The following is a 71,193-nucleotide window of genomic DNA, read 5'->3' as shown; positions in this document are numbered from 1 at the left end:
GAGTTCTCTCCGGCCTGGATCCCATAGCCTCGCTGCTCTTGGCCACCTGCTGGGAGGTTACAACTGCGGGATTCCTCACCTTTTTTCTTCTATGGGCCCTCTGTTTTGAGACTCCTCCTGCCTGCCTCACTCCCAGCCCCTTGGTGATGTGTGTCCTCTGGTTTGAGGCCACGTATGCTGGGTCCCTCGCCTTTCGATGATGTGGCCCCACTGATGTGAGGACACTCCTGCCTGGTTCCTATCCCCTTGATGATGTGGGCCCTCTGGTGAGAGTCTGATCCTGGCTGGGTTCCTCACCCTTCTGTGAGGGGGGCCCTCTGCTGTGAGGTCACTCCTGCCTGGCTGGCACACCCCACCTGGGCAACATCGGCCCTCTTGTGGCAGTTGGAGCCTGCTGGGAACCTCCCCTCGGTGATGGGGGCCCTCTTGCCTCAGGCCCTAACTGCTGGGCACCCACATTTTCTGATACGTGCTAAGTGGTGCGAGGACACTCTTGCGAGGTTCCCATCCCCATGGGCATGTGGGCCTTCTCTTCTAAGGTCCCAACACCTGTGTTGTTCACCGTTTCATGATGTTGGCTCTCTGGTGTTAGTTCACCCAGGCCTAGATCCCATAGACTCTGTGCTCTGAGCGGCCTGCTGGGAGGTTCCTACTGCTGGATTCCTTACCTCTTTTATTCTTTGGGTCCTGTGTTTTCATGCTCCTACTTCCTGACTCACTTCCAGCCCATTTGTGATGTAGGTCCTCTGGTTTAAAGCCACATGTACCGGTTTCCTCACCTTTATTGATGTGGCCCCACTGGTGTGAGGACACTCCTGCCTGGTTCCCATCCCCTTGGTGATGGGGGCCCTCTGGTGAGAGTCTGATCCTGTCTGGATTCCTCACACTTCTGGGAGGTGGGCCCTCTGCTGTGAGGTCACTCCTGCCTGGCTGGCACACGTCACCTTGGCGATGTGGGCCCTCAGTTGGGAGTTGGTGCCTGCTGGGAGTCTCCTCCCCTCGGTAATGAGGGCCCTCTGGCGTCAGGCCCTAACTCATGGGCTCCCAAAATTTTCTGATGTGCGCCCTGTCGTGCGAGTACACTCCAGCCAGGGTCCCATCCCCATGGGGATGTGGGCTTTCTGCTCTGAGGTCCCAAAGCCTGGGGTGCTCACAGTGTCAGAATGTGGGCCCTCTGCTGTGAGTTCACTCCGGCATGGATCCCATAGCCTCGGTGCTCTGGGCCACCTGCTTGGAGCTTCCAGCTGCGGGGTTCCTCACCTTTTTTATTCTATGGGCGCTCTGTTGTGAGTTTCCTCCTGCATGCCTCACTCCCAGCCCTTTCGTGGTGTGTGTCCCCTTGTTTGAGGCCACATGTGCTGTGTTCCTCACCTTTCGCTGATGTGGCCCCACTGGTGTGAGGACACTCCTGCCTGGTTTCCATCCCATTGGTGATGTGGGCGCTCTGGTTAGAGTCTGATCCTGTTTGGGCTCCTCACACTTCTGTGAGGTGGGCCCTCTGCTGTGAGGTAACTCCTGCCTGGCTTGCTCCCATTGCCTTGGTGACGTCGGCCCTCTGGTGGCATTTGGAGCCTGCTGGTAGCCTCCTCTCCTCAGTGATGAGGGCCCTCTGGCGTCAGGCCATAACTGCTGGGTTCCCACATTTTCTGATACGTGCTAAGTTGTGCGAGGACACTCCTGCGAGGTTCCCATCCCCATGGGGATGTGGGCCTTCTGCTCTGAGGTCCCACTGGCTGGGTTGCTCACAGTTTCATGATGTGGGCCCTCTGCTGTGAGTTCACTGTGGCCTGGATCCCATAGACTCCATGCTCTGGACCACCTGCTGGGAGGTCCAAACTGCTGGATTCCTCACATTTTTTATTCTGTGGGCCCTGTGTTGTTAGGCTACTCCTGCCTGCCTCACTCGGAGCACCTTGGAAATGTGGGTCCTCTGGTTTAGGCCACATGTGCTGGGTTCCTCACCTTTCTATAATGTGGCCACACTGGTGTGAGGACACTCCTGCCTTGTTCCGATCCCCTTGGTGATGTGGGCCCTCTGGTGAGAGTCTTATCCTGGCTGGGTTCCTCACCCTTCTGTGAGGTAGGCCCTCTGCTGTGAGGTCAATCCTGCCTGGCTGGCACACGTCAACTTGGCGACGTGGGCCCTCAGTTGGGAGTTGGTGCCTGCTGGGAGTCTCCTCCCCTCGGTAATGAGGGCCCTCTGGCGTCAGACCCTAACTCCTGGGCTCCCAAAATTTTCTGATGTGCGCCCTGTGGTGCGAGTACACTCCTGCCAGGATCCCAACCCCATGGGAATGTGGGTCTTCTGCTCTGAGGTCCCAATGGTACGTTCCTCAGTTTCATGATGAGGGCCCTCTGGTGTGAGTTCACTCCGGCATGGACCCCATAGCCTCGCTGCTCCTGGCCTCCTGCGGGGAGGTTCCAACTGTGGGATTCCTCACCTTTTTCCTTCTATGGGCCCTCTGTTTTGAGACTCCTCCTGCCTGCCTCACTCCCAGCCCCTTGGTGATGTGTGTCCTCTGGTTTGAGGCCACGTGTGCTGGGTCCCTCACCTTTCGATGATGTGGCCCCACTGGTGTGAGGACACTCCTGCCTGGTTCCTATCCCCTTGGTGATGTGGGCCCTCTGGTGAGAGTCTGATCCTGGCTGGGTTCCTCCCACTTCTGTGAGGTGGGCCCTCTGCTGTGAGGTCACTCCTGCCTGGCTGGCACACCCCGCCTTGGCAATGTCGGCCCTCTTGTGGCAGTTGGAGCCTGCTCGGAGCCTCCTCCCCTCGGTGATGACGGCCCTCTGGCGTCAGGCCCTAACTGCTGGGTACCCACATTTTCTGATACGTGCTAAGTGGTGCGAGGACACTCGTGCCATGTTCCCAACCCCATGGGGATGTGGGCCTTCTGCTCTGAGGTCCCAACGGCTGGGTTGCTCACAGTTTCATGATGTGGGCCCTCGGCTGTGAGTTCACTGCGGCCTGGATGACATAGACTCGGTGCTCTTGGCCGCCTGCTGGGAGGTTCCCACTGCACGATTCCTCAGCTTTTTTATTCTATTGGTCCTGTGTTGTGAGTCTACTCCTGCCTGCCTCACTCCGAGCCCCTTGGAGATCTGGATCCTCTGGTTTAGGTCACATGTGCTGGGTTCCTCACCTTTCTATGATGTGGCCACCCTGGTGTGAAGACAGTCCTGCCTGGTTCTGATGCCCTTGGTGATGTGGGCCCTCTGGTGAGAGTCTTACCCTGGCTGGGTTCCTCACCATTCTGTGAGGTAGGCCCTCAGCTGTGAGGTCACTCCTGCCTGGCTGTTGCACGTCACCTTGGCGACATGGGCCCTCAGTTGGGAGTTGGTGCCTGCTTGGGGTCTCCTCCCCTTGGTAATGAGGGCCCTCTGGCGTCAGGCCCTAACTTCTGGGCTCCCAAAATTCTCTGATGTGCGCCCTGTGGTGCGAGTACACTTCTGCCAGGGCCCCAACCACATGGGAATGTGGGCCTTCTGCTCTAAGGTCCCAACGGCTGGGTTGCTCACAGTTTCATGATGAGGCCCCTCTGTTTTGAGTTCAGTCAGGCCTGGATCCCATAGCCTCGCTGCTCCTGGCCACCTGCTGGGAGGTTCCAACTGCGGGATTCCTCACCTTTTTTACGCTATGGGCCCTCTGTTTGGAGGCTCCTCCTGCCTGCCTCACTCCCATCCCCTTGGTGATGTGTGTCCTGTAGTTTGAGGCCATGTGTGCTGGGTCCGTCACATTTCGGTGATGTGGCCACACTGGTGTGAGGACACTCCTGCCTGGTTTCCATTCCCTTGGTGATGTGGGCCCTCCGGTGAGAGTCTGATCCTCTTTGGGTTCCTCACACTTTTGTGTGATTGGCCCTCTGCTCTGAGGTCACTCCTGCCTGGCTGGCACACCCCGCATTGGCGACGTCGGCCTTCTGGTAGCAGTTGGAGCTTGCTGGGAGCCTCCTCTCCTCAGTGATGAGGGCCCTCTGGCGTCCGGCCCTAACTGCTGGGCTCCCCACCTTTTCTGATGTGTGCCCACTGGTGCGATGACACTCCTGCTTGGTTCCCTTCCCCATGGGGATGTGGGCCTTGTGCTCTGAGGTTACAACGGCTGGGTTGCTTACAGTATCACGATGAGAGCCCTCTGTTGTGAGTTCATCACTGCCTGGATCCCATAGCCTCGGTGCTCTGGGCCGCCTGCTGGGATGTTCCAACTGCTGGATTCCTCACCTTTTTTATACAATGGGCCATGTGTTTTGAGGTTAATCCTGCCTGCCTCGCTCCGAGACCCATGGTGATGTGGGTCCTCTGGTTTGAGGCCACATGTGCTGGGTACCTCAACTTTCGATGATGTGGCCCCACGGGTGTGAGGACACTCCTGCCTGGTTCCCAGCCCCTTGCTTATGTGGGCACTCTGGTGAGAGTCTGATCCTGACTGGGTTCCTTACCCTTCTGTGAGGTGGGCCCTCTGATGTGAGGTCACTCCTGCCTGGATGTCTCATGTCGCCTTGGTGACGTAGGCCCTCTGTTGGCCACTGAAGCATGCTGGGAGCCTCCTACCCTCTTTAATAAGGGCCCTGGAAGAAACGCATATGCCCTTTTTGACCAAGTGCATCATTGTCGAGGTTCTGCCTCTTCTCCTATACTTTCAGAGGACTTCCCGTCTACCTCCTGAAATCGTATTCCTGGAATTCTGCCCCGCGTTCAAGTCCTCTTTGCAGCCTTACTTCAATATATTTTTGGACGATAGCTGTCATTTATAACTCTGCAGGTTTGTGAATTACAGTGCCCCTGAGCTCCTTTCTTCAACTCGCTTTCTTGTGAGCTGGCCGCAAAACCGCAGGATTGCTTCAGGCCCTAATCTGGTTCCGGCACGGCATGCTGAGCCTTTGGCTAATTCCTCTTCCTGGTGGGAAATGAGCGTTAAATTTGTTCGTGCAGACACCTACAGCTAATCTCTCATTGGTTCTCCCTATTCCTGTTCATCTTGCGCAGAAATTCCAAACTGTGCCAAACAGGAGGTTAAAGGCACTGACTCTCCAAGTGGGCAGAGTGTTAGTAAAGCATCTGGAATGGTAAAACCGAGTAGGAGGGGACGAAAACTGAGATGCATTTAAAAAGGTTTCCCGGTCACACGGTGGACCATATTCTGGGTTTCCCATGCGTGTTTTACCTGAAGGAAGAATCCCTTCAACCTGGAGAGTTGGGACCCATGGAATGGGTACCATGCAGTATGACTTCAAAGGGTTGCCTTTGCTCACCGAACGTCACCAATGTTATCAGCCCGAAGTGTCCAGCCTTATGTCTCACTCAGCTCGGGGTGTAGATGTGGTAATTCCAGGTTGCATCACAAGCCCTGAGTGAATTATTTAAGAATTGCTCTCTATTTCACTGTCATTGTGTTTTGTTTTCAAAATTTATTTTGATAATGGGATTTATCGGATTTTCGCTGCTGCGTTTAGGCCGCTGTACACACGCTTGATTTCCTTATGGAGACATATAAATCCATGGGCTTTAAGATTCTTACTTGTCAGGTATGTTCCCAGGCGTTGAATATGGGGTGTTGAGTACATTTCATTGAGCAAGGAGTAGGTCTTGTCTATTATATATTTGGCTTATGGAACGGTATCGGTGCTAATTTCAATCTCTGGTTTTATGCAGCACCCCAACTCACCTTTCCCCATTAGCAAGCATAATTTGGTTTTCTAAATTTGAGACCCTGTTCTGTTTTGTAATTCAGTTCATGTGTAGCCAAGTTTACATTCCGCGTATTAGTGATATCTTATGATGTTTCTTTTTCTGTGTGACTTATTTCTCGTAGAATCATCGTTCCTGAATCCACTCATTATGCCGCTACGGACCTGATGACGTAGATTTCATTGCTGAGTGATATTCCATTGTACGTGCGTACCACAACTTCTTTATCCATTTTTTGCTTTCTCAGATAGTTAACTTATACCGTAGACAATGTTCTTGTAAACAGAGCCATCCCAAACTTTGGGGTGGCTGTGTGTTTTTGATTTTAATTTCCCTAAGCTATAGGACCATAAGTGGAAGTGACATAGGCTGTGTTGCTTTGTTTCCTACGTGTTTCAGGAAACACCATACACTTCTCCAGAGTGGCTGTTGGCAATTTCCATCCCGCCCATCAGCATAACAAGGCTCCCTGTTCTCCATGACCTGTCCTGCCTTTCTGGATTTTACACTTTGTTCAGATGGCCCTTTTGACCGGTGGGCAGTGAGACTTCATTGTAGTGCAGATTTCCTTTACACGCTTGCTTGGTGGCCAAAAAGGGCGTATGCGTTTTTTCCTGAATATATTCAGGAAAAAACGCATACGCGCTTTTTGGCCAAGTGCATCATTGTCAACATTCTGCCTATTTTCCTATGCTTTAAGTGCAATTCCTGTCTACCCCCTGAAATCGTTTTCCTGAAATTCTGCCCCGCTTTCAAGTCCTCTTCGAAGACTTACTTCAATACATTTTTGGATGATAGCTGTCATTCATAACTCTGCAGGTTTGTGAATTTCAGTGGCCCTGAGCTCCTTTCTTCAACTCACTTTCTTGTGAGCTGGCTGCAAAACCGCAGGATTGCTTAGGGCGCTAATCTGTTTCTGGCAGGGCACGCTGAGCCTTTGGTTAATTCCTCTTCCTGGTGGGAAATGAGCGTTCCATTTGCCCGTGTAGGCACCTACAGCTAGTCTCTCATTGGTTCTCCCTATTACTGTACATCTTGCGCAGAAATTGCAAACTGTGCCCAACAGGAGGTTAATGGCACTGACTCTCCAAGTGGGGAGAGTGTTAGTAAAGCGTCTGGAATGATGAACCCGAGTACCAGGGGACGAAAACTGAGATGCATTTGAAAACGTTTTCCGGTCACACAGTGCACAGTACTGTGGGTTTCCCATGCATGTTTTAGCTGAAGGAAGAATCCCTTAAACCTGGAGAGTTGGGACCCATGTAATGGGTACCATGCAGTATGACTTCAAAGGGTCTGCGTTTGCTCAACGAACCTCACCAATGCTCTCAGCCCGAAGTGTCCAGCCTTATGTCTCACCCAGCTCTGGATGTAGATGTGGTAAATCCAGGTTGCATCACATGCCCTGAATGAATTATTTAAGAATTGCTCTCTATTTCACTGTCATTGTGTTTTGTTTTTGTAATTCATTTTGATAATGGGATTTATTGGATTTTCTCTGCTGCGTTCATGCAGCTGTACACACGCTTGATTGTCTTAAGGAGACATATAAATCCATGGGTTTGAAGATTCTTACTAGTCAGGTGTATTCCTAGGCGTTGAATATGAGGTGTTTAGTCCATTTCGTTGAGCAAGGGGTAGGTCTTGACTATTACATATTTGGCTTATGGAAAGGTATCTGTGCTAATTTCTATCCCTGCTTTTATGCAGCACCCCAACACACTTTTCCCCTTAAGCATGCATAAGTTGGTTTTCTAAATTTGAGACCCTGTTCTGTTTTGTAATTCAGTTCATGTGTAGCCAAGTTTACATTCCGTGTATTAGTGATAACTTATGATGTTTCATTTTCTGTGTGACTTATTTCACTTAGAATCATCGTACCTGAATCCACTCATTATGCCGCGACGGGCCTGATGAAATAGATTTCATTGGTGAGTGATATTCCTTTGTAAGTACGTACCACACTTCTTTATCCATTTTTCGCTTTCTGGGATATTTAACTTGTTCCGTAGACGAGGTTCTTGTAAACAGAGCCGTCCGACACTTTGGGGTGGCTGTCTGTGTTTGATTTTAATTTCCGTGATCTATAAGACCATAAGTGGAAGTGCCATAGTCTCCGTTGCTTTGTTTCTTAGGTGTTTCAGGAAACACCATACACTTCTCCAGAGTGGCTGTTGGCATTTACATCCCGCCCATCAGCAATACAAGGCTCCCTGTTCTCCATGGCCTGTCCTGTGTTTCTGGTTTTTACACTTTTTTCAGATGGCCCTTTTGACGAATGGGAAATGAGACTTCATTGTAGTGCGGATTTCCATTTCTCGAGTGCTTGGTTGGCCAAAAAGGGCATATGTGTTTTTTCCTGAATATATTCAGGAAAAAATGTTTACGCACTTTTGTCCAAGTGCATCACTGTCAAAGATCTGCCGCTTTTCACATGCTTTAAATGCAATTCCAATCTACCTCCTGAAATATGATTCCTGCAATTCTGCCTCGTTTTCAAGTCCTCTTTGCAGACTTACTTCCATATATTTTTGCCAATAGCTGTCATTTATAACTCTGCAGGTTTGTGAATTACAGTGCCCGTGATTTCCTTTCTTAACTCGTTTCCTTGAAAACTGGCCACAGAACCGCAGGTTTGCTTCAGGCCGTAATCAGGGTCCGGCACGGCACTCTGAGACTTTGGTTCATTCCACTTCCTGGTGGGAAATTAGAGTTAAATGTGCCCCTCCAGACACCTGCCTCACTCCTAGCCCCTTGGTGATGTGTGTCCTCTGGTTTGAGGCCACATGTGCTGGGTTCCTCACCTTTGGCTGATGTGGCCCCACTGGTGTGAGGACACTCCTGGCTGGTTCCCATCCCCTTGGTGATGTGGGCCCTCCGGTGAGAGTCTGATCCTGGTTGGGTTCCTCACACTTCTGTGAGGTGGGCCCTCTTCTCTGAGGTCACTCCTGCCTGGCTGGCACACCCCGCCTTGGCGACGTCGGCCCTCTGGTGGGATTTGGTGCCTGCTGGGTGTCTCCTCCCCTCGGTAATGAGGGCCCTCTGGCGTCAGGCCCTAACTCCTGGGCTCCCAATATTTTCTGATATGCGCCCTGTGGTTCGAGTACACTCCTGCCAGGTTCCCAACCCCATGGGAATGTGGGCCTTCTGCTCTGAGGTCCCAACCGTGGGTTACTCAGTTTCATGATGAGGGCCCTCTGCTGCGAGTTCTCTCCGGCCTGGATCCCATAGCCTCGCTGCTCTTGGCCACCTGCTGGGAGGTTACAACTGCGGGATTCCTCACCTTTTTTCTTCTATGGGCCCTCTGTTTTGAGACTCCTCCTGCCTGCCTCACTCCCAGCCCCTTGGTGATGTGTGTCCTCTGGTTTGAGGCCACGTATGCTGGGTCCCTCGCCTTTCGATGATGTGGCCCCACTGATGTGAGGACACTCCTGCCTGGTTCCTATCCCCTTGATGATGTGGGCCCTCTGGTGAGAGTCTGATCCTGGCTGGGTTCCTCACCCTTCTGTGAGGGGGGCCCTCTGCTGTGAGGTCACTCCTGCCTGGCTGGCACACCCCACCTGGGCAACATCGGCCCTCTTGTGGCAGTTGGAGCCTGCTGGGAACCTCCCCTCGGTGATGGGGGCCCTCTTGCCTCAGGCCCTAACTGCTGGGCACCCACATTTTCTGATACGTGCTAAGTGGTGCGAGGACACTCTTGCGAGGTTCCCATCCCCATGGGCATGTGGGCCTTCTCTTCTAAGGTCCCAACACCTGTGTTGTTCACCGTTTCATGATGTTGGCTCTCTGGTGTTAGTTCACCCAGGCCTAGATCCCATAGACTCTGTGCTCTGAGCGGCCTGCTGGGAGGTTCCTACTGCTGGATTCCTTACCTCTTTTATTCTTTGGGTCCTGTGTTTTCATGCTCCTACTTCCTGACTCACTTCCAGCCCATTTGTGATGTAGGTCCTCTGGTTTAAAGCCACATGTACCGGTTTCCTCACCTTTATTGATGTGGCCCCACTGGTGTGAGGACACTCCTGCCTGGTTCCCATCCCCTTGGTGATGGGGGCCCTCTGGTGAGAGTCTGATCCTGTCTGGATTCCTCACACTTCTGGGAGGTGGGCCCTCTGCTGTGAGGTCACTCCTGCCTGGCTGGCACACGTCACCTTGGCGATGTGGGCCCTCAGTTGGGAGTTGGTGCCTGCTGGGAGTCTCCTCCCCTCGGTAATGAGGGCCCTCTGGCGTCAGGCCCTAACTCATGGGCTCCCAAAATTTTCTGATGTGCGCCCTGTCGTGCGAGTACACTCCAGCCAGGGTCCCATCCCCATGGGGATGTGGGCTTTCTGCTCTGAGGTCCCAAAGCCTGGGGTGCTCACAGTGTCAGAATGTGGGCCCTCTGCTGTGAGTTCACTCCGGCATGGATCCCATAGCCTCGGTGCTCTGGGCCACCTGCTTGGAGCTTCCAGCTGCGGGGTTCCTCACCTTTTTTATTCTATGGGCGCTCTGTTGTGAGTTTCCTCCTGCATGCCTCACTCCCAGCCCTTTCGTGGTGTGTGTCCCCTTGTTTGAGGCCACATGTGCTGTGTTCCTCACCTTTCGCTGATGTGGCCCCACTGGTGTGAGGACACTCCTGCCTGGTTTCCATCCCATTGGTGATGTGGGCGCTCTGGTTAGAGTCTGATCCTGTTTGGGCTCCTCACACTTCTGTGAGGTGGGCCCTCTGCTGTGAGGTAACTCCTGCCTGGCTTGCTCCCATTGCCTTGGTGACGTCGGCCCTCTGGTGGCATTTGGAGCCTGCTGGTAGCCTCCTCTCCTCAGTGATGAGGGCCCTCTGGCGTCAGGCCATAACTGCTGGGTTCCCACATTTTCTGATACGTGCTAAGTTGTGCGAGGACACTCCTGCGAGGTTCCCATCCCCATGGGGATGTGGGCCTTCTGCTCTGAGGTCCCACTGGCTGGGTTGCTCACAGTTTCATGATGTGGGCCCTCTGCTGTGAGTTCACTGTGGCCTGGATCCCATAGACTCCATGCTCTGGACCACCTGCTGGGAGGTCCAAACTGCTGGATTCCTCACATTTTTTATTCTGTGGGCCCTGTGTTGTTAGGCTACTCCTGCCTGCCTCACTCGGAGCACCTTGGAAATGTGGGTCCTCTGGTTTAGGCCACATGTGCTGGGTTCCTCACCTTTCTATAATGTGGCCACACTGGTGTGAGGACACTCCTGCCTTGTTCCGATCCCCTTGGTGATGTGGGCCCTCTGGTGAGAGTCTTATCCTGGCTGGGTTCCTCACCCTTCTGTGAGGTAGGCCCTCTGCTGTGAGGTCAATCCTGCCTGGCTGGCACACGTCAACTTGGCGACGTGGGCCCTCAGTTGGGAGTTGGTGCCTGCTGGGAGTCTCCTCCCCTCGGTAATGAGGGCCCTCTGGCGTCAGACCCTAACTCCTGGGCTCCCAAAATTTTCTGATGTGCGCCCTGTGGTGCGAGTACACTCCTGCCAGGATCCCAACCCCATGGGAATGTGGGTCTTCTGCTCTGAGGTCCCAATGGTACGTTCCTCAGTTTCATGATGAGGGCCCTCTGGTGTGAGTTCACTCCGGCATGGACCCCATAGCCTCGCTGCTCCTGGCCTCCTGCGGGGAGGTTCCAACTGTGGGATTCCTCACCTTTTTCCTTCTATGGGCCCTCTGTTTTGAGACTCCTCCTGCCTGCCTCACTCCCAGCCCCTTGGTGATGTGTGTCCTCTGGTTTGAGGCCACGTGTGCTGGGTCCCTCACCTTTCGATGATGTGGCCCCACTGGTGTGAGGACACTCCTGCCTGGTTCCTATCCCCTTGGTGATGTGGGCCCTCTGGTGAGAGTCTGATCCTGGCTGGGTTCCTCCCACTTCTGTGAGGTGGGCCCTCTGCTGTGAGGTCACTCCTGCCTGGCTGGCACACCCCGCCTTGGCAATGTCGGCCCTCTTGTGGCAGTTGGAGCCTGCTCGGAGCCTCCTCCCCTCGGTGATGACGGCCCTCTGGCGTCAGGCCCTAACTGCTGGGTACCCACATTTTCTGATACGTGCTAAGTGGTGCGAGGACACTCGTGCCATGTTCCCAACCCCATGGGGATGTGGGCCTTCTGCTCTGAGGTCCCAACGGCTGGGTTGCTCACAGTTTCATGATGTGGGCCCTCGGCTGTGAGTTCACTGCGGCCTGGATGACATAGACTCGGTGCTCTTGGCCGCCTGCTGGGAGGTTCCCACTGCACGATTCCTCAGCTTTTTTATTCTATTGGTCCTGTGTTGTGAGTCTACTCCTGCCTGCCTCACTCCGAGCCCCTTGGAGATCTGGATCCTCTGGTTTAGGTCACATGTGCTGGGTTCCTCACCTTTCTATGATGTGGCCACCCTGGTGTGAAGACAGTCCTGCCTGGTTCTGATGCCCTTGGTGATGTGGGCCCTCTGGTGAGAGTCTTACCCTGGCTGGGTTCCTCACCATTCTGTGAGGTAGGCCCTCAGCTGTGAGGTCACTCCTGCCTGGCTGTTGCACGTCACCTTGGCGACATGGGCCCTCAGTTGGGAGTTGGTGCCTGCTTGGGGTCTCCTCCCCTTGGTAATGAGGGCCCTCTGGCGTCAGGCCCTAACTTCTGGGCTCCCAAAATTCTCTGATGTGCGCCCTGTGGTGCGAGTACACTTCTGCCAGGGCCCCAACCACATGGGAATGTGGGCCTTCTGCTCTAAGGTCCCAACGGCTGGGTTGCTCACAGTTTCATGATGAGGCCCCTCTGTTTTGAGTTCAGTCAGGCCTGGATCCCATAGCCTCGCTGCTCCTGGCCACCTGCTGGGAGGTTCCAACTGCGGGATTCCTCACCTTTTTTACGCTATGGGCCCTCTGTTTGGAGGCTCCTCCTGCCTGCCTCACTCCCATCCCCTTGGTGATGTGTGTCCTGTAGTTTGAGGCCATGTGTGCTGGGTCCGTCACATTTCGGTGATGTGGCCACACTGGTGTGAGGACACTCCTGCCTGGTTTCCATTCCCTTGGTGATGTGGGCCCTCCGGTGAGAGTCTGATCCTCTTTGGGTTCCTCACACTTTTGTGTGATTGGCCCTCTGCTCTGAGGTCACTCCTGCCTGGCTGGCACACCCCGCATTGGCGACGTCGGCCTTCTGGTAGCAGTTGGAGCTTGCTGGGAGCCTCCTCTCCTCAGTGATGAGGGCCCTCTGGCGTCCGGCCCTAACTGCTGGGCTCCCCACCTTTTCTGATGTGTGCCCACTGGTGCGATGACACTCCTGCTTGGTTCCCTTCCCCATGGGGATGTGGGCCTTGTGCTCTGAGGTTACAACGGCTGGGTTGCTTACAGTATCACGATGAGAGCCCTCTGTTGTGAGTTCATCACTGCCTGGATCCCATAGCCTCGGTGCTCTGGGCCGCCTGCTGGGATGTTCCAACTGCTGGATTCCTCACCTTTTTTATACAATGGGCCATGTGTTTTGAGGTTAATCCTGCCTGCCTCGCTCCGAGACCCATGGTGATGTGGGTCCTCTGGTTTGAGGCCACATGTGCTGGGTACCTCAACTTTCGATGATGTGGCCCCACGGGTGTGAGGACACTCCTGCCTGGTTCCCAGCCCCTTGCTTATGTGGGCACTCTGGTGAGAGTCTGATCCTGACTGGGTTCCTTACCCTTCTGTGAGGTGGGCCCTCTGATGTGAGGTCACTCCTGCCTGGATGTCTCATGTCGCCTTGGTGACGTAGGCCCTCTGTTGGCCACTGAAGCATGCTGGGAGCCTCCTACCCTCTTTAATAAGGGCCCTGGAAGAAACGCATATGCCCTTTTTGACCAAGTGCATCATTGTCGAGGTTCTGCCTCTTCTCCTATACTTTCAGAGGACTTCCCGTCTACCTCCTGAAATCGTATTCCTGGAATTCTGCCCCGCGTTCAAGTCCTCTTTGCAGCCTTACTTCAATATATTTTTGGACGATAGCTGTCATTTATAACTCTGCCGGTTTGTGAATTACAGTGCCCCTGAGCTCCTTTCTTCAACTCGCTTTCTTGTGAGCTGGCCGCAAAACCGCAGGATTGCTTCAGGCCCTAATCTGGTTCCGGCACGGCATGCTGAGCCTTTGGCTAATTCCTCTTCCTGGTGGGAAATGAGCGTTAAATTTGTTCGTGCAGACACCTACAGCTAATCTCTCATTGGTTCTCCCTATTCCTGTTCATCTTGCGCAGAAATTCCAAACTGTGCCAAACAGGAGGTTAAAGGCACTGACTCTCCAAGTGGGCAGAGTGTTAGTAAAGCATCTGGAATGGTAAAACCGAGTAGGAGGGGACGAAAACTGAGATGCATTTAAAAAGGTTTCCCGGTCACACGGTGGACCATATTCTGGGTTTCCCATGCGTGTTTTACCTGAAGGAAGAATCCCTTCAACCTGGAGAGTTGGGACCCATGGAATGGGTACCATGCAGTATGACTTCAAAGGGTTGCCTTTGCTCACCGAACGTCACCAATGTTATCAGCCCGAAGTGTCCAGCCTTATGTCTCACTCAGCTCGGGGTGTAGATGTGGTAATTCCAGGTTGCATCACAAGCCCTGAGTGAATTATTTAAGAATTGCTCTCTATTTCACTGTCATTGTGTTTTGTTTTCAAAATTTATTTTGATAATGGGATTTATCGGATTTTCGCTGCTGCGTTTAGGCCGCTGTACACACGCTTGATTTCCTTATGGAGACATATAAATCCATGGGTTTTAAGATTCTTACTTGTCAGGTATGTTCCCAGGCGTTGAATATGGGGTGTTGAGTACATTTCATTGAGCAAGGAGTAGGTCTTATCTATTATATATTTGGCTTATGGAACGGTATCGGTGCTAATTTCAATCTCTGGTTTTATGCAGCACCCCAACTCACCTTTCCCCATTAGCAAGCATAATTTGGTTTTCTAAATTTGAGACCCTGTTCTGTTTTGTAATTCAGTTCATGTGTAGCCAAGTTTACATTCCGTGTATTAGTGATATCTTATGATGTTTCTTTTTCTGTGTGACTTATTTCTCGTAGAATCATCGTTCCTGAATCCACTCATTATGCCGCTACGGACCTGATGACGTAGATTTCATTGCTGAGTGATATTCCATTGTACGTGCGTACCACAACTTCTTTATCCATTTTTTGCTTTCTCAGATAGTTAACTTATACCGTAGACAATGTTCTTGTAAACAGAGCCATCCCAAACTTTGGGGTGGCTGTGTGTTTTTGATTTTAATTTCCCTAAGCTATAGGACCATAAGTGGAAGTGCCATAGGCTGTGTTGCTTTGTTTCCTACGTGTTTCAGGAAACACCATACACTTCTCCAGAGTGGCTGTTGGCAATTTACATCCCGCCCATCAGCATAACAAGGCTCCCTGTTCTCCATGACCTGTCCTGCCTTTCTGGATTTTACACTTTGTTCAGATGGCCCTTTTGACCGGTGGGCAGTGAGACTTCATTGTAGTGCAGATTTCCTTTACACGCTTGCTTGGTGGCCAAAAAGGGCGTATGCGTTTTTTCCTGAATATATTCAGGAAAAAACGCATACGCGCTTTTTGGCCAAGTGCATCATTGTCAACATTCTGCCTCTTTTCCTATGCTTTAAGTGCAATTCCTGTCTACCCCCTGAAATCGTTTTCCTGAAATTCTGCCCCGCTTTCAAGTCCTCTTCGAAGACTTACTTCAATACATTTTTGGATGATAGCTGTCATTCATAACTCTGCAGGTTTGTGAATTTCAGTGGCCCTGAGCTCCTTTCTTCAACTCACTTTCTTGTGAGCTGGCTGCAAAACCGCAGGATTGCTTAGGGCGCTAATCTGTTTCTGGCAGGGCACGCTGAGCCTTTGGTTAATTCCTCTTCCTGGTGGGAAATGAGCGTTCCATTTGCCCGTGTAGGCACCTACAGCTAGTCTCTCATTGGTTCTCCCTATTACTGTACATCTTGCGCAGAAATTGCAAACTGTGCCCAACAGGAGGTTAATGGCACTGACTCTCCAAGTGGGGAGAGTGTTAGTAAAGCGTCTGGAATGATGAACCCGAGTACCAGGGGACGAAAACTGAGATGCATTTGAAAACGTTTTCCGGTCACACAGTGCACAGTACTGTGGGTTTCCCATGCATGTTTTAGCTGAAGGAAGAATCCCTTAAACCTGGAGAGTTGGGACCCATGTAATGGGTACCATGCAGTATGACTTCAAAGGGTCTGCGTTTGCTCAACGAACCTCACCAATGCTATCCGCCCGAAGTGTCCAGCCTTATGTCTCACCCAGCTCTGGATGTAGATGTGGTAAATCCAGGTTGCATCACATGCCCTGAATGAATTATTTAAGAATTGCTCTCTATTTCACTGTCATTGTGTTTTGTTTTTGTAATTCATTTTGATAATGGGATTTATTGGATTTTCTCTGCTGCGTTCATGCAGCTGTACACACGCTTGATTGTCTTAAGGAGACATATAAATCCATGGGTTTGAAGATTCTTACTAGTCAGGTGTATTCCTAGGCGTTGAATATGAGGTGTTTAGTCCATTTCGTTGAGCAAGGGGTAGGTCTTGACTATTACATATTTGGCTTATGGAAAGGTATCTGTGCTAATTTCTATCCCTGCTTTTATGCAGCACCCCAACACACTTTTCCCCTTAAGCATGCATAAGTTGGTTTTCTAAATTTGAGACCCTGTTCTGTTTTGTAATTCAGTTCATGTGTAGCCAAGTTTACATTCCGTGTATTAGTGATAACTTATGATGTTTCATTTTCTGTGTGACTTATTTCACTTAGAATCATCGTACCTGAATCCACTCATTATGCCGCGACGGGCCTGATGAAATAGATTTCATTGGTGAGTGATATTCCTTTGTAAGTACGTACCACACTTCTTTATCCATTTTTCGCTTTCTGGGATATTTAACTTGTTCCGTAGACGAGGTTCTTGTAAACAGAGCCGTCCGACACTTTGGGGTGGCTGTCTGTGTTTGATTTTAATTTCCGTGATCTATAAGACCATAAGTGGAAGTGCCATAGTCTCCGTTGCTTTGTTTCTTAGGTGTTTCAGGAAACACCATACACTTCTCCAGAGTGGCTGTTGGCATTTACATCCCGCCCATCAGCAATACAAGGCTCCCTGTTCTCCATGGCCTGTCCTGTGTTTCTGGTTTTTACACTTTTTTCAGATGGCCCTTTTGACGAATGGGAAATGAGACTTCATTGTAGTGCGGATTTCCATTTCTCGAGTGCTTGGTTGGCCAAAAAGGGCATATGTGTTTTTTCCTGAATATATTCAGGAAAAAATGTTTACGCACTTTTGTCCAAGTGCATCACTGTCAAAGATCTGCCGCTTTTCACATGCTTTAAATGCAATTCCAATCTACCTCCTGAAATATGATTCCTGCAATTCTGCCTCGTTTTCAAGTCCTCTTTGCAGACTTACTTCCATATATTTTTGCCAATAGCTGTCATTTATAACTCTGCAGGTTTGTGAATTACAGTGCCCGTGATTTCCTTTCTTAACTCGTTTCCTTGAAAACTGGCCACAGAACCGCAGGTTTGCTTCAGGCCGTAATCAGGGTCCGGCACGGCACTCTGAGACTTTGGTTCATTCCACTTCCTGGTGGGAAATTAGAGTTAAATGTGCCCCTCCAGACACCTGCCTCACTCCTAGCCCCTTGGTGATGTGTGTCCTCTGGTTTGAGGCCACATGTGCTGGGTTCCTCACCTTTGGCTGATGTGGCCCCACTGGTGTGAGGACACTCCTGCCTGGTTCCCATCCCCTTGGTGATGTGGGCCCTCCGGTGAGAGTCTGATCCTGGTTGGGTTCCTCACACTTCTGTGAGGTGGGCCCTCTTCTCTGAGGTCACTCCTGCCTGGCTGGCACGCCCCGCCTTGGCGACGTCGGCCCTCTGGTGGGATTTGGTGCCTGCTGGGTGTCTCCTCCCCTCGGTAATGAGGGCCCTCTGGCGTCAGGCCCTAACTCCTGGGCTCCCAATATTTTCTGATATGCGCCCTGTGGTTCGAGTACACTCCTGCCAGGTTCCCAACCCCATGGGAATGTGGGCCTTCTGCTCTGAGGTCCCAACCGTGGGTTACTCAGTTTCATGATGAGGGCCCTCTGCTGCGAGTTCTCTCCGGCCTGGATCCCATAGCCTCGCTGCTCTTGGCCACCTGCTGGGAGGTTACAACTGCGGGATTCCTCACCTTTTTTCTTCTATGGGCCCTCTGTTTTGAGACTCCTCCTGCCTGCCTCACTCCCAGCCCCTTGGTGATGTGTGTCCTCTGGTTTGAGGCCACGTATGCTGGGTCCCTCGCCTTTCGATGATGTGGCCCCACTGATGTGAGGACACTCCTGCCTGGTTCCTATCCCCTTGATGATGTGGGCCCTCTGGTGAGAGTCTGATCCTGGCTGGGTTCCTCACCCTTCTGTGAGGGGGGCCCTCTGCTGTGAGGTCACTCCTGCCTGGCTGGCACACCCCACCTGGGCAACATCGGCCCTCTTGTGGCAGTTGGAGCCTGCTGGGAACCTCCCCTCGGTGATGGGGGCCCTCTTGCCTCAGGCCCTAACTGCTGGGCACCCACATTTTCTGATACGTGCTAAGTGGTGCGAGGACACTCTTGCGAGGTTCCCATCCCCATGGGCATGTGGGCCTTCTCTTCTAAGGTCCCAACACCTGTGTTGTTCACCGTTTCATGATGTTGGCTCTCTGGTGTTAGTTCACCCAGGCCTAGATCCCATAGACTCTGTGCTCTGAGCGGCCTGCTGGGAGGTTCCTACTGCTGGATTCCTTACCTCTTTTATTCTTTGGGTCCTGTGTTTTCATGCTCCTACTTCCTGACTCACTTCCAGCCCATTTGTGATGTAGGTCCTCTGGTTTAAAGCCACATGTACCGGTTTCCTCACCTTTATTGATGTGGCCCCACTGGTGTGAGGACACTCCTGCCTGGTTCCCATCCCCTTGGTGATGGGGGCCCTCTGGTGAGAGTCTGATCCTGTCTGGATTCCTCACACTTCTGGGAGGTGGGCCCTCTGCTGTGAGGTCACTCCTGCCTGGCTGGCACACGTCACCTTGGCGATGTGGGCCCTCAGTTGGGAGTTGGTGCCTGCTGGGAGTCTCCTCCCCTCGGTAATGAGGGCCCTCTGGCGTCAGGCCCTAACTCATGGGCTCCCAAAATTTTCTGATGTGCGCCCTGTCGTGCGAGTACACTCCAGCCAGGGTCCCATCCCCATGGGGATGTGGGCTTTCTGCTCTGAGGTCCCAAAGCCTGGGGTGCTCACAGTGTCAGAATGTGGGCCCTCTGCTGTGAGTTCACTCCGGCATGGATCCCATAGCCTCGGTGCTCTGGGCCACCTGCTTGGAGCTTCCAGCTGCGGGGTTCCTCACCTTTTTTATTCTATGGGCGCTCTGTTGTGAGTTTCCTCCTGCATGCCTCACTCCCAGCCCTTTCGTGGTGTGTGTCCCCTTGTTTGAGGCCACATGTGCTGTGTTCCTCACCTTTCGCTGATGTGGCCCCACTGGTGTGAGGACACTCCTGCCTGGTTTCCATCCCATTGGTGATGTGGGCGCTCTGGTTAGAGTCTGATCCTGTTTGGGCTCCTCACACTTCTGTGAGGTGGGCCCTCTGCTGTGAGGTAACTCCTGCCTGGCTTGCTCCCATTGCCTTGGTGACGTCGGCCCTCTGGTGGCATTTGGAGCCTGCTGGTAGCCTCCTCTCCTCAGTGATGAGGGCCCTCTGGCGTCAGGCCATAACTGCTGGGTTCCCACATTTTCTGATACGTGCTAAGTTGTGCGAGGACACTCCTGCGAGGTTCCCATCCCCATGGGGATGTGGGCCTTCTGCTCTGAGGTCCCACTGGCTGGGTTGCTCACAGTTTCATGATGTGGGCCCTCTGCTGTGAGTTCACTGTGGCCTGGATCCCATAGACTCCATGCTCTGGACCACCTGCTGGGAGGTCCAAACTGCTGGATTCCTCACATTTTTTATTCTGTGGGCCCTGTGTTGTTAGGCTACTCCTGCCTGCCTCACTCGGAGCACCTTGGAAATGTGGGTCCTCTGGTTTAGGCCACATGTGCTGGGTTCCTCACCTTTCTATAATGTGGCCACACTGGTGTGAGGACACTCCTGCCTTGTTCCGATCCCCTTGGTGATGTGGGCCCTCTGGTGAGAGTCTTATCCTGGCTGGGTTCCTCACCCTTCTGTGAGGTAGGCCCTCTGCTGTGAGGTCAATCCTGCCTGGCTGGCACACGTCAACTTGGCGACGTGGGCCCTCAGTTGGGAGTTGGTGCCTGCTGGGAGTCTCCTCCCCTCGGTAATGAGGGCCCTCTGGCGTCAGACCCTAACTCCTGGGCTCCCAAAATTTTCTGATGTGCGCCCTGTGGTGCGAGTACACTCCTGCCAGGATCCCAACCCCATGGGAATGTGGGTCTTCTGCTCTGAGGTCCCAATGGTACGTTCCTCAGTTTCATGATGAGGGCCCTCTGGTGTGAGTTCACTCCGGCATGGACCCCATAGCCTCGCTGCTCCTGGCCTCCTGCGGGGAGGTTCCAACTGTGGGATTCCTCACCTTTTTCCTTCTATGGGCCCTCTGTTTTGAGACTCCTCCTGCCTGCCTCACTCCCAGCCCCTTGGTGATGTGTGTCCTCTGGTTTGAGGCCACGTGTGCTGGGTCCCTCACCTTTCGATGATGTGGCCCCACTGGTGTGAGGACACTCCTGCCTGGTTCCTATCCCCTTGGTGATGTGGGCCCTCTGGTGAGAGTCTGATCCTGGCTGGGTTCCTCCCACTTCTGTGAGGTGGGCCCTCTGCTGTGAGGTCACTCCTGCCTGGCTGGCACACCCCGCCTTGGCAATGTCGGCCCTCTTGTGGCAGTTGGAGCCTGCTCGGAGCCTCCTCCCCTCGGTGATGACGGCCCTCTGGCGTCAGGCCCTAACTGCTGGGTACCCACATTTTCTGATACGTGCTAAGTGGTGCGAGGACACTCGTGCCATGTTCCCAACCCCATGGGGATGTGGGCCTTCTGCTCTGAGGTCCCAACGGCTGGGTTGCTCACAGTTTCATGATGTGGGCCCTCGGCTGTGAGTTCACTGCGGCCTGGATGACATAGACTCGGTGCTCTTGGCCGCCTGCTGGGAGGTTCCCACTGCACGATTCCTCAGCTTTTTTATTCTATTGGTCCTGTGTTGTGAGTCTACTCCTGCCTGCCTCACTCCGAGCCCCTTGGAGATCTGGATCCTCTGGTTTAGGTCACATGTGCTGGGTTCCTCACCTTTCTATGATGTGGCCACCCTGGTGTGAAGACAGTCCTGCCTGGTTCTGATGCCCTTGGTGATGTGGGCCCTCTGGTGAGAGTCTTACCCTGGCTGGGTTCCTCACCATTCTGTGAGGTAGGCCCTCAGCTGTGAGGTCACTCCTGCCTGGCTGTTGCACGTCACCTTGGCGACATGGGCCCTCAGTTGGGAGTTGGTGCCTGCTTGGGGTCTCCTCCCCTTGGTAATGAGGGCCCTCTGGCGTCAGGCCCTAACTTCTGGGCTCCCAAAATTCTCTGATGTGCGCCCTGTGGTGCGAGTACACTTCTGCCAGGGCCCCAACCACATGGGAATGTGGGCCTTCTGCTCTAAGGTCCCAACGGCTGGGTTGCTCACAGTTTCATGATGAGGCCCCTCTGTTTTGAGTTCAGTCAGGCCTGGATCCCATAGCCTCGCTGCTCCTGGCCACCTGCTGGGAGGTTCCAACTGCGGGATTCCTCACCTTTTTTACGCTATGGGCCCTCTGTTTGGAGGCTCCTCCTGCCTGCCTCACTCCCATCCCCTTGGTGATGTGTGTCCTGTAGTTTGAGGCCATGTGTGCTGGGTCCGTCACATTTCGGTGATGTGGCCACACTGGTGTGAGGACACTCCTGCCTGGTTTCCATTCCCTTGGTGATGTGGGCCCTCCGGTGAGAGTCTGATCCTCTTTGGGTTCCTCACACTTTTGTGTGATTGGCCCTCTGCTCTGAGGTCACTCCTGCCTGGCTGGCACACCCCGCATTGGCGACGTCGGCCTTCTGGTAGCAGTTGGAGCTTGCTGGGAGCCTCCTCTCCTCAGTGATGAGGGCCCTCTGGCGTCCGGCCCTAACTGCTGGGCTCCCCACCTTTTCTGATGTGTGCCCACTGGTGCGATGACACTCCTGCTTGGTTCCCTTCCCCATGGGGATGTGGGCCTTGTGCTCTGAGGTTACAACGGCTGGGTTGCTTACAGTATCACGATGAGAGCCCTCTGTTGTGAGTTCATCACTGCCTGGATCCCATAGCCTCGGTGCTCTGGGCCGCCTGCTGGGATGTTCCAACTGCTGGATTCCTCACCTTTTTTATACAATGGGCCATGTGTTTTGAGGTTAATCCTGCCTGCCTCGCTCCGAGACCCATGGTGATGTGGGTCCTCTGGTTTGAGGCCACATGTGCTGGGTACCTCAACTTTCGATGATGTGGCCCCACGGGTGTGAGGACACTCCTGCCTGGTTCCCAGCCCCTTGCTTATGTGGGCACTCTGGTGAGAGTCTGATCCTGACTGGGTTCCTTACCCTTCTGTGAGGTGGGCCCTCTGATGTGAGGTCACTCCTGCCTGGATGTCTCATGTCGCCTTGGTGACGTAGGCCCTCTGTTGGCCACTGAAGCATGCTGGGAGCCTCCTACCCTCTTTAATAAGGGCCCTGGAAGAAACGCATATGCCCTTTTTGACCAAGTGCATCATTGTCGAGGTTCTGCCTCTTCTCCTATACTTTCAGAGGACTTCCCGTCTACCTCCTGAAATCGTATTCCTGGAATTCTGCCCCGCGTTCAAGTCCTCTTTGCAGCCTTACTTCAATATATTTTTGGACGATAGCTGTCATTTATAACTCTGCAGGTTTGTGAATTACAGTGCCCCTGAGCTCCTTTCTTCAACTCGCTTTCTTGTGAGCTGGCCGCAAAACCGCAGGATTGCTTCAGGCCCTAATCTGGTTCCGGCACGGCATGCTGAGCCTTTGGCTAATTCCTCTTCCTGGTGGGAAATGAGCATTAAATTTGTTCGTGCAGACACCTACAGCTAATCTCTCATTGGTTCTCCCTATTCCTGTTCATCTTGCGCAGAAATTCCAAACTGTGCCAAACAGGAGGTTAAAGGCACTGACTCTCCAAGTGGGCAGAGTGTTAGTAAAGCATCTGGAATGGTAAAACCGAGTAGGAGGGGACGAAAACTGAGATGCATTTAAAAAGGTTTCCCGGTCACACGGTGGACCATATTCTGGGTTTCCCATGCGTGTTTTACCTGAAGGAAGAATCCCTTCAACCTGGAGAGTTGGGACCCATGGAATGGGTACCATGCAGTATGACTTCAAAGGGTTGCCTTTGCTCACCGAACGTCACCAATGTTATCAGCCCGAAGTGTCCAGCCTTATGTCTCACTCAGCTCGGGGTGTAGATGTGGTAATTCCAGGTTGCATCACAAGCCCTGAGTGAATTATTTAAGAATTGCTCTCTATTTCACTGTCATTGTGTTTTGTTTTCAAAATTTATTTTGATAATGGGATTTATCGGATTTTCGCTGCTGCGTTTAGGCCGCTGTACACACGCTTGATTTCCTTATGGAGACATATAAATCCATGGGTTTTAAGATTCTTACTTGTCAGGTATGTTCCCAGGCGTTGAATATGGGGTGTTGAGTACATTTCATTGAGCAAGGAGTAGGTCTTATCTATTATATATTTGGCTTATGGAACGGTATCGGTGCTAATTTCAATCTCTGGTTTTATGCAGCACCCCAACTCACCTTTCCCCATTAGCAAGCATAATTTGGTTTTCTAAATTTGAGACCCTGTTCTGTTTTGTAATTCAGTTCATGTGTAGCCAAGTTTACATTCCGTGTATTAGTGATATCTTATGATGTTTCTTTTTCTGTGTGACTTATTTCTCGTAGAATCATCGTTCCTGAATCCACTCATTATGCCGCTACGGACCTGATGACGTAGATTTCATTGCTGAGTGATATTCCATTGTACGTGCGTACCACAACTTCTTTATCCATTTTTTGCTTTCTCAGATAGTTAACTTATACCGTAGACAATGTTCTTGTAAACAGAGCCATCCCAAACTTTGGGGTGGCTGTGTGTTTTTGATTTTAATTTCCCTAAGCTATAGGACCATAAGTGGAAGTGCCATAGGCTGTGTTGCTTTGTTTCCTACGTGTTTCAGGAAACACCATACACTTCTCCAGAGTGGCTGTTGGCAATTTCCATCCCGCCCATCAGCATAACAAGGCTCCCTGTTCTCCATGACCTGTCCTGCCTTTCTGGATTTTACACTTTGTTCAGATGGCCCTTTTGACCGGTGGGCAGTGAGACTTCATTGTAGTGCAGATTTCCTTTACACGCTTGCTTGGTGGCCAAAAAGGGCGTATGCGTTTTTTCCTGAATATATTCAGGAAAAAACGCATACGCGCTTTTTGGCCAAGTGCATCATTGTCAACATTCTGCCTCTTTTCCTATGCTTTAAGTGCAATTCCTGTCTACCCCCTGAAATCGTTTTCCTGAAATTCTGCCCCGCTTTCAAGTCCTCTTCGAAGACTTACTTCAATACATTTTTGGATGATAGCTGTCATTCATAACTCTGCAGGTTTGTGAATTTCAGTGGCCCTGAGCTCCTTTCTTCAACTCACTTTCTTGTGAGCTGGCTGCAAAACCGCAGGATTGCTTAGGGCGCTAATCTGTTTCTGGCAGGGCACGCTGAGCCTTTGGTTAATTCCTCTTCCTGGTGGGAAATGAGCGTTCCATTTGCCCGTGTAGGCACCTACAGCTAGTCTCTCATTGGTTCTCCCTATTACTGTACATCTTGCGCAGAAATTGCAAACTGTGCCCAACAGGAGGTTAATGGCACTGACTCTCCAAGTGGGGAGAGTGTTAGTAAAGCGTCTGGAATGATGAACCCGAGTACCAGGGGACGAAAACTGAGATGCATTTGAAAACGTTTTCCGGTCACACAGTGCACAGTACTGTGGGTTTCCCATGCATGTTTTAGCTGAAGGAAGAATCCCTTAAACCTGGAGAGTTGGGACCCATGGAATGGGTATCATGCAGTATGACTTCAAAGGGTCTGCGTTTGCTCAACGAACCTCACCAATGCTATCCGCCCGAAGTGTCCAGCCTTATGTCTCACCCAGCTCTGGATGTAGATGTGGTAAATCCAGGTTGCATCACATGCCCTGAATGAATTATTTAAGAATTGCTCTCTATTTCACTGTCATTGTGTTTTGTTTTTGTAATTCATTTTGATAATGGGATTTATTGGATTTTCTCTGCTGCGTTCATGCAGCTGTACACACGCTTGATTGTCTTAAGGAGACATATAAATCCATGGGTTTGAAGATTCTTACTAGTCAGGTGTATTCCTAGGCGTTGAATATGAGGTGTTTAGTCCATTTCGTTGAGCAAGGGGTAGGTCTTGACTATTACATATTTGGCTTATGGAAAGGTATCTGTGCTAATTTCTATCCCTGCTTTTATGCAGCACCCCAACACACTTTTCCCCTTAAGCATGCATAAGTTGGTTTTCTAAATTTGAGACCCTGTTCTGTTTTGTAATTCAGTTCATGTGTAGCCAAGTTTACATTCCGTGTATTAGTGATAACTTATGATGTTTCATTTTCTGTGTGACTTATTTCACTTAGAATCATCGTACCTGAATCCACTCATTATGCCGCGACGGGCCTGATGAAATAGATTTCATTGGTGAGTGATATTCCTTTGTAAGTACGTACCACACTTCTTTATCCATTTTTCGCTTTCTGGGATATTTAACTTGTTCCGTAGACGAGGTTCTTGTAAACAGAGCCGTCCGACACTTTGGGGTGGCTGTCTGTGTTTGATTTTAATTTCCGTGATCTATAAGACCATAAGTGGAAGTGCCATAGTCTCCGTTGCTTTGTTTCTTAGGTGTTTCAGGAAACACCATACACTTCTCCAGAGTGGCTGTTGGCATTTACATCCCGCCCATCAGCAATACAAGGCTCCCTGTTCTCCATGGCCTGTCCTGTGTTTCTGGTTTTTACACTTTTTTCAGATGGCCCTTTTGACGAATGGGAAATGAGACTTCATTGTAGTGCGGATTTCCATTTCTCGAGTGCTTGGTTGGCCAAAAAGTGCATATGTGTTTTTTCCTGAATATATTCAGGAAAAAATGTTTACGCACTTTTGTCCAAGTGCATCACTGTCAAAGATCTGCCGCTTTTCACATGCTTTAAATGCAATTCCAATCTACCTCCTGAAATATGATTCCTGCAATTCTGCCTCGTTTTCAAGTCCTCTTTGCAGACTTACTTCCATATATTTTTGCCAATAGCTGTCATTTATAACTCTGCAGGTTTGTGAATTACAGTGCCCGTGATTTCCTTTCTTAACTCGTTTCCTTGAAAACTGGCCACAGAACCGCAGGTTTGCTTCAGGCCGTAATCAGGGTCCGGCACGGCACTCTGAGACTTTGGTTCATTCCACTTCCTGGTGGGAAATTAGAGTTAAATGTGCCCCTCCAGACACCTGCCTCACTCCTAGCCCCTTGGTGATGTGTGTCCTCTGGTTTGAGGCCACATGTGCTGGGTTCCTCACCTTTGGCTGATGTGGCCCCACTGGTGTGAGGACACTCCTGCCTGGTTCCCATCCCCTTGGTGATGTGGGCCCTCCGGTGAGAGTCTGATCCTGGTTGGGTTCCTCACACTTCTGTGAGGTGGGCCCTCTTCTCTGAGGTCACTCCTGCCTGGCTGGCACGCCCCGCCTTGGCGACGTCGGCCCTCTGGTGGGATTTGGTGCCTGCTGGGTGTCTCCTCCCCTCGGTAATGAGGGCCCTCTGGCGTCAGGCCCTAACTCCTGGGCTCCCAATATTTTCTGATATGCGCCCTGTGGTTCGAGTACACTCCTGCCAGGTTCCCAACCCCATGGGAATGTGGGCCTTCTGCTCTGAGGTCCCAACCGTGGGTTACTCAGTTTCATGATGAGGGCCCTCTGCTGCGAGTTCTCTCCGGCCTGGATCCCATAGCCTCGCTGCTCTTGGCCACCTGCTGGGAGGTTACAACTGCGGGATTCCTCACCTTTTTTCTTCTATGGGCCCTCTGTTTTGAGACTCCTCCTGCCTGCCTCACTCCCAGCCCCTTGGTGATGTGTGTCCTCTGGTTTGAGGCCACGTATGCTGGGTCCCTCGCCTTTCGATGATGTGGCCCCACTGATGTGAGGACACTCCTGCCTGGTTCCTATCCCCTTGATGATGTGGGCCCTCTGGTGAGAGTCTGATCCTGGCTGGGTTCCTCACCCTTCTGTGAGGGGGGCCCTCTGCTGTGAGGTCACTCCTGCCTGGCTGGCACACCCCACCTGGGCAACATCGGCCCTCTTGTGGCAGTTGGAGCCTGCTGGGAACCTCCCCTCGGTGATGGGGGCCCTCTTGCCTCAGGCCCTAACTGCTGGGCACCCACATTTTCTGATACGTGCTAAGTGGTGCGAGGACACTCTTGCGAGGTTCCCATCCCCATGGGCATGTGGGCCTTCTCTTCTAAGGTCCCAACACCTGTGTTGTTCACCGTTTCATGATGTTGGCTCTCTGGTGTTAGTTCACCCAGGCCTAGATCCCATAGACTCTGTGCTCTGAGCGGCCTGCTGGGAGGTTCCTACTGCTGGATTCCTTACCTCTTTTATTCTTTGGGTCCTGTGTTTTCATGCTCCTACTTCCTGACTCACTTCCAGCCCATTTGTGATGTAGGTCCTCTGGTTTAAAGCCACATGTACCGGTTTCCTCACCTTTATTGATGTGGCCCCACTGGTGTGAGGACACTCCTGCCTGGTTCCCATCCCCTTGGTGATGGGGGCCCTCTGGTGAGAGTCTGATCCTGTCTGGATTCCTCACACTTCTGGGAGGTGGGCCCTCTGCTGTGAGGTCACTCCTGCCTGGCTGGCACACGTCACCTTGGCGATGTGGGCCCTCAGTTGGGAGTTGGTGCCTGCTGGGAGTCTCCTCCCCTCGGTAATGAGGGCCCTCTGGCGTCAGGCCCTAACTCATGGGCTCCCAAAATTTTCTGATGTGCGCCCTGTCGTGCGAGTACACTCCAGCCAGGGTCCCATCCCCATGGGGATGTGGGCTTTCTGCTCTGAGGTCCCAAAGCCTGGGGTGCTCACAGTGTCAGAATGTGGGCCCTCTGCTGTGAGTTCACTCCGGCATGGATCCCATAGCCTCGGTGCTCTGGGCCACCTGCTTGGAGCTTCCAGCTGCGGGGTTCCTCACCTTTTTTATTCTATGGGCGCTCTGTTGTGAGTTTCCTCCTGCATGCCTCACTCCCAGCCCTTTCGTGGTGTGTGTCCCCTTGTTTGAGGCCACATGTGCTGTGTTCCTCACCTTTCACTGATGTGGCCCCACTGGTGTGAGGACACTCCTGCCTGGTTTCCATCCCATTGGTGATGTGGGCGCTCTGGTTAGAGTCTGATCCTGTTTGGGCTCCTCACACTTCTGTGAGGTGGGCCCTCTGCTGTGAGGTAACTCCTGCCTGGCTTGCTCCCATTGCCTTGGTGACGTCGGCCCTCTGGTGGCATTTGGAGCCTGCTGGTAGCCTCCTCTCCTCAGTGATGAGGGCCCTCTGGCGTCAGGCCATAACTGCTGGGTTCCCACATTTTCTGATACGTGCTAAGTTGTGCGAGGACACTCCTGCGAGGTTCCCATCCCCATGGGGATGTGGGCCTTCTGCTCTGAGGTCCCACTGGCTGGGTTGCTCACAGTTTCATGATGTGGGCCCTCTGCTGTGAGTTCACTGTGGCCTGGATCCCATAGACTCCATGCTCTGGACCACCTGCTGGGAGGTCCAAACTGCTGGATTCCTCACATTTTTTATTCTGTGGGCCCTGTGTTGTTAGGCTACTCCTGCCTGCCTCACTCGGAGCACCTTGGAAATGTGGGTCCTCTGGTTTAGGCCACATGTGCTGGGTTCCTCACCTTTCTATAATGTGGCCACACTGGTGTGAGGACACTCCTGCCTTGTTCCGATCCCCTTGGTGATGTGGGCCCTCTGGTGAGAGTCTTATCCTGGCTGGGTTCCTCACCCTTCTGTGAGGTAGGCCCTCTGCTGTGAGGTCAATCCTGCCTGGCTGGCACACGTCAACTTGGCGACGTGGGCCCTCAGTTGGGAGTTGGTGCCTGCTGGGAGTCTCCTCCCCTCGGTAATGAGGGCCCTCTGGCGTCAGACCCTAACTCCTGGGCTCCCAAAATTTTCTGATGTGCGCCCTGTGGTGCGAGTACACTCCTGCCAGGATCCCAACCCCATGGGAATGTGGGTCTTCTGCTCTGAGGTCCCAATGGTACGTTCCTCAGTTTCATGATGAGGGCCCTCTGGTGTGAGTTCACTCCGGCATGGACCCCATAGCCTCGCTGCTCCTGGCCTCCTGCGGGGAGGTTCCAACTGTGGGATTCCTCACCTTTTTCCTTCTATGGGCCCTCTGTTTTGAGACTCCTCCTGCCTGCCTCACTCCCAGCCCCTTGGTGATGTGTGTCCTCTGGTTTGAGGCCACGTGTGCTGGGTCCCTCACCTTTCGATGATGTGGCCCCACTGGTGTGAGGACACTCCTGCCTGGTTCCTATCCCCTTGGTGATGTGGGCCCTCTGGTGAGAGTCTGATCCTGGCTGGGTTCCTCCCACTTCTGTGAGGTGGGCCCTCTGCTGTGAGGTCACTCCTGCCTGGCTGGCACACCCCGCCTTGGCAATGTCGGCCCTCTTGTGGCAGTTGGAGCCTGCTCGGAGCCTCCTCCCCTCGGTGATGACGGCCCTCTGGCGTCAGGCCCTAACTGCTGGGTACCCACATTTTCTGATACGTGCTAAGTGGTGCGAGGACACTCGTGCCATGTTCCCAACCCCATGGGGATGTGGGCCTTCTGCTCTGAGGTCCCAACGGCTGGGTTGCTCACAGTTTCATGATGTGGGCCCTCGGCTGTGAGTTCACTGCGGCCTGGATGACATAGACTCGGTGCTCTTGGCCGCCTGCTGGGAGGTTCCCACTGCACGATTCCTCAGCTTTTTTATTCTATTGGCCCTGTGTTGTGAGTCTACTCCTGCCTGCCTCACTCCGAGCCCCTTGGAGATCTGGATCCTCTGGTTTAGGTCACATGTGCTGGGTTCCTCACCTTTCTATGATGTGGCCACCCTGGTGTGAAGACAGTCCTGCCTGGTTCTGATGCCCTTGGTGATGTGGGCCCTCTGGTGAGAGTCTTACCCTGGCTGGGTTCCTCACCATTCTGTGAGGTAGGCCCTCAGCTGTGAGGTCACTCCTGCCTGGCTGTTGCACGTCACCTTGGCGACATGGGCCCTCAGTTGGGAGTTGGTGCCTGCTTGGGGTCTCCTCCCCTTGGTAATGAGGGCCCTCTGGCGTCAGGCCCTAACTTCTGGGCTCCCAAAATTCTCTGATGTGCGCCCTGTGGTGCGAGTACACTTCTGCCAGGGCCCCAACCACATGGGAATGTGGGCCTTCTGCTCTAAGGTCCCAACGGCTGGGTTGCTCACAGTTTCATGATGAGGCCCCTCTGTTTTGAGTTCAGTCAGGCCTGGATCCCATAGCCTCGCTGCTCCTGGCCACCTGCTGGGAGGTTCCAACTGCGGGATTCCTCACCTTTTTTACGCTATGGGCCCTCTGTTTGGAGGCTCCTCCTGCCTGCCTCACTCCCATCCCCTTGGTGATGTGTGTCCTGTAGTTTGAGGCCATGTGTGCTGGGTCCGTCACATTTCGGTGATGTGGCCACACTGGTGTGAGGACACTCCTGCCTGGTTTCCATTCCCTTGGTGATGTGGGCCCTCCGGTGAGAGTCTGATCCTCTTTGGGTTCCTCACACTTTTGTGTGATTGGCCCTCTGCTCTGAGGTCACTCCTGCCTGGCTGGCACACCCCGCATTGGCGACGTCGGCCTTCTGGTAGCAGTTGGAGCTTGCTGGGAGCCTCCTCTCCTCAGTGATGAGGGCCCTCTGGCGTCCGGCCCTAACTGCTGGGCTCCCCACCTTTTCTGATGTGTGCCCACTGGTGCGATGACACTCCTGCTTGGTTCCCTTCCCCATGGGGATGTGGGCCTTGTGCTCTGAGGTTACAACGGCTGGGTTGCTTACAGTATCACGATGAGAGCCCTCTGTTGTGAGTTCATCACTGCCTGGATCCCATAGCCTCGGTGCTCTGGGCCGCCTGCTGGGATGTTCCAACTGCTGGATTCCTCACCTTTTTTATACAATGGGCCATGTGTTTTGAGGTTAATCCTGCCTGCCTCGCTCCGAGACCCATGGTGATGTGGGTCCTCTGGTTTGAGGCCACATGTGCTGGGTACCTCAACTTTCGATGATGTGGCCCCACGGGTGTGAGGACACTCCTGCCTGGTTCCCAGCCCCTTGCTTATGTGGGCACTCTGGTGAGAGTCTGATCCTGACTGGGTTCCTTACCCTTCTGTGAGGTGGGCCCTCTGATGTGAGGTCACTCCTGCCTGGATGTCTCATGTCGCCTTGGTGACGTAGGCCCTCTGTTGGCCACTGAAGCATGCTGGGAGCCTCCTACCCTCTTTAATAAGGGCCCTGGAAGAAACGCATATGCCCTTTTTGACCAAGTGCATCATTGTCGAGGTTCTGCCTCTTCTCCTATACTTTCAGAGGACTTCCCGTCTACCTCCTGAAATCGTATTCCTGGAATTCTGCCCCGCGTTCAAGTCCTCTTTGCAGCCTTACTTCAATATATTTTTGGACGATAGCTGTCATTTATAACTCTGCAGGTTTGTGAATTACAGTGCCCCTGAGCTCCTTTCTTCAACTCGCTTTCTTGTGAGCTGGCCGCAAAACCGCAGGATTGCTTCAGGCCCTAATCTGGTTCCGGCACGGCATGCTGAGCCTTTGGCTAATTCCTCTTCCTGGTGGGAAATGAGCGTTAAATTTGTTCGTGCAGACACCTACAGCTAATCTCTCATTGGTTCTCCCTATTCCTGTTCATCTTGCGCAGAAATTCCAAACTGTGCCAAACAGGAGGTTAAAGGCACTGACTCTCCAAGTGGGCAGAGTGTTAGTAAAGCATCTGGAATGGTAAAACCGAGTAGGAGGGGACGAAAACTGAGATGCATTTAAAAAGGTTTCCCGGTCACACGGTGGACCATATTCTGGGTTTCCCATGCGTGTTTTACCTGAAGGAAGAATCCCTTCAACCTGGAGAGTTGGGACCCATGGAATGGGTACCATGCAGTATGACTTCAAAGGGTTGCCTTTGCTCACCGAACGTCACCAATGTTATCAGCCCGAAGTGTCCAGCCTTATGTCTCACTCAGCTCGGGGTGTAGATGTGGTAATTCCAGGTTGCATCACAAGCCCTGAGTGAATTATTTAAGAATTGCTCTCTATTTCACTGTCATTGTGTTTTGTTTTCAAAATTTATTTTGATAATGGGATTTATCGGATTTTCGCTGCTGCGTTTAGGCCGCTGTACACACGCTTGATTTCCTTATGGAGACATATAAATCCATGGGTTTTAAGATTCTTACTTGTCAGGTATGTTCCCAGGCGTTGAATATGGGGTGTTGAGTACATTTCATTGAGCAAGGAGTAGGTCTTATCTATTATATATTTGGCTTATGGAACGGTATCGGTGCTAATTTCAATCTCTGGTTTTATGCAGCACCCCAACTCACCTTTCCCCATTAGCAAGCATAATTTGGTTTTCTAAATTTGAGACCCTGTTCTGTTTTGTAATTCAGTTCATGTGTAGCCAAGTTTACATTCCGTGTATTAGTGATATCTTATGATGTTTCTTTTTCTGTGTGACTTATTTCTCGTAGAATCATCGTTCCTGAATCCACTCATTATGCCGCTACGGACCTGATGACGTAGATTTCATTGCTGAGTGATATTCCATTGTACGTGCGTACCACAACTTCTTTATCCATTTTTTGCTTTCTCAGATAGTTAACTTATACCGTAGACAATGTTCTTGTAAACAGAGCCATCCCAAACTTTGGGGTGGCTGTGTGTTTTTGATTTTAATTTCCCTAAGCTATAGGACCATAAGTGGAAGTGCCATAGGCTGTGTTGCTTTGTTTCCTACGTGTTTCAGGAAACACCATACACTTCTCCAGAGTGGCTGTTGGCAATTTACATCCCGCCCATCAGCATAACAAGGCTCCCTGTTCTCCATGACCTGTCCTGCCTTTCTGGATTTTACACTTTGTTCAGATGGCCCTTTTGACCGGTGGGCAGTGAGACTTCATTGTAGTGCAGATTTCCTTTACACGCTTGCTTGGTGGCCAAAAAGGGCGTATGCGTTTTTTCCTGAATATATTCAGGAAAAAACGCATACGCGCTTTTTGGCCAAGTGCATCATTGTCAACATTCTGCCTCTTTTCCTATGCTTTAAGTGCAATTCCTGTCTACCCCCTGAAATCGTTTTCCTGAAATTCTGCCCCGCTTTCAAGTCCTCTTCGAAGACTTACTTCAATACATTTTTGGATGATAGCTGTCATTCATAACTCTGCAGGTTTGTGAATTTCAGTGGCCCTGAGCTCCTTTCTTCAACTCACTTTCTTGTGAGCTGGCTGCAAAACCGCAGGATTGCTTAGGGCGCTAATCTGTTTCTGGCAGGGCACGCTGAGCCTTTGGTTAATTCCTCTTCCTGGTGGGAAATGAGCGTTCCATTTGCCCGTGTAGGCACCTACAGCTAGTCTCTCATTGGTTCTCCCTATTACTGTACATCTTGCGCAGAAATTGCAAACTGTGCCCAACAGGAGGTTAATGGCACTGACTCTCCAAGTGGGGAGAGTGTTAGTAAAGCGTCTGGAATGATGAACCCGAGTACCAGGGGACGAAAACTGAGATGCATTTGAAAACGTTTTCCGGTCACACAGTGCACAGTACTGTGGGTTTCCCATGCATGTTTTAGCTGAAGGAAGAATCCCTTAAACCTGGAGAGTTGGGACCCATGTAATGGGTACCATGCAGTATGACTTCAAAGGGTCTGCGTTTGCTCAACGAACCTCACCAATGCTCTCAGCCCGAAGTGTCCAGCCTTATGTCTCACCCAGCTCTGGATGTAGATGTGGTAAATCCAGGTTGCATCACATGCCCTGAATGAATTATTTAAGAATTGCTCTCTATTTCACTGTCATTGTGTTTTGTTTTTGTAATTCATTTTGATAATGGGATTTATTGGATTTTCTCTGCTGCGTTCATGCAGCTGTACACACGCTTGATTGTCTTAAGGAGACATATAAATCCATGGGTTTGAAGATTCTTACTAGTCAGGTGTATTCCTAGGCGTTGAATATGAGGTGTTTAGTCCATTTCGTTGAGCAAGGGGTAGGTCTTGACTATTACATATTTGGCTTATGGAAAGGTATCTGTGCTAATTTCTATCCCTGCTTTTATGCAGCACCCCAACACACTTTTCCCCTTAAGCATGCATAAGTTGGTTTTCTAAATTTGAGACCCTGTTCTGTTTTGTAATTCAGTTCATGTGTAGCCAAGTTTACATTCCGTGTATTAGTGATAACTTATGATGTTTCATTTTCTGTGTGACTTATTTCACTTAGAATCATCGTACCTGAATCCACTCATTATGCCGCGACGGGCCTGATGAAATAGATTTCATTGGTGAGTGATATTCCTTTGTAAGTACGTACCACACTTCTTTATCCATTTTTCGCTTTCTGGGATATTTAACTTGTTCCGTAGACGAGGTTCTTGTAAACAGAGCCGTCCGACACTTTGGGGTGGCTGTCTGTGTTTGATTTTAATTTCCGTGATCTATAAGACCATAAGTGGAAGTGCCATAGTCTCCGTTGCTTTGTTTCTTAGGTGTTTCAGGAAACACCATACACTTCTCCAGAGTGGCTGTTGGCATTTACATCCCGCCCATCAGCAATACAAGGCTCCCTGTTCTCCATGGCCTGTCCTGTGTTTCTGGTTTTTACACTTTTTTCAGATGGCCCTTTTGACGAATGGGAAATGAGACTTCATTGTAGTGCGGATTTCCATTTCTCGAGTGCTTGGTTGGCCAAAAAGTGCATATGTGTTTTTTCCTGAATATATTCAGGAAAAAATGTTTACGCACTTTTGTCCAAGTGCATCACTGTCAAAGATCTGCCGCTTTTCACATGCTTTAAATGCAATTCCAATCTACCTCCTGAAATATGATTCCTGCAATTCTGCCTCGTTTTCAAGTCCTCTTTGCAGACTTACTTCCATATATTTTTGCCAATAGCTGTCATTTATAACTCTGCAGGTTTGTGAATTACAGTGCCCGTGATTTCCTTTCTTAACTCGTTTCCTTGAAAACTGGCCACAGAACCGCAGGTTTGCTTCAGGCCGTAATCAGGGTCCGGCACGGCACTCTGAGACTTTGGTTCATTCCACTTCCTGGTGGGAAATTAGAGTTAAATGTGCCCCTCCAGACACCTGCCTCACTCCTAGCCCCTTGGTGATGTGTGTCCTCTGGTTTGAGGCCACATGTGCTGGGTTCCTCACCTTTGGCTGATGTGGCCCCACTGGTGTGAGGACACTCCTGCCTGGTTCCCATCCCCTTGGTGATGTGGGCCCTCCGGTGAGAGTCTGATCCTGGTTGGGTTCCTCACACTTCTGTGAGGTGGGCCCTCTTCTCTGAGGTCACTCCTGCCTGGCTGGCACACCCCGCCTTGGCGACGTCGGCCCTCTGGTGGGATTTGGTGCCTGCTGGGTGTCTCCTCCCCTCGGTAATGAGGGCCCTCTGGCGTCAGGCCCTAACTCCTGGGCTCCCAATATTTTCTGATATGCGCCCTGTGGTTCGAGTACACTCCTGCCAGGTTCCCAACCCCATGGGAATGTGGGCCTTCTGCTCTGAGGTCCCAACCGTGGGTTACTCAGTTTCATGATGAGGGCCCTCTGCTGCGAGTTCTCTCCGGCCTGGATCCCATAGCCTCGCTGCTCTTGGCCACCTGCTGGGAGGTTACAACTGCAGGATTCCTCACCTTTTTTCTTCTATGGGCCCTCTGTTTTGAGACTCCTCCTGCCTGCCTCACTCCCAGCCCCTTGGTGATGTGTGTCCTCTGGTTTGAGGCCACGTATGCTGGGTCCCTCGCCTTTCGATGATGTGGCCCCACTGATGTGAGGACACTCCTGCCTGGTTCCTATCCCCTTGATGATGTGGGCCCTCTGGTGAGAGTCTGATCCTGGCTGGGTTCCTCACCCTTCTGTGAGGGGGGCCCTCTGCTGTGAGGTCACTCCTGCCTGGCTGGCACACCCCACCTGGGCAACATCGGCCCTCTTGTGGCAGTTGGAGCCTGCTGGGAACCTCCCCTCGGTGATGGGGGCCCTCTTGCCTCAGGCCCTAACTGCTGGGCACCCACATTTTCTGATACGTGCTAAGTGGTGCGAGGACACTCTTGCGAGGTTCCCATCCCCATGGGCATGTGGGCCTTCTCTTCTAAGGTCCCAACACCTGTGTTGTTCACCGTTTCATGATGTTGGCTCTCTGGTGTTAGTTCACCCAGGCCTAGATCCCATAGACTCTGTGCTCTGAGCGGCCTGCTGGGAGGTTCCTACTGCTGGATTCCTTACCTCTTTTATTCTTTGGGTCCTGTGTTTTCATGCTCCTACTTCCTGACTCACTTCCAGCCCATTTGTGATGTAGGTCCTCTGGTTTAAAGCCACATGTACCGGTTTCCTCACCTTTATTGATGTGGCCCCACTGGTGTGAGGACACTCCTGCCTGGTTCCCATCCCCTTGGTGATGGGGGCCCTCTGGTGAGAGTCTGATCCTGTCTGGATTCCTCACACTTCTGGGAGGTGGGCCCTCTGCTGTGAGGTCACTCCTGCCTGGCTGGCACACGTCACCTTGGCGATGTGGGCCCTCAGTTGGGAGTTGGTGCCTGCTGGGAGTCTCCTCCCCTCGGTAATGAGGGCCCTCTGGCGTCAGGCCCTAACTCATGGGCTCCCAAAATTTTCTGATGTGCGCCCTGTCGTGCGAGTACACTCCAGCCAGGGTCCCATCCCCATGGGGATGTGGGCTTTCTGCTCTGAGGTCCCAAAGCCTGGGGTGCTCACAGTGTCAGAATGTGGGCCCTCTGCTGTGAGTTCACTCCGGCATGGATCCCATAGCCTCGGTGCTCTGGGCCACCTGCTTGGTGCTTCCAGCTGCGGGGTTCCTCACCTTTTTTATTCTATGGGCGCTCTGTTGTGAGTTTCCTCCTGCATGCCTCACTCCCAGCCCTTTCGTGGTGTGTGTCCCCTTGTTTGAGGCCACATGTGCTGTGTTCCTCACCTTTCGCTGATGTGGCCCCACTGGTGTGAGGACACTCCTGCCTGGTTTCCATCCCATTGGTGATGTGGGCGCTCTGGTTAGAGTCTGATCCTGTTTGGGCTCCTCACACTTCTGTGAGGTGGGCCCTCTGCTGTGAGGTAACTCCTGCCTGGCTTGCTCCCATTGCCTTGGTGACGTCGGCCCTCTGGTGGCATTTGGAGCCTGCTGGTAGCCTCCTCTCCTCAGTGATGAGGGCCCTCTGGCGTCAGGCCATAACTGCTGGGTTCCCACATTTTCTGATACGTGCTAAGTTGTGCGAGGACACTCCTGCCAGGTTCCCATCCCCATGGGGATGTGGGCCTTCTGCTCTGAGGTCCCACTGGCTGGGTTGCTCACAGTTTCATGATGTGGGCCCTCTGCTGTGAGTTCACTGTGGCCTGGATCCCATAGACTCCATGCTCTGGACCACCTGCTGGGAGGTCCAAACTGCTGGATTCCTAACATTTTTTATTCTGTGGGCCCTGTGTTGTTAGGCTACTCCTGCCTGCCTCACTCGGAGCACCTTGGAAATGTGGGTCCTCTGGTTTAGGCCACATGTGCTGGGTTCCTCACCTTTCTATAATGTGGCCACACTGGTGTGAGGACACTCCTGCCTTGTTCCGATCCCCTTGGTGATGTGGGCCCTCTGGTGAGAGTCTTATCCTGGCTGGGTTCCTCACCCTTCTGTGAGGTAGGCCCTCTGCTGTGAGGTCAATCCTGCCTGGCTGGCACACGTCAACTTGGCGACGTGGGACCTCAGTTGGGAGTTGGTGCCTGCTGGGAGTCTCCTCCCCTCGGTAATGAGGGCCCTCTGGCGTCAGACCCTAACTCCTGGGCTCCCAAAATTTTCTGATGTGCGCCCTGTGGTGCGAGTACACTCCTGCCAGGATCCCAACCCCATGGGAATGTGGGTCTTCTGCTCTGAGGTCCCAATGGTACGTTCCTCAGTTTCATGATGAGGGCCCTCTGGTGTGAGTTCACTCCGGCATGGACCCCATAGCCTCGCTGCTCCTGGCCTCCTGCGGGGAGGTTCCAACTGTGGGATTCCTCACCTTTTTCCTTCTATGGGCCCTCTGTTTTGAGACTCCTCCTGCCTGCCTCACTCCCAGCCCCTTGGTGATGTGTGTCCTCTGGTTTGAGGCCACGTGTGCTGGGTCCCTCACCTTTCGATGATGTGGCCCCACTGGTGTGAGGACACTCCTGCCTGGTTCCTATCCCCTTGGTGATGTGGGCCCTCTGGTGAGAGTCTGATCCTGGCTGGGTTCCTCCCACTTCTGTGAGGTGGGCCCTCTGCTGTGAGGTCACTCCTGCCTGGCTGGCACACCCCGCCTTGGCAATGTCGGCCCTCTTGTGGCAGTTGGAGCCTGCTCGGAGCCTCCTCCCCTCGGTGATGACGGCCCTCTGGCGTCAGGCCCTAACTGCTGGGTACCCACATTTTCTGATACGTGCTAAGTGGTGCGAGGACACTCGTGCCATGTTCCCAACCCCATGGGGATGTGGGCCTTCTGCTCTGAGGTCCCAACGGCTGGGTTGCTCACAGTTTCATGATGTGGGCCCTCGGCTGTGAGTTCACTGCGGCCTGGATGACATAGACTCGGTGCTCTTGGCCGCCTGCTGGGAGGTTCCCACTGCACGATTCCTCAGCTTTTTTATTCTATTGGCCCTGTGTTGTGAGTCTACTCCTGCCTGCCTCACTCCGAGCCCCTTGGAGATCTGGATCCTCTGGTTTAGGTCACATGTGCTGGGTTCCTCACCTTTCTATGATGTGGCCACCCTGGTGTGAAGACAGTCCTGCCTGGTTCTGATGCCCTTGGTGATGTGGGCCCTCTGGTGAGAGTCTTACCCTGGCTGGGTTCCTCACCATTCTGTGAGGTAGGCCCTCAGCTGTGAGGTCACTCCTGCCTGGCTGTTGCACGTCACCTTGGCGACATGGGCCCTCAGTTGGGAGTTGGTGCCTGCTTGGGGTCTCCTCCCCTTGGTAATGAGGGCCCTCTGGCGTCAGGCCCTAACTTCTGGGCTCCCAAAATTCTCTGATGTGCGCCCTGTGGTGCGAGTACACTTCTGCCAGGGCCCCAACCACATGGGAATGTGGGCCTTCTGCTCTAAGGTCCCAACGGCTGGGTTGCTCACAGTTTCATGATGAGGCCCCTCTGTTTTGAGTTCAGTCAGGCCTGGATCCCATAGCCTCGCTGCTCCTGGCCACCTGCTGGGAGGTTCCAACTGCGGGATTCCTCACCTTTTTTACGCTATGGGCCCTCTGTTTGGAGGCTCCTCCTGCCTGCCTCACTCCCATCCCCTTGGTGATGTGTGTCCTGTAGTTTGAGGCCATGTGTGCTGGGTCCGTCACATTTCGGTGATGTGGCCACACTGGTGTGAGGACACTCCTGCCTGGTTTCCATTCCCTTGGTGATGTGGGCCCTCCGGTGAGAGTCTGATCCTCTTTGGGTTCCTCACACTTTTGTGTGATTGGCCCTCTGCTCTGAGGTCACTCCTGCCTGGCTGGCACACCCCGCATTGGCGACGTCGGCCTTCTGGTAGCAGTTGGAGCTTGCTGGGAGCCTCCTCTCCTCAGTGATGAGGGCCCTCTGGCGTCCGGCCCTAACTGCTGGGCTCCCCACCTTTTCTGATGTGTGCCCACTGGTGCGATGACACTCCTGCTTGGTTCCCTTCCCCATGGGGATGTGGGCCTTGTGCTCTGAGGTTACAACGGCTGGGTTGCTTACAGTATCACGATGAGAGCCCTCTGTTGTGAGTTCATCACTGCCTGGATCCCATAGCCTCGGTGCTCTGGGCCGCCTGCTGGGATGTTCCAACTGCTGGATTCCTCACCTTTTTTATACAATGGGCCATGTGTTTTGAGGTTAATCCTGCCTGCCTCGCTCCGAGACCCATGGTGATGTGGGTCCTCTGGTTTGAGGCCACATGTGCTGGGTACCTCAACTTTCGATGATGTGGCCCCACGGGTGTGAGGACACTCCTGCCTGGTTCCCAGCCCCTTGCTTATGTGGGCACTCTGGTGAGAGTCTGATCCTGACTGGGTTCCTTACCCTTCTGTGAGGTGGGCCCTCTGATGTGAGGTCACTCCTGCCTGGATGTCTCATGTCGCCTTGGTGACGTAGGCCCTCTGTTGGCCACTGAAGCATGCTGGGAGCCTCCTACCCTCTTTAATAAGGGCCCTGGAAGAAACGCATATGCCCTTTTTGACCAAGTGCATCATTGTCGAGGTTCTGCCTCTTCTCCTATACTTTCAGAGGACTTCCCGTCTACCTCCTGAAATCGTATTCCTGGAATTCTGCCCCGCGTTCAAGTCCTCTTTGCAGCCTTACTTCAATATATTTTTGGACGATAGCTGTCATTTATAACTCTGCAGGTTTGTGAATTACAGTGCCCCTGAGCTCCTTTCTTCAACTCGCTTTCTTGTGAGCTGGCCGCAAAACCGCAGGATTGCTTCAGGCCCTAATCTGGTTCCGGCACGGCATGCTGAGCCTTTGGCTAATTCCTCTTCCTGGTGGGAAATGAGCGTTAAATTTGTTCGTGCAGACACCTACAGCTAATCTCTCATTGGTTCTCCCTATTCCTGTTCATCTTGCGCAGAAATTCCAAACTGTGCCAAACAGGAGGTTAAAGGCACTGACTCTCCAAGTGGGCAGAGTGTTAGTAAAGCATCTGGAATGGTAAAACCGAGTAGGAGGGGACGAAAACTGAGATGCATTTAAAAAGGTTTCCCGGTCACACGGTGGACCATATTCTGGGTTTCCCATGCGTGTTTTACCTGAAGGAAGAATCCCTTCAACCTGGAGAGTTGGGACCCATGGAATGGGTACCATGCAGTATGACTTCAAAGGGTTGCCTTTGCTCACCGAACGTCACCAATGTTATCAGCCCGAAGTGTCCAGCCTTATGTCTCACTCAGCTCGGGGTGTAGATGTGGTAATTCCAGGTTGCATCACAAGCCCTGAGTGAATTATTTAAGAATTGCTCTCTATTTCACTGTCATTGTGTTTTGTTTTCAAAATTTATTTTGATAATGGGATTTATCGGATTTTCGCTGCTGCGTTTAGGCCGCTGTACACACGCTTGATTTCCTTATGGAGACATATAAATCCATGGGTTTTAAGATTCTTACTTGTCAGGTATGTTCCCAGGCGTTGAATATGGGGTGTTGAGTACATTTCATTGAGCAAGGAGTAGGTCTTATCTATTATATATTTGGCTTATGGAACGGTATCGGTGCTAATTTCAATCTCTGGTTTTATGCAGCACCCCAACTCACCTTTCCCCATTAGCAAGCATAATTTGGTTTTCTAAATTTGAGACCCTGTTCTGTTTTGTAATTCAGTTCATGTGTAGCCAAGTTTACATTCCGTGTATTAGTGATATCTTATGATGTTTCTTTTTCTGTGTGACTTATTTCTCGTAGAATCATCGTTCCTGAATCCACTCATTATGCCGCTACGGACCTGATGACGTAGATTTCATTGCTGAGTGATATTCCATTGTACGTGCGTACCACAACTTCTTTATCCATTTTTTGCTTTCTCAGATAGTTAACTTATACCGTAGACAATGTTCTTGTAAACAGAGCCATCCCAAACTTTGGGGTGGCTGTGTGTTTTTGATTTTAATTTCCCTAAGCTATAGGACCATAAGTGGAAGTGCCATAGGCTGTGTTGCTTTGTTTCCTACGTGTTTCAGGAAACACCATACACTTCTCCAGAGTGGCTGTTGGCAATTTACATCCCGCCCATCAGCATAACAAGGCTCCCTGTTCTCCATGACCTGTCCTGCCTTTCTGGATTTTACACTTTGTTCAGATGGCCCTTTTGACCGGTGGGCAGTGAGACTTCATTGTAGTGCAGATTTCCTTTACACGCTTGCTTGGTGGCCAAAAAGGGCGTATGCGTTTTTTCCTGAATATATTCAGGAAAAAACGCATACGCGCTTTTTGGCCAAGTGCATCATTGTCAACATTCTGCCTCTTTTCCTATGCTTTAAGTGCAATTCCTGTCTACCCCCTGAAATCGTTTTCCTGAAATTCTGCCCCGCTTTCAAGTCCTCTTCGAAGACTTACTTCAATACATTTTTGGATGATAGCTGTCATTCATAACTCTGCAGGTTTGTGAATTTCAGTGGCCCTGAGCTCCTTTCTTCAACTCACTTTCTTGTGAGCTGGCTGCAAAACCGCAGGATTGCTTAGGGCGCTAATCTGTTTCTGGCAGGGCACGCTGAGCCTTTGGTTAATTCCTCTTCCTGGTGGGAAATGAGCGTTCCATTTGCCCGTGTAGGCACCTACAGCTAGTCTCTCATTGGTTCTCCCTATTACTGTACATCTTGCGCAGAAATTGCAAACTGTGCCCAACAGGAGGTTAATGGCACTGACTCTCCAAGTGGGGAGAGTGTTAGTAAAGCGTCTGGAATGATGAACCCGAGTACCAGGGGACGAAAACTGAGATGCATTTGAAAACGTTTTCCGGTCACACAGTGCACAGTACTGTGGGTTTCCCATGCATGTTTTAGCTGAAGGAAGAATCCCTTAAACCTGGAGAGTTGGGACCCATGTAATGGGTACCATGCAGTATGACTTCAAAGGGTCTGCGTTTGCTCAACGAACCTCACCAATGCTCTCAGCCCGAAGTGTCCAGCCTTATGTCTCACCCAGCTCTGGATGTAGATGTGGTAAATCCAGGTTGCATCACATGCCCTGAATGAATTATTTAAGAATTGCTCTCTATTTCACTGTCATTGTGTTTTGTTTTTGTAATTCATTTTGATAATGGGATTTATTGGATTTTCTCTGCTGCGTTCATGCAGCTGTACACACGCTTGATTGTCTTAAGGAGACATATAAATCCATGGGTTTGAAGATTCTTACTAGTCAGGTGTATTCCTAGGCGTTGAATATGAGGTGTTTAGTCCATTTCGTTGAGCAAGGGGTAGGTCTTGACTATTACATATTTGGCTTATGGAAAGGTATCTGTGCTAATTTCTATCCCTGCTTTTATGCAGCACCCCAACACACTTTTCCCCTTAAGCATGCATAAGTTGGTTTTCTAAATTTGAGACCCTGTTCTGTTTTGTAATTCAGTTCATGTGTAGCCAAGTTTACATTCCGTGTATTAGTGATAACTTATGATGTTTCATTTTCTGTGTGACTTATTTCACTTAGAATCATCGTACCTGAATCCACTCATTATGCCGCGACGGGCCTGATGAAATAGATTTCATTGGTGAGTGATATTCCTTTGTAAGTACGTACCACACTTCTTTATCCATTTTTCGCTTTCTGGGATATTTAACTTGTTCCGTAGACGAGGTTCTTGTAAACAGAGCCGTCCGACACTTTGGGGTGGCTGTCTGTGTTTGATTTTAATTTCCGTGATCTATAAGACCATAAGTGGAAGTGCCATAGTCTCCGTTGCTTTGTTTCTTAGGTGTTTCAGGAAACACCATACACTTCTCCAGAGTGGCTGTTGGCATTTACATCCCGCCCATCAGCAATACAAGGCTCCCTGTTCTCCATGGCCTGTCCTGTGTTTCTGGTTTTTACACTTTTTTCAGATGGCCCTTTTGACGAATGGGAAATGAGACTTCATTGTAGTGCGGATTTCCATTTCTCGAGTGCTTGGTTGGCCAAAAAGTGCATATGTGTTTTTTCCTGAATATATTCAGGAAAAAATGTTTACGCACTTTTGTCCAAGTGCATCACTGTCAAAGATCTGCCGCTTTTCACATGCTTTAAATGCAATTCCAATCTACCTCCTGAAATATGATTCCTGCAATTCTGCCTCGTTTTCAAGTCCTCTTTGCAGACTTACTTCCATATATTTTTGCCAATAGCTGTCATTTATAACTCTGCAGGTTTGTGAATTACAGTGCCCGTGATTTCCTTTCTTAACTCGTTTCCTTGAAAACTGGCCACAGAACCGCAGGTTTGCTTCAGGCCGTAATCAGGGTCCGGCACGGCACTCTGAGACTTTGGTTCATTCCACTTCCTGGTGGGAAATTAGAGTTAAATGTGCCCCTCCAGACACCTGCCTCACTCCTAGCCCCTTGGTGATGTGTGTCCTCTGGTTTGAGGCCACATGTGCTGGGTTCCTCACCTTTGGCTGATGTGGCCCCACTGGTGTGAGGACACTCCTGCCTGGTTCCCATCCCCTTGGTGATGTGGGCCCTCCGGTGAGAGTCTGATCCTGGTTGGGTTCCTCACACTTCTGTGAGGTGGGCCCTCTTCTCTGAGGTCACTCCTGCCTGGCTGGCACACCCCGCCTTGGCGACGTCGGCCCTCTGGTGGGATTTGGTGCCTGCTGGGTGTCTCCTCCCCTCGGTAATGAGGGCCCTCTGGCGTCAGGCCCTAACTCCTGGGCTCCCAATATTTTCTGATATGCGCCCTGTGGTTCGAGTACACTCCTGCCAGGTTCCCAACCCCATGGGAATGTGGGCCTTCTGCTCTGAGGTCCCAACCGTGGGTTACTCAGTTTCATGATGAGGGCCCTCTGCTGCGAGTTCTCTCCGGCCTGGATCCCATAGCCTCGCTGCTCTTGGCCACCTGCTGGGAGGTTACAACTGCGGGATTCCTCACCTTTTTTCTTCTATGGGCCCTCTGTTTTGAGACTCCTCCTGCCTGCCTCACTCCCAGCCCCTTGGTGATGTGTGTCCTCTGGTTTGAGGCCACGTATGCTGGGTCCCTCGCCTTTCGATGATGTGGCCCCACTGATGTGAGGACACTCCTGCCTGGTTCCTATCCCCTTGATGATGTGGGCCCTCTGGTGAGAGTCTGATCCTGGCTGGGTTCCTCACCCTTCTGTGAGGGGGGCCCTCTGCTGTGAGGTCACTCCTGCCTGGCTGGCACACCCCACCTGGGCAACATCGGCCCTCTTGTGGCAGTTGGAGCCTGCTGGGAACCTCCCCTCGGTGATGGGGGCCCTCTTGCCTCAGGCCCTAACTGCTGGGCACCCACATTTTCTGATACGTGCTAAGTGGTGCGAGGACACTCTTGCGAGGTTCCCATCCCCATGGGCATGTGGGCCTTCTCTTCTAAGGTCCCAACACCTGTGTTGTTCACCGTTTCATGATGTTGGCTCTCTGGTGTTAGTTCACCCAGGCCTAGATCCCATAGACTCTGTGCTCTGAGCGGCCTGCTGGGAGGTTCCTACTGCTGGATTCCTTACCTCTTTTATTCTTTGGGTCCTGTGTTTTCATGCTCCTACTTCCTGACTCACTTCCAGCCCATTTGTGATGTAGGTCCTCTGGTTTAAAGCCACATGTACCGGTTTCCTCACCTTTATTGATGTGGCCCCACTGGTGTGAGGACACTCCTGCCTGGTTCCCATCCCCTTGGTGATGGGGGCCCTCTGGTGAGAGTCTGATCCTGTCTGGATTCCTCACACTTCTGGGAGGTGGGCCCTCTGCTGTGAGGTCACTCCTGCCTGGCTGGCACACGTCACCTTGGCGATGTGGGCCCTCAGTTGGGAGTTGGTGCCTGCTGGGAGTCTCCTCCCCTCGGTAATGAGGGCCCTCTGGCGTCAGGCCCTAACTCATGGGCTCCCAAAATTTTCTGATGTGCGCCCTGTCGTGCGAGTACACTCCAGCCAGGGTCCCATCCCCATGGGGATGTGGGCTTTCTGCTCTGAGGTCCCAAAGCCTGGGGTGCTCACAGTGTCAGAATGTGGGCCCTCTGCTGTGAGTTCACTCCGGCATGGATCCCATAGCCTCGGTGCTCTGGGCCACCTGCTTGGAGCTTCCAGCTGCGGGGTTCCTCACCTTTTTTATTCTATGGGCGCTCTGTTGTGAGTTTCCTCCTGCATGCCTCACTCCCAGCCCTTTCGTGGTGTGTGTCCCCTTGTTTGAGGCCACATGTGCTGTGTTCCTCACCTTTCGCTGATGTGGCCCCACTGGTGTGAGGACACTCCTGCCTGGTTTCCATCCCATTGGTGATGTGGGCGCTCTGGTTAGAGTCTGATCCTGTTTGGGCTCCTCACACTTCTGTGAGGTGGGCCCTCTGCTGTGAGGTAACTCCTGCCTGGCTTGCTCCCATTGCCTTGGTGACGTCGGCCCTCTGGTGGCATTTGGAGCCTGCTGGTAGCCTCCTCTCCTCAGTGATGAGGGCCCTCTGGCGTCAGGCCATAACTGCTGGGTTCCCACATTTTCTGATACGTGCTAAGTTGTGCGAGGACACTCCTGCCAGGTTCCCATCCCCATGGGGATGTGGGCCTTCTGCTCTGAGGTCCCACTGGCTGGGTTGCTCACAGTTTCATGATGTGGGCCCTCTGCTGTGAGTTCACTGTGGCCTGGATCCCATAGACTCCATGCTCTGGACCACCTGCTGGGAGGTCCAAACTGCTGGATTCCTCACATTTTTTATTCTGTGGGCCCTGTGTTGTTAGGCTACTCCTGCCTGCCTCACTCGGAGCACCTTGGAAATGTGGGTCCTCTGGTTTAGGCCACATGTGCTGGGTTCCTCACCTTTCTATAATGTGGCCACACTGGTGTGAGGACACTCCTGCCTTGTTCCGATCCCCTTGGTGATGTGGGCCCTCTGGTGAGAGTCTTATCCTGGCTGGGTTCCTCACCCTTCTGTGAGGTAGGCCCTCTGCTGTGAGGTCAATCCTGCCTGGCTGGCACACGTCAACTTGGCGACGTGGGACCTCAGTTGGGAGTTGGTGCCTGCTGGGAGTCTCCTCCCCTCGGTAATGAGGGCCCTCTGGCGTCAGACCCTAACTCCTGGGCTCCCAAAATTTTCTGATGTGCGCCCTGTGGTGCGAGTACACTCCTGCCAGGATCCCAACCCCATGGGAATGTGGGTCTTCTGCTCTGAGGTCCCAATGGTACGTTCCTCAGTTTCATGATGAGGGCCCTCTGGTGTGAGTTCACTCCGGCATGGACCCCATAGCCTCGCTGCTCCTGGCCTCCTGCGGGGAGGTTCCAACTGTGGGATTCCTCACCTTTTTCCTTCTATGGGCCCTCTGTTTTGAGACTCCTCCTGCCTGCCTCACTCCCAGCCCCTTGGTGATGTGTGTCCTCTGGTTTGAGGCCACGTGTGCTGGGTCCCTCACCTTTCGATGATGTGGCCCCACTGGTGTGAGGACACTCCTGCCTGGTTCCTATCCCCTTGGTGATGTGGGCCCTCTGGTGAGAGTCTGATCCTGGCTGGGTTCCTCCCACTTCTGTGAGGTGGGCCCTCTGCTGTGAGGTCACTCCTGCCTGGCTGGCACACCCCGCCTTGGCAATGTCGGCCCTCTTGTGGCAGTTGGAGCCTGCTCGGAGCCTCCTCCCCTCGGTGATGACGGCCCTCTGGCGTCAGGCCCTAACTGCTGGGTACCCACATTTTCTGATACGTGCTAAGTGGTGCGAGGACACTCGTGCCATGTTCCCAACCCCATGGGGATGTGGGCCTTCTGCTCTGAGGTCCCAACGGCTGGGTTGCTCACAGTTTCATGATGTGGGCCCTCGGCTGTGAGTTCACTGCGGCCTGGATGACATAGACTCGGTGCTCTTGGCCGCCTGCTGGGAGGTTCCCACTGCACGATTCCTCAGCTTTTTTATTCTATTGGCCCTGTGTTGTGAGTCTACTCCTGCCTGCCTCACTCCGAGCCCCTTGGAGATCTGGATCCTCTGGTTTAGGTCACATGTGCTGGGTTCCTCACCTTTCTATGATGTGGCCACCCTGGTGTGAAGACAGTCCTGCCTGGTTCTGATGCCCTTGGTGATGTGGGCCCTCTGGTGAGAGTCTTACCCTGGCTGGGTTCCTCACCATTCTGTGAGGTAGGCCCTCAGCTGTGAGGTCACTCCTGCCTGGCTGTTGCACGTCACCTTGGCGACATGGGCCCTCAGTTGGGAGTTGGTGCCTGCTTGGGGTCTCCTCCCCTTGGTAATGAGGGCCCTCTGGCGTCAGGCCCTAACTTCTGGGCTCCCAAAATTCTCTGATGTGCGCCCTGTGGTGCGAGTACACTTCTGCCAGGGCCCCAACCACATGGGAATGTGGGCCTTCTGCTCTAAGGTCCCAACGGCTGGGTTGCTCACAGTTTCATGATGAGGCCCCTCTGTTTTGAGTTCAGTCAGGCCTGGATCCCATAGCCTCGCTGCTCCTGGCCACCTGCTGGGAGGTTCCAACTGCGGGATTCCTCACCTTTTTTACGCTATGGGCCCTCTGTTTGGAGGCTCCTCCTGCCTGCCTCACTCCCATCCCCTTGGTGATGTGTGTCCTGTAGTTTGAGGCCATGTGTGCTGGGTCCGTCACATTTCGGTGATGTGGCCACACTGGTGTGAGGACACTCCTGCCTGGTTTCCATTCCCTTGGTGATGTGGGCCCTCCGGTGAGAGTCTGATCCTCTTTGGGTTCCTCACACTTTTGTGTGATTGGCCCTCTGCTCTGAGGTCACTCCTGCCTGGCTGGCACACCCCGCATTGGCGACGTCGGCCTTCTGGTAGCAGTTGGAGCTTGCTGGGAGCCTCCTCTCCTCAGTGATGAGGGCCCTCTGGCGTCCGGCCCTAACTGCTGGGCTCCCCACCTTTTCTGATGTGTGCCCACTGGTGCGATGACACTCCTGCTTGGTTCCCTTCCCCATGGGGATGTGGGCCTTGTGCTCTGAGGTTACAACGGCTGGGTTGCTTACAGTATCACGATGAGAGCCCTCTGTTGTGAGTTCATCACTGCCTGGATCCCATAGCCTCGGTGCTCTGGGCCGCCTGCTGGGATGTTCCAACTGCTGGATTCCTCACCTTTTTTATACAATGGGCCATGTGTTTTGAGGTTAATCCTGCCTGCCTCGCTCCGAGACCCATGGTGATGTGGGTCCTCTGGTTTGAGGCCACATGTGCTGGGTACCTCAACTTTCGATGATGTGGCCCCACGGGTGTGAGGACACTCCTGCCTGGTTCCCAGCCCCTTGCTTATGTGGGCACTCTGGTGAGAGTCTGATCCTGACTGGGTTCCTTACCCTTCTGTGAGGTGGGCCCTCTGATGTGAGGTCACTCCTGCCTGGATGTCTCATGTCGCCTTGGTGACGTAGGCCCTCTGTTGGCCACTGAAGCATGCTGGGAGCCTCCTACCCTCTTTAATAAGGGCCCTGGAAGAAACGCATATGCCCTTTTTGACCAAGTGCATCATTGTCGAGGTTCTGCCTCTTCTCCTATACTTTCAGAGGACTTCCCGTCTACCTCCTGAAATCGTATTCCTGGAATTCTGCCCCGCGTTCAAGTCCTCTTTGCAGCCTTACTTCAATATATTTTTGGACGATAGCTGTCATTTATAACTCTGCAGGTTTGTGAATTACAGTGCCCCTGAGCTCCTTTCTTCAACTCGCTTTCTTGTGAGCTGGCCGCAAAACCGCAGGATTGCTTCAGGCCCTAATCTGGTTCCGGCACGGCATGCTGAGCCTTTGGCTAATTCCTCTTCCTGGTGGGAAATGAGCGTTAAATTTGTTCGTGCAGACACCTACAGCTAATCTCTCATTGGTTCTCCCTATTCCTGTTCATCTTGCGCAGAAATTCCAAACTGTGCCAAACAGGAGGTTAAAGGCACTGACTCTCCAAGTGGGCAGAGTGTTAGTAAAGCATCTGGAATGGTAAAACCGAGTAGGAGGGGACGAAAACTGAGATGCATTTAAAAAGGTTTCCCGGTCACACGGTGGACCATATTCTGGGTTTCCCATGCGTGTTTTACCTGAAGGAAGAATCCCTTCAACCTGGAGAGTTGGGACCCATGGAATGGGTACCATGCAGTATGACTTCAAAGGGTTGCCTTTGCTCACCGAACGTCACCAATGTTATCAGCCCGAAGTGTCCAGCCTTATGTCTCACTCAGCTCGGGGTGTAGATGTGGTAATTCCAGGTTGCATCACAAGCCCTGAGTGAATTATTTAAGAATTGCTCTCTATTTCACTGTCATTGTGTTTTGTTTTCAAAATTTATTTTGATAATGGGATTTATCGGATTTTCGCTGCTGCGTTTAGGCCGCTGTACACACGCTTGATTTCCTTATGGAGACATATAAATCCATGGGTTTTAAGATTCTTACTTGTCAGGTATGTTCCCAGGCGTTGAATATGGGGTGTTGAGTACATTTCATTGAGCAAGGAGTAGGTCTTATCTATTATATATTTGGCTTATGGAACGGTATCGGTGCTAATTTCAATCTCTGGTTTTATGCAGCACCCCAACTCACCTTTCCCCATTAGCAAGCATAATTTGGTTTTCTAAATTTGAGACCCTGTTCTGTTTTGTAATTCAGTTCATGTGTAGCCAAGTTTACATTCCGTGTATTAGTGATATCTTATGATGTTTCTTTTTCTGTGTGACTTATTTCTCGTAGAATCATCGTTCCTGAATCCACTCATTATGCCGCTACGGACCTGATGACGTAGATTTCATTGCTGAGTGATATTCCATTGTACGTGCGTACCACAACTTCTTTATCCATTTTTTGCTTTCTCAGATAGTTAACTTATACCGTAGACAATGTTCTTGTAAACAGAGCCATCCCAAACTTTGGGGTGGCTGTGTGTTTTTGATTTTAATTTCCCTAAGCTATAGGACCATAAGTGGAAGTGCCATAGGCTGTGTTGCTTTGTTTCCTACGTGTTTCAGGAAACACCATACACTTCTCCAGAGTGGCTGTTGGCAATTTACATCCCGCCCATCAGCATAACAAGGCTCCCTGTTCTCCATGACCTGTCCTGCCTTTCTGGATTTTACACTTTGTTCAGATGGCCCTTTTGACCGGTGGGCAGTGAGACTTCATTGTAGTGCAGATTTCCTTTACACGCTTGCTTGGTGGCCAAAAAGGGCATATGCGTTTTTTCCTGAATATATTCAGGAAAAAACGCATACGCGCTTTTTGGCCAAGTGCATCATTGTCAACATTCTGCCTCTTTTCCTATGCTTTAAGTGCAATTCCTGTCTACCCCCTGAAATCGTTTTCCTGAAATTCTGCCCCGCTTTCAAGTCCTCTTCGAAGACTTACTTCAATACATTTTTGGATGATAGCTGTCATTCATAACTCTGCAGGTTTGTGAATTTCAGTGGCCCTGAGCTCCTTTCTTCAACTCACTTTCTTGTGAGCTGGCTGCAAAACCGCAGGATTGCTTAGGGCGCTAATCTGTTTCTGGCAGGGCACGCTGAGCCTTTGGTTAATTCCTCTTCCTGGTGGGAAATGAGCGTTCCATTTGCCCGTGTAGGCACCTACAGCTAGTCTCTCATTGGTTCTCCCTATTACTGTACATCTTGCGCAGAAATTGCAAACTGTGCCCAACAGGAGGTTAATGGCACTGACTCTCCAAGTGGGGAGAGTGTTAGTAAAGCGTCTGGAATGATGAACCCGAGTACCAGGGGACGAAAACTGAGATGCATTTGAAAACGTTTTCCGGTCACACAGTGCACAGTACTGTGGGTTTCCCATGCATGTTTTAGCTGAAGGAAGAATCCCTTAAACCTGGAGAGTTGGGACCCATGTAATGGGTACCATGCAGTATGACTTCAAAGGGTCTGCGTTTGCTCAACGAACCTCACCAATGCTATCCGCCCGAAGTGTCCAGCCTTATGTCTCACCCAGCTCTGGATGTAGATGTGGTAAATCCAGGTTGCATCACATGCCCTGAATGAATTATTTAAGAATTGCTCTCTATTTCACTGTCATTGTGTTTTGTTTTTGTAATTCATTTTGATAATGGGATTTATTGGATTTTCTCTGCTGCGTTCATGCAGCTGTACACATGCTTGATTGTCTTAAGGAGACATATAAATCCATGGGTTTGAAGATTCTTACTAGTCAGGTGTATTCCTAGGCGTTGAATATGAGGTGTTTAGTCCATTTCGTTGAGCAAGGGGTAGGTCTTGACTATTACATATTTGGCTTATGGAAAGGTATCTGTGCTAATTTCTATCCCTGCTTTTATGCAGCACCCCAACACACTTTTCCCCTTAAGCATGCATAAGTTGGTTTTCTAAATTTGAGACCCTGTTCTGTTTTGTAATTCAGTTCATGTGTAGCCAAGTTTACATTCCGTGTATTAGTGATAACTTATGATGTTTCATTTTCTGTGTGACTTATTTCACTTAGAATCATCGTACCTGAATCCACTCATTATGCCGCGACGGGCCTGATGAAATAGATTTCATTGGTGAGTGATATTCCTTTGTAAGTACGTACCACACTTCTTTATCCATTTTTCGCTTTCTGGGATATTTAACTTGTTCCGTAGACGAGGTTCTTGTAAACAGAGCCGTCCGACACTTTGGGGTGGCTGTCTGTGTTTGATTTTAATTTCCGTGATCTATAAGACCATAAGTGGAAGTGCCATAGTCTCCGTTGCTTTGTTTCTTAGGTGTTTCAGGAAACACCATACACTTCTCCAGAGTGGCTGTTGGCATTTACATCCCGCCCATCAGCAATACAAGGCTCCCTGTTCTCCATGGCCTGTCCTGTGTTTCTGGTTTTTACACTTTTTTCAGATGGCCCTTTTGACGAATGGGAAATGAGACTTCATTGTAGTGCGGATTTCCATTTCTCGAGGGCTTGGTTGGCCAAAAAGTGCATATGTGTTTTTTCCTGAATATATTCAGGAAAAAATGTTTACGCACTTTTGTCCAAGTGCATCACTGTCAAAGATCTGCCGCTTTTCACATGCTTTAAATGCAATTCCAATCTACCTCCTGAAATATGATTCCTGCAATTCTGCCTCGTTTTCAAGTCCTCTTTGCAGACTTACTTCCATATATTTTTGCCAATAGCTGTCATTTATAACTCTGCAGGTTTGTGAATTACAGTGCCCGTGATTTCCTTTCTTAACTCGTTTCCTTGAAAACTGGCCACAGAACCGCAGGTTTGCTTCAGGCCGTAATCAGGGTCCGGCACGGCACTCTGAGACTTTGGTTCATTCCACTTCCTGGTGGGAAATTAGAGTTAAATGTGCCCCTCCAGACACCTGCCTCACTCCTAGCCCCTTGGTGATGTGTGTCCTCTGGTTTGAGGCCACATGTGCTGGGTTCCTCACCTTTGGCTGATGTGGCCCCACTGGTGTGAGGACACTCCTGCCTGGTTCCCATCCCCTTGGTGATGTGGGCCCTCCGGTGAGAGTCTGATCCTGGTTGGGTTCCTCACACTTCTGTGAGGTGGGCCCTCTTCTCTGAGGTCACTCCTGCCTGGCTGGCACACCCCGCCTTGGCGACGTCGGCCCTCTGGTGGGATTTGGTGCCTGCTGGGTGTCTCCTCCCCTCGGTAATGAGGGCCCTCTGGCGTCAGGCCCTAACTCCTGGGCTCCCAATATTTTCTGATATGCGCCCTGTGGTTCGAGTACACTCCTGCCAGGTTCCCAACCCCATGGGAATGTGGGCCTTCTGCTCTGAGGTCCCAACCGTGGGTTACTCAGTTTCATGATGAGGGCCCTCTGCTGCGAGTTCTCTCCGGCCTGGATCCCATAGCCTCGCTGCTCTTGGCCACCTGCTGGGAGGTTACAACTGCGGGATTCCTCACCTTTTTTCTTCTATGGGCCCTCTGTTTTGAGACTCCTCCTGCCTGCCTCACTCCCAGCCCCTTGGTGATGTGTGTCCTCTGGTTTGAGGCCACGTATGCTGGGTCCCTCGCCTTTCGATGATGTGGCCCCACTGATGTGAGGACACTCCTGCCTGGTTCCTATCCCCTTGATGATGTGGGCCCTCTGGTGAGAGTCTGATCCTGGCTGGGTTCCTCACCCTTCTGTGAGGGGGGCCCTCTGCTGTGAGGTCACTCCTGCCTGGCTGGCACACCCCACCTGGGCAACATCGGCCCTCTTGTGGCAGTTGGAGCCTGCTGGGAACCTCCCCTCGGTGATGGGGGCCCTCTTGCCTCAGGCCCTAACTGCTGGGCACCCACATTTTCTGATACGTGCTAAGTGGTGCGAGGACACTCTTGCGAGGTTCCCATCCCCATGGGCATGTGGGCCTTCTCTTCTAAGGTCCCAACACCTGTGTTGTTCACCGTTTCATGATGTTGGCTCTCTGGTGTTAGTTCACCCAGGCCTAGATCCCATAGACTCTGTGCTCTGAGCGGCCTGCTGGGAGGTTCCTACTGCTGGATTCCTTACCTCTTTTATTCTTTGGGTCCTGTGTTTTCATGCTCCTACTTCCTGACTCACTTCCAGCCCATTTGTGATGTAGGTCCTCTGGTTTAAAGCCACATGTACCGGTTTCCTCACCTTTATTGATGTGGCCCCACTGGTGTGAGGACACTCCTGCCTGGTTCCCATCCCCTTGGTGATGGGGGCCCTCTGGTGAGAGTCTGATCCTGTCTGGATTCCTCACACTTCTGGGAGGTGGGCCCTCTGCTGTGAGGTCACTCCTGCCTGGCTGGCACACGTCACCTTGGCGATGTGGGCCCTCAGTTGGGAGTTGGTGCCTGCTGGGAGTCTCCTCCCCTCGGTAATGAGGGCCCTCTGGCGTCAGGCCCTAACTCATGGGCTCCCAAAATTTTCTGATGTGCGCCCTGTCGTGCGAGTACACTCCAGCCAGGGTCCCATCCCCATGGGGATGTGGGCTTTCTGCTCTGAGGTCCCAAAGCCTGGGGTGCTCACAGTGTCAGAATGTGGGCCCTCTGCTGTGAGTTCACTCCGGCATGGATCCCATAGCCTCGGTGCTCTGGGCCACCTGCTTGGAGCTTCCAGCTGCGGGGTTCCTCACCTTTTTTATTCTATGGGCGCTCTGTTGTGAGTTTCCTCCTGCATGCCTCACTCCCAGCCCTTTCGTGGTGTGTGTCCCCTTGTTTGAGGCCACATGTGCTGTGTTCCTCACCTTTCGCTGATGTGGCCCCACTGGTGTGAGGACACTCCTGCCTGGTTTCCATCCCATTGGTGATGTGGGCGCTCTGGTTAGAGTCTGATCCTGTTTGGGCTCCTCACACTTCTGTGAGGTGGGCCCTCTGCTGTGAGGTAACTCCTGCCTGGCTTGCTCCCATTGCCTTGGTGACGTCGGCCCTCTGGTGGCATTTGGAGCCTGCTGGTAGCCTCCTCTCCTCAGTGATGAGGGCCCTCTGGCGTCAGGCCATAACTGCTGGGTTCCCACATTTTCTGATACGTGCTAAGTTGTGCGAGGACACTCCTGCCAGGTTCCCATCCCCATGGGGATGTGGGCCTTCTGCTCTGAGGTCCCACTGGCTGGGTTGCTCACAGTTTCATGATGTGGGCCCTCTGCTGTGAGTTCACTGTGGCCTGGATCCCATAGACTCCATGCTCTGGACCACCTGCTGGGAGGTCCAAACTGCTGGATTCCTCACATTTTTTATTCTGTGGGCCCTGTGTTGTTAGGCTACTCCTGCCTGCCTCACTCGGAGCACCTTGGAAATGTGGGTCCTCTGGTTTAGGCCACATGTGCTGGGTTCCTCACCTTTCTATAATGTGGCCACACTGGTGTGAGGACACTCCTGCCTTGTTCCGATCCCCTTGGTGATGTGGGCCCTCTGGTGAGAGTCTTATCCTGGCTGGGTTCCTCACCCTTCTGTGAGGTAGGCCCTCTGCTGTGAGGTCAATCCTGCCTGGCTGGCACACGTCAACTTGGCGACGTGGGCCCTCAGTTGGGAGTTGGTGCCTGCTGGGAGTCTCCTCCCCTCGGTAATGAGGGCCCTCTGGCGTCAGACCCTAACTCCTGGGCTCCCAAAATTTTCTGATGTGCGCCCTGTGGTGCGAGTACACTCCTGCCAGGATCCCAACCCCATGGGAATGTGGGTCTTCTGCTCTGAGGTCCCAATGGTACGTTCCTCAGTTTCATGATGAGGGCCCTCTGGTGTGAGTTCACTCCGGCATGGACCCCATAGCCTCGCTGCTCCTGGCCTCCTGCGGGGAGGTTCCAACTGTGGGATTCCTCACCTTTTTCCTTCTATGGGCCCTCTGTTTTGAGACTCCTCCTGCCTGCCTCACTCCCAGCCCCTTGGTGATGTGTGTCCTCTGGTTTGAGGCCACGTGTGCTGGGTCCCTCACCTTTCGATGATGTGGCCCCACTGGTGTGAGGACACTCCTGCCTGGTTCCTATCCCCTTGGTGATGTGGGCCCTCTGGTGAGAGTCTGATCCTGGCTGGGTTCCTCCCACTTCTGTGAGGTGGGCCCTCTGCTGTGAGGTCACTCCTGCCTGGCTGGCACACCCCGCCTTGGCAATGTCGGCCCTCTTGTGGCAGTTGGAGCCTGCTCGGAGCCTCCTCCCCTCGGTGATGACGGCCCTCTGGCGTCAGGCCCTAACTGCTGGGTACCCACATTTTCTGATACGTGCTAAGTGGTGCGAGGACACTCGTGCCATGTTCCCAACCCCATGGGGATGTGGGCCTTCTGCTCTGAGGTCCCAACGGCTGGGTTGCTCACAGTTTCATGATGTGGGCCCTCGGCTGTGAGTTCACTGCGGCCTGGATGACATAGACTCGGTGCTCTTGGCCGCCTGCTGGGAGGTTCCCACTGCACGATTCCTCAGCTTTTTTATTCTATTGGCCCTGTGTTGTGAGTCTACTCCTGCCTGCCTCACTCCGAGCCCCTTGGAGATCTGGATCCTCTGGTTTAGGTCACATGTGCTGGGTTCCTCACCTTTCTATGATGTGGCCACCCTGGTGTGAAGACAGTCCTGCCTGGTTCTGATGCCCTTGGTGATGTGGGCCCTCTGGTGAGAGTCTTACCCTGGCTGGGTTCCTCACCATTCTGTGAGGTAGGCCCTCAGCTGTGAGGTCACTCCTGCCTGGCTGTTGCACGTCACCTTGGCGACATGGGCCCTCAGTTGGGAGTTGGTGCCTGCTTGGGGTCTCCTCCCCTTGGTAATGAGGGCCCTCTGGCGTCAGGCCCTAACTTCTGGGCTCCCAAAATTCTCTGATGTGCGCCCTGTGGTGCGAGTACACTTCTGCCAGGGCCCCAACCACATGGGAATGTGGGCCTTCTGCTCTAAGGTCCCAACGGCTGGGTTGCTCACAGTTTCATGATGAGGCCCCTCTGTTTTGAGTTCAGTCAGGCCTGGATCCCATAGCCTCGCTGCTCCTGGCCACCTGCTGGGAGGTTCCAACTGCGGGATTCCTCACCTTTTTTACGCTATGGGCCCTCTGTTTGGAGGCTCCTCCTGCCTGCCTCACTCCCATCCCCTTGGTGATGTGTGTCCTGTAGTTTGAGGCCATGTGTGCTGGGTCCGTCACATTTCGGTGATGTGGCCACACTGGTGTGAGGACACTCCTGCCTGGTTTCCATTCCCTTGGTGATGTGGGCCCTCCGGTGAGAGTCTGATCCTCTTTGGGTTCCTCACACTTTTGTGTGATTGGCCCTCTGCTCTGAGGTCACTCCTGCCTGGCTGGCACACCCCGCATTGGCGACGTCGGCCTTCTGGTAGCAGTTGGAGCTTGCTGGGAGCCTCCTCTCCTCAGTGATGAGGGCCCTCTGGCGTCCGGCCCTAACTGCTGGGCTCCCCACCTTTTCTGATGTGTGCCCACTGGTGCGATGACACTCCTGCTTGGTTCCCTTCCCCATGGGGATGTGGGCCTTGTGCTCTGAGGTTACAACGGCTGGGTTGCTTACAGTATCACGATGAGAGCCCTCTGTTGTGAGTTCATCACTGCCTGGATCCCATAGCCTCGGTGCTCTGGGCCGCCTGCTGGGATGTTCCAACTGCTGGATTCCTCACCTTTTTTATACAATGGGCCATGTGTTTTGAGGTTAATCCTGCCTGCCTCGCTCCGAGACCCATGGTGATGTGGGTCCTCTGGTTTGAGGCCACATGTGCTGGGTACCTCAACTTTCGATGATGTGGCCCCACGGGTGTGAGGACACTCCTGCCTGGTTCCCAGCCCCTTGCTTATGTGGGCACTCTGGTGAGAGTCTGATCCTGACTGGGTTCCTTACCCTTCTGTGAGGTGGGCCCTCTGATGTGAGGTCACTCCTGCCTGGATGTCTCATGTCGCCTTGGTGACGTAGGCCCTCTGTTGGCCACTGAAGCATGCTGGGAGCCTCCTACCCTCTTTAATAAGGGCCCTGGAAGAAACGCATATGCCCTTTTTGACCAAGTGCATCATTGTCGAGGTTCTGCCTCTTCTCCTATACTTTCAGAGGACTTCCCGTCTACCTCCTGAAATCGTATTCCTGGAATTCTGCCCCGCGTTCAAGTCCTCTTTGCAGCCTTACTTCAATATATTTTTGGACGATAGCTGTCATTTATAACTCTGCAGGTTTGTGAATTACAGTGCCCCTGAGCTCCTTTCTTCAACTCGCTTTCTTGTGAGCTGGCCGCAAAACCGCAGGATTGCTTCAGGCCCTAATCTGGTTCCGGCACGGCATGCTGAGCCTTTGGCTAATTCCTCTTCCTGGTGGGAAATGAGCGTTAAATTTGTTCGTGCAGACACCTACAGCTAATCTCTCATTGGTTCTCCCTATTCCTGTTCATCTTGCGCAGAAATTCCAAACTGTGCCAAACAGGAGGTTAAAGGCACTGACTCTCCAAGTGGGCAGAGTGTTAGTAAAGCATCTGGAATGGTAAAACCGAGTAGGAGGGGACGAAAACTGAGATGCATTTAAAAAGGTTTCCCGGTCACACGGTGGACCATATTCTGGGTTTCCCATGCGTGTTTTACCTGAAGGAAGAATCCCTTCAACCTGGAGAGTTGGGACCCATGGAATGGGTACCATGCAGTATGACTTCAAAGGGTTGCCTTTGCTCACCGAACGTCACCAATGTTATCAGCCCGAAGTGTCCAGCCTTATGTCTCACTCAGCTCGGGGTGTAGATGTGGTAATTCCAGGTTGCATCACAAGCCCTGAGTGAATTATTTAAGAATTGCTCTCTATTTCACTGTCATTGTGTTTTGTTTTCAAAATTTATTTTGATAATGGGATTTATCGGATTTTCGCTGCTGCGTTTAGGCCGCTGTACACACGCTTGATTTCCTTATGGAGACATATAAATCCATGGGTTTTAAGATTCTTACTTGTCAGGTATGTTCCCAGGCGTTGAATATGGGGTGTTGAGTACATTTCATTGAGCAAGGAGTAGGTCTTATCTATTATATATTTGGCTTATGGAACGGTATCGGTGCTAATTTCAATCTCTGGTTTTATGCAGCACCCCAACTCACCTTTCCCCATTAGCAAGCATAATTTGGTTTTCTAAATTTGAGACCCTGTTCTGTTTTGTAATTCAGTTCATGTGTAGCCAAGTTTACATTCCGTGTATTAGTGATATCTTATGATGTTTCTTTTTCTGTGTGACTTATTTCTCGTAGAATCATCGTTCCTGAATCCACTCATTATGCCGCTACGGACCTGATGACGTAGATTTCATTGCTGAGTGATATTCCATTGTACGTGCGTACCACAACTTCTTTATCCATTTTTTGCTTTCTCAGATAGTTAACTTATACCGTAGACAATGTTCTTGTAAACAGAGCCATCCCAAACTTTGGGGTGGCTGTGTGTTTTTGATTTTAATTTCCCTAAGCTATAGGACCATAAGTGGAAGTGCCATAGGCTGTGTTGCTTTGTTTCCTACGTGTTTCAGGAAACACCATACACTTCTCCAGAGTGGCTGTTGGCAATTTACATCCCGCCCATCAGCATAACAAGGCTCCCTGTTCTCCATGACCTGTCCTGCCTTTCTGGATTTTACACTTTGTTCAGATGGCCCTTTTGACCGGTGGGCAGTGAGACTTCATTGTAGTGCAGATTTCCTTTACACGCTTGCTTGGTGGCCAAAAAGGGCGTATGCGTTTTTTCCTGAATATATTCAGGAAAAAACGCATACGCGCTTTTTGGCCAAGTGCATCATTGTCAACATTCTGCCTCTTTTCCTATGCTTTAAGTGCAATTCCTGTCTACCCCCTGAAATCGTTTTCCTGAAATTCTGCCCCGCTTTCAAGTCCTCTTCGAAGACTTACTTCAATACATTTTTGGATGATAGCTGTCATTCATAACTCTGCAGGTTTGTGAATTTCAGTGGCCCTGAGCTCCTTTCTTCAACTCACTTTCTTGTGAGCTGGCTGCAAAACCGCAGGATTGCTTAGGGCGCTAATCTGTTTCTGGCAGGGCACGCTGAGCCTTTGGTTAATTCCTCTTCCTGGTGGGAAATGAGCGTTCCATTTGCCCGTGTAGGCACCTACAGCTAGTCTCTCATTGGTTCTCCCTATTACTGTACATCTTGCGCAGAAATTGCAAACTGTGCCCAACAGGAGGTTAATGGCACTGACTCTCCAAGTGGGGAGAGTGTTAGTAAAGCGTCTGGAATGATGAACCCGAGTACCAGGGGACGAAAACTGAGATGCATTTGAAAACGTTTTCCGGTCACACAGTGCACAGTACTGTGGGTTTCCCATGCATGTTTTAGCTGAAGGAAGAATCCCTTAAACCTGGAGAGTTGGGACCCATGTAATGGGTACCATGCAGTATGACTTCAAAGGGTCTGCGTTTGCTCAACGAACCTCACCAATGCTATCCGCCCGAAGTGTCCAGCCTTATGTCTCACCCAGCTCTGGATGTAGATGTGGTAAATCCAGGTTGCATCACATGCCCTGAATGAATTATTTAAGAATTGCTCTCTATTTCACTGTCATTGTGTTTTGTTTTTGTAATTCATTTTGATAATGGGATTTATTGGATTTTCTCTGCTGCGTTCATGCAGCTGTACACACGCTTGATTGTCTTAAGGAGACATATAAATCCATGGGTTTGAAGATTCTTACTAGTCAGGTGTATTCCTAGGCGTTGAATATGAGGTGTTTAGTCCATTTCGTTGAGCAAGGGGTAGGTCTTGACTATTACATATTTGGCTTATGGAAAGGTATCTGTGCTAATTTCTATCCCTGCTTTTATGCAGCACCCCAACACACTTTTCCCCTTAAGCATGCATAAGTTGGTTTTCTAAATTTGAGACCCTGTTCTGTTTTGTAATTCAGTTCATGTGTAGCCAAGTTTACATTCCGTGTATTAGTGATAACTTATGATGTTTCATTTTCTGTGTGACTTATTTCACTTAGAATCATCGTACCTGAATCCACTCATTATGCCGCGACGGGCCTGATGAAATAGATTTCATTGGTGAGTGATATTCCTTTGTAAGTACGTACCACACTTCTTTATCCATTTTTCGCTTTCTGGGATATTTAACTTGTTCCGTAGACGAGGTTCTTGTAAACAGAGCCGTCCGACACTTTGGGGTGGCTGTCTGTGTTTGATTTTAATTTCCGTGATCTATAAGACCATAAGTGGAAGTGCCATAGTCTCCGTTGCTTTGTTTCTTAGGTGTTTCAGGAAACACCATACACTTCTCCAGAGTGGCTGTTGGCATTTACATCCCGCCCATCAGCAATACAAGGCTCCCTGTTCTCCATGGCCTGTCCTGTGTTTCTGGTTTTTACACTTTTTTCAGATGGCCCTTTTGACGAATGGGAAATGAGACTTCATTGTAGTGCGGATTTCCATTTCTCGAGGGCTTGGTTGGCCAAAAAGTGCATATGTGTTTTTTCCTGAATATATTCAGGAAAAAATGTTTACGCACTTTTGTCCAAGTGCATCACTGTCAAAGATCTGCCGCTTTTCACATGCTTTAAATGCAATTCCAATCTACCTCCTGAAATATGATTCCTGCAATTCTGCCTCGTTTTCAAGTCCTCTTTGCAGACTTACTTCCATATATTTTTGCCAATAGCTGTCATTTATAACTCTGCAGGTTTGTGAATTACAGTGCCCGTGATTTCCTTTCTTAACTCGTTTCCTTGAAAACTGGCCACAGAACCGCAGGTTTGCTTCAGGCCGTAATCAGGGTCCGGCACGGCACTCTGAGACTTTGGTTCATTCCACTTCCTGGTGGGAAATTAGAGTTAAATGTGCCCCTCCAGACACCTGCCTCACTCCTAGCCCCTTGGTGATGTGTGTCCTCTGGTTTGAGGCCACATGTGCTGGGTTCCTCACCTTTGGCTGATGTGGCCCCACTGGTGTGAGGACACTCCTGCCTGGTTCCCATCCCCTTGGTGATGTGGGCCCTCCGGTGAGAGTCTGATCCTGGTTGGGTTCCTCACACTTCTGTGAGGTGGGCCCTCTTCTCTGAGGTCACTCCTGCCTGGCTGGCACACCCCGCCTTGGCGACGTCGGCCCTCTGGTGGGATTTGGTGCCTGCTGGGTGTCTCCTCCCCTCGGTAATGAGGGCCCTCTGGCGTCAGGCCCTAACTCCTGGGCTCCCAATATTTTCTGATATGCGCCCTGTGGTTCGAGTACACTCCTGCCAGGTTCCCAACCCCATGGGAATGTGGGCCTTCTGCTCTGAGGTCCCAACCGTGGGTTACTCAGTTTCATGATGAGGGCCCTCTGCTGCGAGTTCTCTCCGGCCTGGATCCCATAGCCTCGCTGCTCTTGGCCACCTGCTGGGAGGTTACAACTGCGGGATTCCTCACCTTTTTTCTTCTATGGGCCCTCTGTTTTGAGACTCCTCCTGCCTGCCTCACTCCCAGCCCCTTGGTGATGTGTGTCCTCTGGTTTGAGGCCACGTATGCTGGGTCCCTCGCCTTTCGATGATGTGGCCCCACTGATGTGAGGACACTCCTGCCTGGTTCCTATCCCCTTGATGATGTGGGCCCTCTGGTGAGAGTCTGATCCTGGCTGGGTTCCTCACCCTTCTGTGAGGGGGGCCCTCTGCTGTGAGGTCACTCCTGCCTGGCTGGCACACCCCACCTGGGCAACATCGGCCCTCTTGTGGCAGTTGGAGCCTGCTGGGAACCTCCCCTCGGTGATGGGGGCCCTCTTGCCTCAGGCCCTAACTGCTGGGCACCCACATTTTCTGATACGTGCTAAGTGGTGCGAGGACACTCTTGCGAGGTTCCCATCCCCATGGGCATGTGGGCCTTCTCTTCTAAGGTCCCAACACCTGTGTTGTTCACCGTTTCATGATGTTGGCTCTCTGGTGTTAGTTCACCCAGGCCTAGATCCCATAGACTCTGTGCTCTGAGCGGCCTGCTGGGAGGTTCCTACTGCTGGATTCCTTACCTCTTTTATTCTTTGGGTCCTGTGTTTTCATGCTCCTACTTCCTGACTCACTTCCAGCCCATTTGTGATGTATGTCCTCTGGTTTAAAGCCACATGTACCGGTTTCCTCACCTTTATTGATGTGGCCCCACTGGTGTGAGGACACTCCTGCCTGGTTCCCATCCCCTTGGTGATGGGGGCCCTCTGGTGAGAGTCTGATCCTGTCTGGATTCCTCACACTTCTGGGAGGTGGGCCCTCTGCTGTGAGGTCACTCCTGCCTGGCTGGCACACGTCACCTTGGCGATGTGGGCCCTCAGTTGGGAGTTGGTGCCTGCTGGGAGTCTCCTCCCCTCGGTAATGAGGGCCCTCTGGCGTCAGGCCCTAACTCATGGGCTCCCAAAATTTTCTGATGTGCGCCCTGTCGTGCGAGTACACTCCAGCCAGGGTCCCATCCCCATGGGGATGTGGGCTTTCTGCTCTGAGGTCCCAAAGCCTGGGGTGCTCACAGTGTCAGAATGTGGGCCTTCTGCTGTGAGTTCACTCCGGCATGGATCCCATAGCCTCGGTGCTCTGGGCCACCTGCTTGGAGCTTCCAGCTGCGGGGTTCCTCACCTTTTTTATTCTATGGGCGCTCTGTTGTGAGTTTCCTCCTGCATGCCTCACTCCCAGCCCTTTCGTGGTGTGTGTCCCCTTGTTTGAGGCCACATGTGCTGTGTTCCTCACCTTTCGCTGATGTGGCCCCACTGGTGTGAGGACACTCCTGCCTGGTTTCCATCCCATTGGTGATGTGGGCACTCTGGTTAGAGTCTGATCCTGTTTGGGCTCCTCACACTTCTGTGAGGTGGGCCCTCTGCTGTGAGGTAACTCCTGCCTGGCTTGCTCCCATTGCCTTGGTGACGTCGGCCCTCTGGTGGCATTTGGAGCCTGCTGGTAGCCTCCTCTCCTCAGTGATGAGGGCCCTCTGGCGTCAGGCCATAACTGCTGGGTTCCCACATTTTCTGATACGTGCTAAGTTGTGCGAGGACACTCCTGCCAGGTTCCCATCCCCATGGGGATGTGGGCCTTCTGCTCTGAGGTCCCACTGGCTGGGTTGCTCACAGTTTCATGATGTGGGCCCTCTGCTGTGAGTTCACTGTGGCCTGGATCCCATAGACTCCATGCTCTGGACCACCTGCTGGGAGGTCCAAACTGCTGGATTCCTCACATTTTTTATTCTGTGGGCCCTGTGTTGTTAGGCTACTCCTGCCTGCCTCACTCGGAGCACCTTGGAAATGTGGGTCCTCTGGTTTAGGCCACATGTGCTGGGTTCCTCACCTTTCTATAATGTGGCCACACTGGTGTGAGGACACTCCTGCCTTGTTCCGATCCCCTTGGTGATGTGGGCCCTCTGGTGAGAGTCTTATCCTGGCTGGGTTCCTCACCCTTCTGTGAGGTAGGCCCTCTGCTGTGAGGTCAATCCTGCCTGGCTGGCACACGTCAACTTGGCGACGTGGGCCCTCAGTTGGGAGTTGGTGCCTGCTGGGAGTCTCCTCCCCTCGGTAATGAGGGCCCTCTGGCGTCAGACCCTAACTCCTGGGCTCCCAAAATTTTCTGATGTGCGCCCTGTGGTGCGAGTACACTCCTGCCAGGATCCCAACCCCATGGGAATGTGGGTCTTCTGCTCTGAGGTCCCAATGGTACGTTCCTCAGTTTCATGATGAGGGCCCTCTGGTGTGAGTTCACTCCGGCATGGACCCCATAGCCTCGCTGCTCCTGGCCTCCTGCGGGGAGGTTCCAACTGTGGGATTCCTCACCTTTTTCCTTCTATGGGCCCTCTGTTTTGAGACTCCTCCTGCCTGCCTCACTCCCAGCCCCTTGGTGATGTGTGTCCTCTGGTTTGAGGCCACGTGTGCTGGGTCCCTCACCTTTCGATGATGTGGCCCCACTGGTGTGAGGACACTCCTGCCTGGTTCCTATCCCCTTGGTGATGTGGGCCCTCTGGTGAGAGTCTGATCCTGGCTGGGTTCCTCCCACTTCTGTGAGGTGGGCCCTCTGCTGTGAGGTCACTCCTGCCTGGCTGGCACACCCCGCCTTGGCAATGTCGGCCCTCTTGTGGCAGTTGGAGCCTGCTCGGAGCCTCCTCCCCTCGGTGATGACGGCCCTCTGGCGTCAGGCCCTAACTGCTGGGTACCCACATTTTCTGATACGTGCTAAGTGGTGCGAGGACACTCGTGCCATGTTCCCAACCCCATGGGGATGTGGGCCTTCTGCTCTGAGGTCCCAACGGCTGGGTTGCTCACAGTTTCATGATGTGGGCCCTCGGCTGTGAGTTCACTGCGGCCTGGATGACATAGACTCGGTGCTCTTGGCCGCCTGCTGGGAGGTTCCCACTGCACGATTCCTCAGCTTTTTTATTCTATTGGCCCTGTGTTGTGAGTCTACTCCTGCCTGCCTCACTCCGAGCCCCTTGGAGATCTGGATCCTCTGGTTTAGGCCACATGTGCTGGGTTCCTCACCTTTCTATGACGTGGCCACCCTGGTGTGAAGACAGTCCTGCCTGGTTCTGATGCCCTTGGTGATGTGGGCCCTCTGGTGAGAGTCTTACCCTGGCTGGGTTCCTCACCATTCTGTGAGGTAGGCCCTCAGCTGTGAGGTCACTCCTGCCTGGCTGTTGCACGTCACCTTGGCGACATGGGCCCTCAGTTGGGAGTTGGTGCCTGCTTGGGGTCTCCTCCCCTTGGTAATGAGGGCCCTCTGGCGTCAGGCCCTAACTTCTGGGCTCCCAAAATTCTCTGATGTGCGCCCTGTGGTGCGAGTACACTTCTGCCAGGGCCCCAACCACATGGGAATGTGGGCCTTCTGCTCTAAGGTCCCAACGGCTGGGTTGCTCACAGTTTCATGATGAGGCCCCTCTGTTTTGAGTTCAGTCAGGCCTGGATCCCATAGCCTCGCTGCTCCTGGCCACCTGCTGGGAGGTTCCAACTGCGGGATTCCTCACCTTTTTTACGCTATGGGCCCTCTGTTTGGAGGCTCCTCCTGCCTGCCTCACTCCCATCCCCTTGGTGATGTGTGTCCTGTAGTTTGAGGCCACGTGTGCTGGGTCCGTCACATTTCGGTGATGTGGCCACACTGGTGTGAGGACACTCCTGCCTGGTTTCCATTCCCTTGGTGATGTGGGCCCTCCGGTGAGAGTCTGATCCTCTTTGGGTTCCTCACACTTTTGTGTGATTGGCCCTCTGCTCTGAGGTCACTCCTGCCTGGCTGGCACACCCCGCATTGGCGACGTCGGCCTTCTGGTAGCAGTTGGAGCTTGCTGGGAGCCTCCTCTCCTCAGTGATGAGGGCCCTCTGGCGTCCGGCCCTAACTGCTGGGCTCCCCACCTTTTCTGATGTGTGCCCACTGGTGCGATGACACTCCTGCTTGGTTCCCTTCCCCATGGGGATGTGGGCCTTGTGCTCTGAGGTTACAACGGCTGGGTTGCTTACAGTATCACGATGAGAGCCCTCTGTTGTGAGTTCATCACTGCCTGGATCCCATAGCCTCGGTGCTCTGGGCCGCCTGCTGGGATGTTCCAACTGCTGGATTCCTCACCTTTTTTATACAATGGGCCATGTGTTTTGAGGTTAATCCTGCCTGCCTCGCTCCGAGACCCATGGTGATGTGGGTCCTCTGGTTTGAGGCCACATGTGCTGGGTACCTCAACTTTCGATGATGTGGCCCCACGGGTGTGAGGACACTCCTGCCTGGTTCCCAGCCCCTTGCTTATGTGGGCACTCTGGTGAGAGTCTGATCCTGACTGGGTTCCTTACCCTTCTGTGAGGTGGGCCCTCTGATGTGAGGTCACTCCTGCCTGGATGTCTCATGTCGCCTTGGTGACGTAGGCCCTCTCTTGGCCACTGAAGCATGCTGGGAGCCCCCTACCCTCTTTAATAAGGGCCCTGGAAGAAACGCATATGCCCTTTTTGACCAAGTGCATCATTGTCGAGGTTCTGCCTCTTCTCCTATACTTTCAGAGGACTTCCCGTCTACCTCCTGAAATCGTATTCCTGGAATTCTGCCCCGCGTTCAAGTCCTCTTTGCAGCCTTACTTCAATATATTTTTGGACGATAGCTGTCATTTATAACTCTGCAGGTTTGTGAATTACAGTGCCCCTGAGCTCCTTTCTTCAACTCGCTTTCTTGTGAGCTGGCCGCAAAACCGCAGGATTGCTTCAGGCCCTAATCTGGTTCCGGCACGGCATGCTGAGCCTTTGGCTAATTCCTCTTCCTGGTGGGAAATGAGCGTTAAATTTGTTCGTGCAGACACCTACAGCTAATCTCTCATTGGTTCTCCCTATTCCTGTTCATCTTGCGCAGAAATTCCAAACTGTGCCAAACAGGAGGTTAAAGGCACTGAGTCTCCAAGTGGGCAGAGTGTTAGTAAAGCATCTGGAATGGTAAAACCGAGTAGGAGGGGACGAAAACTGAGATGCATTTAAAAAGGTTTCCCGGTCACACGGTGGACCATATTCTGGGTTTCCCATGCGTGTTTTACCTGAAGGAAGAATCCCTTCAACCTGGAGAGTTGGGACCCATGGAATGGGTACCATGCAGTATGACTTCAAAGGGTTGCCTTTGCTCACCGAACGTCACCAATGTTATCAGCCCGAAGTGTCCAGCCTTATGTCTCACTCAGCTCGGGGTGTAGATGTGGTAATTCCAGGTTGCATCACAAGCCCTGAGTGAATTATTTAAGAATTGCTCTCTATTTCACTGTCATTGTGTTTTGTTTTCAAAATTTATTTTGATAATGGGATTTATCGGATTTTCGCTGCTGCGTTTAGGCCGCTGTACACACGCTTGATTTCCTTATGGAGACATATAAATCCATGGGTTTTAAGATTCTTACTTGTCAGGTATGTTCCCAGGCGTTGAATATGGGGTGTTGAGTACATTTCATTGAGCAAGGAGTAGGTCTTATCTATTATATATTTGGCTTATGGAACGGTATCGGTGCTAATTTCAATCTCTGGTTTTATGCAGCACCCCAACTCACCTTTCCCCATTAGCAAGCATAATTTGGTTTTCTAAATTTGAGACCCTGTTCTGTTTTGTAATTCAGTTCATGTGTAGCCAAGTTTACATTCCGTGTATTAGTGATATCTTATGATGTTTCTTTTTCTGTGTGACTTATTTCTCGTAGAATCATCGTTCCTGAATCCACTCATTATGCCGCTACGGACCTGATGACGTAGATTTCATTGCTGAGTGATATTCCATTGTACGTGCGTACCACAACTTCTTTATCCATTTTTTGCTTTCTCAGATAGTTAACTTATACCGTAGACAATGTTCTTGTAAACAGAGCCATCCCAAACTTTGGGGTGGCTGTGTGTTTTTGATTTTAATTTCCCTAAGCTATAGGACCATAAGTGGAAGTGCCATAGGCTGTGTTGCTTTGTTTCCTACGTGTTTCAGGAAACACCATACACTTCTCCAGAGTGGCTGTTGGCAATTTACATCCCGCCCATCAGCATAACAAGGCTCCCTGTTCTCCATGACCTGTCCTGCCTTTCTGGATTTTACACTTTGTTCAGATGGCCCTTTTGACCGGTGGGCAGTGAGACTTCATTGTAGTGCAGATTTCCTTTACACGCTTGCTTGGTGGCCAAAAAGGGCGTATGCGTTTTTTCCTGAATATATTCAGGAAAAAACGCATACGCGCTTTTTGGCCAAGTGCATCATTGTCAACATTCTGCCTCTTTTCCTATGCTTTAAGTGCAATTCCTGTCTACCCCCTGAAATCGTTTTCCTGAAATTCTGCCCCGCTTTCAAGTCCTCTTCGAAGACTTACTTCAATACATTTTTGGATGATAGCTGTCATTCATAACTCTGCAGGTTTGTGAATTTCAGTGGCCCTGAGCTCCTTTCTTCAACTCACTTTCTTGTGAGCTGGCTGCAAAACCGCAGGATTGTTTAGGGCGCTAATCTGCTTCTGGCAGGGCACGCTGAGCCTTTGGTTAATTCCTCTTCCTGGTGGGAAATGAGCGTTCCATTTGCCCGTGTAGGCACCTACAGCTAGTCTCTCATTGGTTCTCCCTATTACTGTACATCTTGCGCAGAAATTGCAAACTGTGCCCAACAGGAGGTTAATGGCACTGACTCTCCAAGTGGGGAGAGTGTTAGTAAAGCGTCTGGAATGATGAACCCGAGTACCAGGGGACGAAAACTGAGATGCATTTGAAAACGTTTTCCGGTCACACAGTGCACAGTACTGTGGGTTTCCCATGCATGTTTTAGCTGAAGGAAGAATCCCTTAAACCTGGAGAGTTGGGACCCATGTAATGGGTACCATGCAGTATGACTTCAAAGGGTCTGCGTTTGCTCAACGAACCTCACCAATGCTATCCGCCCGAAGTGTCCAGCCTTATGTCTCACCCAGCTCTGGATGTAGATGTGGTAAATCCAGGTTGCATCACATGCCCTGAATGAATTATTTAAGAATTGCTCTCTATTTCACTGTCATTGTGTTTTGTTTTTGTAATTCATTTTGATAATGGGATTTATTGGATTTTCTCTGCTGCGTTCATGCAGCTGTACACACGCTTGATTGTCTTAAGGAGACATATAAATCCATGGGTTTGAAGATTCTTACTAGTCAGGTGTATTCCTAGGCGTTGAATATGAGGTGTTTAGTCCATTTCGTTGAGCAAGGGGTAGGTCTTGACTATTACATATTTGGCTTATGGAAAGGTATCTGTGCTAATTTCTATCCCTGCTTTTATGCAGCACCCCAACACACTTTTCCCCTTAAGCATGCATAAGTTGGTTTTCTAAATTTGAGACCCTGTTCTGTTTTGTAATTCAGTTCATGTGTAGCCAAGTTTACATTCCGTGTATTAGTGATAACTTATGATGTTTCATTTTCTGTGTGACTTATTTCACTTAGAATCATCGTACCTGAATCCACTCATTATGCCGCGACGGGCCTGATGAAATAGATTTCATTGGTGAGTGATATTCCTTTGTAAGTACGTACCACACTTCTTTATCCATTTTTCGCTTTCTGGGATATTTAACTTGTTCCGTAGACGAGGTTCTTGTAAACAGAGCCGTCCGACACTTTGGGGTGGCTGTCTGTGTTTGATTTTAATTTCCGTGATCTATAAGACCATAAGTGGAAGTGCCATAGTCTCCGTTGCTTTGTTTCTTAGGTGTTTCAGGAAACACCATACACTTCTCCAGAGTGGCTGTTGGCATTTACATCCCGCCCATCAGCAATACAAGGCTCCCTGTTCTCCATGGCCTGTCCTGTGTTTCTGGTTTTTACACTTTTTTCAGATGGCCCTTTTGACGAATGGGAAATGAGACTTCATTGTAGTGCGGATTTCCATTTCTCGAGTGCTTGGTTGGCCAAAAAGTGCATATGTGTTTTTTCCTGAATATATTCAGGAAAAAATGTTTACGCACTTTTGTCCAAGTGCATCACTGTCAAAGATCTGCCGCTTTTCACATGCTTTAAATGCAATTCCAATCTACCTCCTGAAATATGATTCCTGCAATTCTGCCTCGTTTTCAAGTCCTCTTTGCAGACTTACTTCCATATATTTTTGCCAATAGCTGTCATTTATAACTCTGCAGGTTTGTGAATTACAGTGCCCGTGATTTCCTTTCTTAACTCGTTTCCTTGAAAACTGGCCACAGAACCGCAGGTTTGCTTCAGGCCGTAATCAGGGTCCGGCATGGCACTCTGAGACTTTGGTTCATTCCACTTCCTGGTGGGAAATTAGAGTTAAATGTGCCCCTCCAGACACCTGCCTCACTCCTACCCCCTTGGTGATGTGTGTCCTCTGGTTTGAGGCCACATGTGCTGGGTTCCTCACCTTTGGCTGATGTGGCCCCACTGGTGTGAGGACACTCCTGCCTGGTTCCCATCCCCTTGGTGATGTGGGCCCTCCGGTGAGAGTCTGATCCTGGTTGGGTTCCTCACACTTCTGTGAGGTGGGCCCTCTTCTCTGAGGTCACTCCTGCCTGGCTGGCACACCCCGCCTTGGCGACGTCGGCCCTCTGGTGGGATTTGGTGCCTGCTGGGTGTCTCCTCCCCTCGGTAATGAGGGCCCTCTGGCGTCAGGCCCTAACTCCTGGGCTCCCAATATTTTCTGATATGCGCCCTGTGGTTCGAGTACACTCCTGCCAGGTTCCCAACCCCATGGGAATGTGGGCCTTCTGCTCTGAGGTCCCAACCGTGGGTTACTCAGTTTCATGATGAGGGCCCTCTGCTGCGAGTTCTCTCCGGCCTGGATCCCATAGCCTCGCTGCTCTTGGCCACCTGCTGGGAGGTTACAACTGCAGGATTCCTCACCT

The sequence above is a fragment of the Delphinapterus leucas genome, unplaced genomic scaffold (genome assembly GCF_059928025.1).
Source record: "Delphinapterus leucas isolate spDelLeu-1000000601 "Yukka" unplaced genomic scaffold, BTC_Dleu_Yukka2 spDelLeu_asBTCV2_sq31, whole genome shotgun sequence".
Taxonomy (NCBI): Eukaryota; Metazoa; Chordata; class Mammalia; order Artiodactyla; family Monodontidae; genus Delphinapterus; species Delphinapterus leucas.
The sequence above is the reverse complement of the archived record's forward strand: the minus strand, read 5'-3'. Positions refer to the sequence as shown.